Genomic DNA, 72,089 nt, shown 5'->3' on the forward strand with positions numbered 1-72,089 from the left:
CTGAACTGGGTTGGTTATTACTTGAAATCACCTCTGGAGCAGATCTGATTCAGTAACTAGAACACTCCCATTTGCATGTTGTGCTTCAAGTTTTAGTCTCTATTTTCCCTAACGACTGTTCTTTGACCCAACTTTGCAGAGCTGTTGGGATTCATTTGGCAATATGGTCAAAGAGTTTGATGCCCTATGTCAAGACCACTTTTTATTTGTGTCTGGTGATATGCGGAACGCCAGAAAAATTACCATTAGGTGATCTTTTTAAGACTGGCATTAGCATAGTAGCCAGGCCAAATCTTGGCATTTATCACTAGTTGAACCAGGAAATGTTTACCTGTGCTCTCTTTTTAATAGGAGCTCTTAGTTTATGTTTTAGAGAACCTGGAGTAATTCTTCCATTATAGGCGAATCCAATAGCCTGTAGGAAATACAACAAAAGCCTATTACTGGGTCCACTAAAATGTTAGGAATCTATTTGTATTTGTCATCTGAATTGATTCCTTGGTCATTATTTCTCCTTGCTCACTGTTTCATGCTGTTAGCAGTAACACAGTTGGCTGCTAGAAACTTCCCCACCCATATTTTTTTCTTTTTCCTTTTCAGATGGGGAAAGCAGACACAGCTACTCAGAAGTTCAAAAGAAAATCAAAGATAAATGAAACTCAAAATAGCGAGGAGGCATCAGACTTCCAAAATAGTGCTGCTTCAGATTTTGGTCCCTTACTTGATACAGTACCTATTAACTTGGAAGACTGTGAGGGAAATGTACACACAAGGTTAAGGAAAGTCTCCCTGTGTTCTTCAGATATTGTAGAAGATAATTTAGCGTTTGAAACGCCTCAGTCCCTAAAAAAATCTGGGCTGGATGACAGACTTTCAGATAGTAGGCTGTCGCAGTCATCTTTGTTTGCTGATAGTAATATTGAAATTTTTCAGCCTTCCCCAAGTGCTCATTGTGAAAGTGCCAGTAAAATACCATTGGTCCCTTCCTTACCAGAAGAGCTACAACAGCTCACTCACTCTGAAGTTGTGGAACTTTGTCAGAGTGATGCCTTAGCTCTGTATTTATGTAAGGTGTGGACAGATGACTCTCTGTTGCTAACTGTTTTCCTTTCAAATAAAACCAATTCTGCACTTAATGCTGTGAACTTAATGTTTGAAGAAGCAGAACATTTTCAGGTAAGAAACTTTGTTTCCACTATATTTCAAATTGACTTGCAACTTCTTGCTTTTTGCTTGCATTGAAGTGGTTTAATGTAATAGGCATGCCTTTTTCCCAAAGCATTTCCTTAAAACCTGTAGTATGGCTATTACACACATCCTAAAGGGTAATGAAAGAAATCTCAACACTAAACTTAGCATCATTTAGTATAACAGTTAGCATTTCACTTTTTTAATTCACCTTGATTTTGTTTCCTGCTGCTTGCCTTCATGTAACAAATGTGTGATTTTTTCAGTTCTGAATCCAGATTCTTCCTGGTCTAACCAGTCATATTCAGCATGGTATGACTTGAGTTGCCAAAGAAGTCGCTGTGTATATTTTTTTTGTCTGGGTGTGACTGTTGAGCCTGTGCATCCATTTGTATGTATCTGATAGGCAGACATGATGCAGTTTCTTTCTTCACATAAAGCTTGCTTCAAGGGGTTTTTTGGGTTTGGGTTGTTTTTTTTTGTTACCCCCCCAAAGGCATCAGTCATATTTCATTCTTGTTCTCATGCATTCAGTTGATGTTGGAGAGGCTACATCTGGGATTTAACTATGGTTGGTAATAGCATGTGATAGTGTTGATTGAAACTTCACTTAAATAATAGGAAAGCTATTTAGGAATTGCCTGTTGGCATGACTACCCATAGATTTTGCTGAAAGAAGCATTAATGAAATGGAATTATGAAACCTTGGAGACACTCAGCAAGTGATAACTCGATAAAGAGAATTAAGCAGAATGTTTCTTTTAGAATTGACTTAATCAAGGAACCTGAAGTCTCCTTCCTTTCCATTTCTGGCTTGAATCAAACCTGTCATGATAGAAAGTGGGCATCTCATGTCTAGTTTTTCTTTGTAATTCACTTAAGTTTCTACACAGAACACTACCAGAGATGGAATCTATGTTAGTAGTTTGTTTGGAAAAGCCAGGGACTGCTGAGTTATCTTGAAATTATCTTTGTTATTAGGGATGATTTCTCAACTTCCTGCTTTTAGCATATGGCTTGGGGTATGTGGCAATGTTGCTTGCTCTAGTGTATTAGTTTATTTTGGGACTGAACTAAAGAATACAGGTTCTTGGTGTCTCTGAGCAATCATTTGGGGGTGGGGGCGAAGCCAATTGGCAGAAAGAGATTAATTTCTCCAGTGTTTTAATTCTCTCAGAACTTTTGTATATGTTAATGATTGATTTATCCTTGATGAGAGATGAAAAATGGTAGCTCTGTTCACTTGCCAAATAGTCCAAGAAAAATCAGTTGAAGTAAAAGGCACACAATTTTATAGCTGTATCTTAACCACTTACACAGCTTGACAGCAAGACTTACATTCTATATTCCTTTAAAAAATTATAGATTTTGGAGAGTCCCACCTACCAGTTTCCTGTAATTGAAGCTCAAAGTGTAGAACGTTGCGAGAAACGTGTGTGGATGGACAAAATCTGTACACAGGGAATTCTTTCTGGCTCCATTCATTACCAGTCAGAGATGGACACTCGCCTTGAATTTTCAGTAACTTTATCATTATTGGACTTCATCAGGTAAATAAAATAAGGTGCAGTTTTTAAAAACACATGTACTCAAATAAGTATTAAAGGCAGGATGATTTGGGTGTTGATTACGAAAATATAAAGCTTCACCTTGAGCAGCTCATTTTAATCTGAGATGACTGTTAAAGATAGTAAGTGGTTATTTATACACTTACAAAAAAGGGGCAAAGTTCCAGGAAGAAGTACAAATCCAGTGAGAATATTGACAGTAGCTACAGGTGAGAATAGTCTTGAACAACAGAATGTGTTTTTGAGGAGGCTAACAGAACTCAGTGAACAGAAGGGCAAGCTGCTTTAAAGTATGGCATAATATAAACATGTCAAACTGAAATAAGTGATTTGAGTACAGAGACCTGTACATTATAGGGAAAGGCTGACAGCTTTTGCAGGGGAAGAAGAAAGCTCATTCTAGTCATTTTTGAACACTGCATTTATTTTAGGAGTAGAAAAATCAAGTGTTCTTTTTCCAGTAAACTTTTCTGTTTTATAGTGAAATCCACCTTGTTTTCCATAACACAGTCTACCTCACACTGAACTTGTTTTGTCTCTTTCAATGGGCAAATATCTCAAGACTGTTTACTTTGGTCTTCTATTTACATAGAATATGTATTTTTTTAAAATTTAGAAATCTAAAGCAAGGAATAAAAACTTCTTAAATGTTAAGCTGGGAAGAAGAGGGGCTTGTTTGAAACAATCTGTATCTGCTCATTGCTTGCTCTATTGTCCAGTTGCTTCCAGATGAAGATTTTTTTGGGAGACCAAATATATTCTGAATAATGTATCTTATTTTGCTAAGATATGTGGTGAACTTGCTTTTAGGCCAATGGCAATGACTACAGAAGACTTTGGGAAGCTGTGGTTGTCCCTTTCCAATGATGTGAAACAGAATATAAAAATGTCACCTTCTCAAGATTCCCTTTCAGCAGCTCTGAATACACTGCAACAGAAGCTGAAACTCCATATAGTTGATATTATAGGTGAGTGAAAGTATACTGCAAGGTTCCTTACAACCTATAATTTGTCCCAGAAAAATAAGTGCATGGAAGCAGATACCTTACAATTTAAGGCAGGGAACGCTTAGGAGCATAGTAAGCACGGGAGCATTGTCCTATAGACTTTATTTGCCTTACTCAGGGGTCTGTGTGAAGATTGATGTAAAGGTACAAGTGTACAGCAAACAGTAAATTTTACAAGGGAGCGAACTACTGCACTGTGAAGAATGTTGGGCAGGGCAAAAAATGGGAACGAAGCTATATGACAAATACGAAGCTGGGATTACATGCAGGAGACCTGATTTTTGGTGACATGTTAAAGGAGTCAGTGTAAGAGAAGAGAACAGAAGAAATGGAGTTTGGGAGAAAGATACATTTTTTTTTTGTGAACTGTACAATAGCTATTGTTAATTGTTACTTCATTTTTTCTGTGCCCTCTGTTGTTTTAAGGTAATGAGGGAATACTGGCATGCCAGCTACTTCCATCTGTGCCCTGTCTGCTGCACTGTCGTACTCACTCAGGGATGTTGGCGTTATGGTTCAGATCGCCTTGTTCTGCTCTTCCAGATGGTTTGCTTTATCAGTGTCAAAAGGTGATGGAGGAATCCTAATAACAGTAGTGCCTGCCGTAATCTGTTCAGTGTGTGAAAAGCAAATCAAAGATTTATACAGTTGCACAGATAATTACCAAAGCTAAATTAAGATACTGCTTCTCAGAAGTATTAAAAGTTTTCTTCCAGCTGGCATAAGTTATGTGGACTTGTGGAGGAAGAATGATGACCTAAATTACGCCTGCAAAAACATGCTCAGGACTGTACAGTGTCTAACAAGTAATCCATTAAAGTATTGTTACCTGTGTAAGTGAAATGTATATTTCTTAATTTTGTTGTAAATGACTGAAAGTATTTATTTTTATTATGCAGCTTTTATAGATGTCAACAATTATTCTTCATAGCAACTACTTAAATATGATTTCAAAGAAAACACATCTCCATTATGAGGTCAGACTTGATCAGTTATCAGGATCATCTAATTTTATTTTGATAATTTTTCTAAAGCAATTTTTAAGCACTGCTGGCAACAACCCATATTGGTGGTTGTATAAAGAAACTTATGTAGCAACAAATGCATGTTTTTAAAATAGTTGAAAGATTTTTCGTGATCAGCGCACTTCCCATGATCTTTGATATTTACCAATTAAGTGGTAACATCTAAATAGGATTTTGATAGGAGGCAGGCATGGGAAATTGTATGGAAGCACCTCATGGGGGATGATCTAAGGCCCTTCCCGTTAGTTCCTGTCTGGAATTCTTCCTGCCTCGTGTTTCAGTCACCTTCCCTTTCTTTAGGGGTCTGTGACAGTGACTGAATATTTGTGCATGTCTGAGGATGAGTTTCATGTGGATTAAGTCTGAGATGACTGCGCTGGGGGTAGTTGGCTGTGAACAGGTTCATTGCTCTCCAGTCAATTCTGTAAGTTTAATTAGGCCAATATTTCTGTCCGTGAAAATTTACATGGAGGAAATTTTCAGTTACTTTTATTTCTAATTATTTATACCCTTAGTACAACTCTTCAAACCTTTGACTTGGACAGATGTGGCTGTACTTTGTGTGCCTAGCAAGGATCTGCAGTAAGGCATAAGAGATCTAAATCAGAGCAGCATATGTGATAAATGTCTGTCCAGGTTGTCTCCTTTTCTTCATGAAATAACCTCACAGTCTTGAAAATCCTGCAGTCTTAATTTATTTAGATGCTAAATGAAAACTTTAATACTGCTTAATATTATTTATAACTGGTCAAGTTTTTATTTAAAAAAAATCAAAGATTGTACACACGGTGCAGACATGGTATAAATGGATTCTACAGCGGAATTCTCTCCTTTGTGTGCTTAATATTAACAAGGACATTCTTTGTTATATTTCAGCATTATTGATTCTCACCTGATAAGCACTGGTTGTAAAGGAAGATAAAATATTTTGTTACTTTGCTAAGGTTTTGGTAAATGTTTGTGAAATCATCATAAGAATGTTAATGCACTGATAATTTTGGGGTTTTTTTTGGGTTTTTTTAAGTCAAGCCACTTGTGTTACCACAAGTACAATCATTTAAGCAAAGCTCTTTTTTATTGCTGTTTCAGTACCCTCTTACTGAGGAATTTAAAGTGCACTGAACTTGTAAATATACATAATGTTCTGCATACTTTAATGTTTACTTTGCACTTCAAGACAGTTTATATAAATGAAAACTGATTTATAGTGGAATAATTTCCAGCAAACTATTTCCCTGCTGGTAAATCAGACTTGTGTTATGCAATTTTCCTTTTGTAATCATACGAACTGTAATAGAAGTATCTGTTTCTGGCCTATGCATTTAAACCATTTCAGCAACGAGATGTTCAATGTCGTAGTGTTTAAAAAGAACACCAAAAGACAGTAATGCCTTCTGTTGTTCGTGTAATGGTCTTTATAACCTTTTTCACTGTATGACTAGTGTACGTTAAGCTGTCAATATGCAGATTTGAAGAGCTTTATGGTAACATCACATAAAGGGGGTTGCAGGGAACTGTACCTGTGTCAGTCTTTATTTCTAGATTGCCCAGCAAATACTTAATCTGTCACTGTCTTAGCATTTCTTGTAGATTAATAAAATTGTTTCACTTTAAAAAAAATTAGCTTGATACTTGTTAAATATTCTTTGCTACCACATGTAGCAGTGTTTCTGCATATTAAAAACAAGGTTCTATTTTAGTTGTTTCTCTTTGCATCTGAACAGTGATGAAGAATGTCACATTGCAGAAGTCTTGAATCCATTGGTGATTTAAATGTCCTGTATCTCAGTTGAAGGTATAAAAAGAGTGAAAGTAAACTTTTTATCTTTCAAACAGCATTTTGTGTGCCAGCTGACATTATCCAATGCTCTTTTTGGAATACTGCTGGATTGTGGGAGATTTTTTAAATTTTTTTTAGGCATCGCAGGAGACTGAGGTCTCTTGTTAGTCATAGTTGACAGCAATAGCATGGTGGTTTGTTGTTTGGTGGTGGTTTTTTTGTGTGTCCAATGATAACGTAACACACCATTTGCTGTAGTATTGAGAAGGAGTTGGGAGTTTGGGAAGTTTGACATAATTGCTGAATTGAAGGCAGTTGCAGCCCTGATTTAAATCGGAAGGCTGTTTTGCGTGGTGTGGCTGTCAGTGCGTAACGAGTGCGTGCTGCGCGGCAGTTCTGGCTGATGTAGGGTGCTTAGGCCCTTAAGAACCTCGGCCATTCAGCGCTAGGAATCCCTCTGATCTTGATTAATGATCCAGTTGTCTCTAAAATGAAATATAGCTTCATAAGTAATTATACAAAGGAATATTCTGTTATCTAGTCTGTACTGAGAATTCTTTAGCAAATATCTTCATCTTCTGTGGTGTTCCTGTTTACTTTTCTTTGTGACTTAATAGATCTTGAAAGATTAACCTGTTTTCAGAGAAAGGGAAATAAGGTGCGTAGAAGTAGGCTAGAAGGAAGAGAGCACATAATCCAGTTAGCACAAAGAAGTTTACTTTCAAGAGGCAACCAGAGGCCAGTCAGAGTATATACTGACCTTTCTGAACTGGCACGTCAGCAGCGTTTTGGACCAAAACCCTGGATACCAAGAGACACCACTGCTTTACTGCTCTGTGCTCTGGACATTTTGGAGTCAGTAGATTATCGATTGTATTGGATCCATATTCCAACTGTTTCGTCAGATTCTTCCCCCTTTACCCCAAGTATTTTCAGATATTTTTTAATAAAAAAAATACTTTGGTAGGAAAAATGGTGGAAGTGCAACATGGCAGTATGATGCAGTATGTTTTAGATGAAATCTCCCGTTTTGTTACATTACTTCTTGCTAGGTATTCTCATCCTCTTCTCATCCTCTAAGGAGCAGAGAGAATAAGTTTGTGTAATGGATGGCACTATCTTGAGGTTTTCCTGTACTTGCTCGTAAATGACATTGCCTGGTGGTTTCTAAATATTGGAAAGGGAGTTATCTCCTGTAGAGTCCCACTTGTAGTTTTTCAGCCTAAAAAGCTGTGTTATGTTTTCTGTGTGGATAAGACTGTGCATTTCTTTTTCTGTCATTGAGATACGTAAAATGGAAGTAGACCTGCTTAAGTCATCCAGTTAAGACTTTTGCGTTTCTGTTGCTGTGATAAGAGTTAATTGTGCTTTCCCTCTTGGTTCTCTTCAGGGTCAGCTGTTTATATGCCTTTCTGTGAGAATGTTTCTCTAACACAAAAAAAGATTACATGTTCAGTGTGATGTAGTGTTCTGTGGTACGTGTACAATTTCTTTAGGATGACAGAAGTGGTCACTCCCTTGAGAGTTTCTTGAACATTAATATTTTTCTCTTTATGTAATAAAGTTGGCAGTGATGAAGCAAAGAATATTGTGTCCTGCCATGATATGATTCATAAAATTGACCTGACAGCAATGTTTTACCAGCAGCGTGGCTCAAAACACCACTTACAAAGATTGCCTTAAACTTTTATTTTAAGGTAGCTTTCTCTTTGTGCCAATCTTTAATTGCTTCTAGTATAATTGCCATGTGAGTTGTTTGGAAATCCTGAGCTCTTTCAGCCAAAACAGTTTGCCTTTTCCGGGAATGAGGATAGGAGAATATATGCTTGCTGTTGTTAAAACATTCTGGTAGGTTCCAGCATCTCCATGTTTAGGGCAGGGATTTGAAATCTGTCAGGGATGTGTCTTGTCTAACTTAAATCACATTTAGCTAAACCGAGCTAAATACATCATGGAACACTTGCAAGAAGGTGCTTGGTAGAGAGCTGGAGCACAGCATGTTCCATCTGCTCTGGCCCTGACACAGGGTGCCTGTTTATCTTCTGAGCGCTGCTCGGGCTGAGCCTGGGCGGAGGCTGGTACCTGAAGGCAAGAAGCTCGTGCCATTTCCTTCACCTGGCTCCTGACAGAGTTCCTGAGCCAGGCGACTGAAGCGCACCACTAAACGCATTGAGCCAGCATCATTTGTTAGCTCAAGCGCTTGAGAACGTTCTGGAAAAACAGACATTTAATTTGCTGCTGATGCCTGTTTGTGTTGTGTGCGTGTGATGCAACAGAAATGATTTCCGGTTTTCTTTTAAACCCTGAAACTGTCCATCTACCTTCACAGAGTCTGGCCTTCAAAGATCATTAAGGTTGCCGAAGTTGAAGGTGGCAAAACTTCGATTACATGAATTCCCTCCTCTTACTGCTTAATTTCAGTTTACATTGGATGGTAGAATAAATAAATCAAAAGGAAACAAAAAGGGCAATACTCACACATTTTTAATCCACAAATATGATAATACATCATATACTTAAGGTGACCTGAACATTGCCCATATTTTAGCAATGTTATTACATACCAAGCTACAAGTACAAAAGTAAACAATGAATATACAGGATATGCAAGTATGAGAAATACTTGAAAACATTCTCTTTCCTTAAGGCTACGCAGATTTATAAATAAAACAACAGATGTTCAGCTGGTGTGTCTAAAATACCAGAATCTGAATATTGATACTTGCAACACACAAAAAGAAAGTCACAGGTACAGGATATCCCTTTCCCTTGAATGTTGAATAATCTTTCCGGCTTTAAAAATAGACCTTAAATTTGCTTGCCACAAGTGAAACAAACACACGAAATCTGACATGTGTGTGCTGGGACAGGAGTGTTGGATACAATAAATACTGTTCAAAAGCATTAACTGACACATACGTGCTTGGAAAAAAAATGCAGCTAATGGTGCATGTAAATATGGCTCTGCAAATGGCTGAACTTGCAACCCCAAATGTTATTGTTTCATTGCTGTGCTCTCTTGCAAAGGAATTGTCCACCTTCATTGCTACTAAATATACTTTTAATGGTTAAAGGAAATGGGGGGGGAACATTTACATCATTGCACACTGCTCTGGTAATGTCTTGTGCTGCCATTTTTACTGTGCTCCAGAATGAGTTCTGGGAACAGATAAAAATCCATCTAATGCAACCCGAGTGAATACGTGACCTGGGTATGTGTATTTGCAACTGTATAAAGGTGTGATAGCCAATTTTGTTGTTGCAAGAGAAACAATATAGTTATTCTGGGGTGAGGAAAGAGAAGAACAAAGTTTTGAACAGTTTTCTCTACTATCATAGTATTTAAGAGTTTACATGAGAAACATAATTTTTTCTTATCCAAAGTAATGAGTGATCAACACTGGAAGCTTTCCTTGGAGAGGAATGGCTTTCAAATAGATTTTCTCATCTTTGCCAATTTTCAAGTACATGCATCTCTCTGTTATAATATATGCGATATGGAAGCTGTTACCTCCAGATAATGGGACTGTCCGCTATCTGTGTTAGCTATAAAAGGAGATGGTACATGACACTAAGTGTCAGTACACGGAGGTGAGTCTGGAGGACAAGACGTAGAGGGCAAGGAGAGGAGAGACTTCCAAACGTAATTCGTTTACTTAGGGTCAGCCAGCGGCAAGGTTCTGCAAGTGGCAAGCTGGTGTATCATCTGCTCTGCTCCCGTTCTCTCTTAATCCCCACAAAACTGTACAGAAACCAGTGTTTCTTTGCAAAATGTTTTCAGTTTGAAGACACCGTATTTTGGTTAAAAAAGAAAAAAAAAAGTCACTGAAAACATTCTGAACAAAAAAATCATTCACAAAGCTTACCTGAGTCAGTAAGACTGTTCCCTTAAGACTACTGTGGATATACTACACTTGGATGGGGTTCCTTTTTTTTTTTTTTTTTTTTTTTAATCTCACCTCTGTTTTACTGCAGGCACAAATTAACATCATGGCTGAATATTTTGAGGATAGGGGATGTAAAAGTCGCTTTGTTGCTCCATTGGTGTCTTAGTCGTGCTGCTCTTCACAAGTGCAACTTCAAAATCTTCACAAAGAATAGTTTGTTCTGTCAGGCAAAACAGGAAGAGCACGAAGAGCAGCACAACCTTCAGCCTAAACTTGTCTGATGTTACCAAATACACAAACCCTGAGTGTAGAGAAACCGATCTACTACTTTATGTAGTTTTCTGGTTACCTTTGAGCTTGAACTGCTGAGCTGCTTTTCAAAATTAAAATGAAACATTCTGTTATTAGCAGGTATAGAACAGAACTCTAATGAAAATATTGCTTCATAGAGCAGTTCTTTAAATTTTCTCCCACTTGTACTCTGTTTTATTTGTTATTCCCCTATTAGACTGAAATACCGTGTAAAATCAGAGATGCCTTCTCATACTGATTCCTGATCCTTTTGAGAGGAGTGAGCTTAATCCATTGCAGCCCTGCTTTCTAAGCTTTTTCAGTTAGCGTGGAAATAATAAAGACGTACGCACCAAGGGCCTGGGGGTAAGTTCCATGCGTTGCTCTTTTACCTTCACCTGTCCATTTTTACATAGCCATGCATTTGAGTTTGCTCTCTTTTCACATGTTCAGCCTTGAACACAAAGCTAGTAAGATCATGGTGTATAGCAATCTGTTTCTGAACAATATATATCAGCAGCCTTGTTCGCTCCTTGGAAAAGACTGAATTATCTGAACAAAACATTAAAATTGATAGCTTTCTGATTTCAGTTTTCCACTTCATCATGAGCCTGGTGAGCACTTTCTGGTCCCTGCCAGAGACTGGAGCAAGAGACCGGTAGAAAGGAAGCTCGCTTGCTCACCACGGCTCATGAAGGGTGGCCAGTTCTAGAGAGAAGTTTTTGGTTGGTTTCTTGGTTTTGAGTGTAGTTTCAAAGGATCTTCTCGTCGAGTAGTTTGTTGATGCCGTCGCAGATCTTTTTGAGGTATGGCCGACAGTCCCCATCAAGACTGTACAGGGCAGTTAGAAATTCCACATCCGCAAAGTGATTGAAGACATGGTTGATGCGCCCATGGGATCTCGGTGTCAGGTGTCGATCTACTAGTTCGTGCACAAGGTCTTTACATTCATTCAGAAGTTCTGCAAGAACATTTCTGTCAAAAGTGTATTCTACCTCGTAGAAACTGACAATTGTCATGGCAGTTTGGTTCAGCTTCTTCCTGAACTTGTCTACGATTTCCAGCTCGTCTTGGTTGAACTGATTGTTTCGATAGAGGATCCCGATTTTTATTGCCACTTTAATCAGGTCTTTCATAATTTTATGGGCTTCCTTTTTGTTTCTTGTGTGTTCCTTTGTTACTTTGTACAGCTCATCAAAGATTTCACTGCTTGTGTCATCGATTAGCATGTTAGCCATGGTTTTGGTTGCCATTTTACTTAGGATCTTTTTCTGGGCTTGCAGGGCGAGATTCTTGGAACTGAAACAGTCAGGACCTGTTTGGGGATAGACGAGAAGAGGGAAAATGTTACTTTTGCTTGGAGAATAATTTTCACAATCAGTGAAGAAAAGTAGTACCTGTGCGCTTAACCGAGATACTGCATGTTTAACTGATCATTACATACAGTCGTGATTGCAATAACGGGAACATTTCCAACGCTATTTCCAGGTATCCTTGGGGCCTCAGACATCCGTGTCAGGTCTTGCTGTCACTGAGGTTTTTTGCTTACAAATTAAGAACAGAATATCCTGGCAGGGAACACCTACGCTGGTTCTTTGCTAGTCTTTTAATTTTGAAGTTCAATATTAAAGCTTTCTTGGCAGAGAGATCTGTTGAGATGTTGTGCTCAAAACAATAAATAAGTAATCAGAGACAAGCAAAATGAGATACGAATAAATACATGAACGTGAAAGAATTATACTTCTGGTCATCAGGGGGCACTGCTGTTCCACGGTTAGACCAAGCAGTATCTCCTGTAAGGGTTAATAAAGCAGATTCATAAACATGGATTTATTTTGCTTTAATCTCTAGTAATGATACCTTTCCTGTTTGTTATCAATTTGCAAAATTCTAGAATGTGATTTTTTGTAAAATATTGGTGCTTCAGTGCATGCAGTTCCTGCCAGATGAAAATTCCGGAGCTATTTGCTCTACTCAAATAAATACGTTGAATTTTTTATCATTTACCCAGCTACGGAAGTTCCGCTCAGCATAGCACCTGAGCATGTGGCTACTCCTGCTGAACTTTATCCAATGAGCTTCTCTAATTACTGGTAGAGGTGAGTTTGACCTTCCTCTGTTTTTCACATCAACGTTGGGTTTTAACTGACCAAAGGAAAGAGAGAGATTTCATATGAAATGATCATCCAGTCTAATACTACAGCAGTGAAGTCTCTGTTGGATCGATGGACATTTTATCATTGTGGGCAAAGGGTGATGAGTGTGTGTACGCTCAGGCTTACAGCCAGTGAGGTGAGGGCCAAGCGCTGGCAGAGCGTCCTTTTTGGTAGGAGACACCTTCCTCCCCTTCCCCTCATGTCCCTGGGGATTTGCTCACGCCAAGGAGATGCCCGTCTTTCCCTGCCAGCTGGGAGACCAGAGCCTTGGCTGGTGCAAGGGCGTGGAGGTAACCGTCTCCTTCACCAGCTGCTGGGGAATCAAACCACCGAGAGATTAAAAGTAACAATAAAAATCAAAGCTTCCAGTGCTGATTTGATTTTGGAGCCTGAGTGGGTCCTAGGCTGGTTGGGTGAGCTCCGGCGGCCCTTTCCAGCCTTCAGCACATGAATGCTCAGCCGAGACAACCGTGCTGTCACCCCGCTGCGCAGCCGTCAATCTGTCGGTGTTTGTGGCGCAGTCCGATCCGCTCACGTTGCCGTGGGTTCACCACAGCCTCTCCTTCCTCTCCGTGCTTCCTGCGTCCTCGTGTGAGGCAAAAGGGCTGCTGGGTGCCAGTGCTCGCTTCGAATAGTAACACTCTGATTTTAAACAGTCTTCTGTGTAAGTCCTATTTTTCAAGTTAGCTAGAATATTAAAGTTGTCATCTTTCTTTGTGTGCTACAGCTGTACTACTGAGCGATATGAAAGAGTAACATTTAATTTCAACTGAATCACCACCTGGGAAAAATAATTCAATGTGCTTAAAAGAATTGCCTGTCATTTGGAGAGAAAATTGTGGGGCTGAGCTGCTGACTGGAGGAAATAGAAAAACTGTGATTTAATCTAGTAAACGATAAAACCAGGATGAAAGCATTCTTTCACTTAGCGGTACGTGGGTATATAAATAGTATCTGTGATGAATAATTATGTGCATTTGACACAGTAAAATGGAAGATTAATATTAGCGTCTGCTTCTGTAGTAAGCATTTGCTATTAATCAAGTGGACGCAGTTGTTCAGTATCTGATCAAAACCTGAAAATAATTGCAGTAGATTTTCAGAATATTAATTTTACTAACGTTCCTGACACTTCAGCCTCCGTGACATTGTCCCCAGGTGAGAGCCCAGCTGGGTCCCGCCGTGCTCAGCTCCCCGCTGCAGGGAGAGCTTTGCAGAACCGGCGCAATTCTGTGGCTCAAAGCAAATCCTGCAGTCGTGGCGCACAGGAAGAGGTGGCTAGCAAAGTACCGCGTCCTTCATCGCACGCCCCGTGTCTTTGGTTCACCAGCACATCTGAGGGAAATCCAGGACCAGCACAACCACCAGCACGTTCTCAAACACGCACGCAGCTGCCCTCCCGTCTATGTGATTTCTGAGAGCAAATATTGAATGCTAAATCAGCATGGAAAAGCTTCTAATAAACATCAGAAGTGAGGTTTGGCACAAAAAAAAGTGGTTCTGGGGTATGTTCCTATATTCAGCCCTGGCTCTCATGCACAAAACTGAACACAGTGCGATCTTCAAAGATGACACCCCTGGGTTTGGTACCTCGAACAACAGTAACGCAGCTCCCAGCAGAAGGACCAAGCTATGAAACAGGCAGTGCAGCCAGGGAGCATCGGCTGAGTTTAACTCAACATTGAGGCTGGGATGTTTTTCCATGGCAAGTTCCCACCTGTGGGATCTGCTATTAAACAGACGGGACTGAGCTCCGTCTCATTGTTCTAAAAATAAAATAAATTTGTTATTACATTGGGGCTGCTAGACTTTACTGTAGAAGCTGTATTCCCCTTTCCTCTATGTTCCTTTACCAAGCCCTAATGCTATATCCTACTCTTCCTCTCATATCTCTTATTCTCCTCTGTTCAAACCAGGACCCCAGTTCGATGCCTCCTGTTCCTGCTGTGGCCCCCTTCTCCACTTCATGCTCTGTCTCACCGTGGCATCTCTAGCACCTTGGCCGTACCAGCCACGAGCGCTCAGAGCCTTCAGAAACCAGGCAGACCCAAATGCTTTGTGCGCACTCCTTTCCCCCGCCTCCTTCCATGATTTGTCCTGCTCTGCATAGTGTAAAATCTGTTAGAGCTGGTAGTTAGTCTCACCACCGCGACTGCCATGCGATCTCTCCCAGTCAACTGTACCCAACAGACGAGGTCCCAGTGGGGAAGGGCTGCATTCTGTGGTGACGCAGGACAAGCTCGTACGTCTGCGGCATACCGCGGTGCTCTACGTTAAATACAGAAGCGGCAGCCTGCTGCCACAGTCCCTCCACCGCGTCAGGAAACCTCTGAGAAGCTCAGGTGGGAGGACAACCGGCGCAGCCCAGCTGCACTAGGAAGCTGCCAGCCCCGCTGCCGGCATCGCCGCTCTGCAGGGCCTCAGCCTGTGGTCTCCTGCTGCCCGAGCGGCCGCTGGTGGGGGCAGACAACGTGCGTGTGGTGGGGAGGAGGGACGCAACAGTCGTCAGCCCATTCGTGCAGCCTGGCTGATGGCATGGGGGCTCTTTGCAAAGGGCTGTGCTCAGCTTTGCCTAAAATCAGGGGGTGCGCGGTTTTGCGGCAGTGTACGCCGGAAGGAGCGAGAACCTGCATTGATTGTTTGGATTCCTGCCTCCGAAATCATGTAATGCTCAGACACCAAGGTGATGCCTTGCCTTTCAAAGATCACAAGTGGTTAGCCACATGATTAAACTCGGGCTTTCACGGGAACTGCAGGTTTACTGTGGCAGTCTTTTCTTACTGCAGCACGTGGCTTGTTACACAAAATACATCTTCACCTCCTACATACAGCAAGTCTATTTTCTGCTTTCTTTCATACAGCAAAACAAATCAGCAACAACATTATAGATGCTATTAGCTTTCAGGAACATTACAGCAAAGCTACAAAAGAAAAATCGACCTCTGAGGGTACTTTTTGCTGGGTAATGATTAGCTTCCTTAACAGAAGGTCTGACATCTTAGTTTTTACTGAAGTAAGGACCAGTTCTGCCTTCAGATCTGCTCTCTTCCCTCTCTCTCTCAGTCATTTAGAGAGTTGCGATGATAAAAGCTATTAAAAAAGCCCCATGTGACAGGATTAATCCCACAGCAACCTTCTATCCTTCAAAAAGTGCAACTCTTTGGACGCGTATTGCCAGAGCTGCGACACCGCAGAGGGCATGGCGCAGGCCCAGCTGCCCCCCCCGCCGGGGAGTCCCGTGGGCAGGGTGCCACACCGCTGCTCCCCACCAGTGACGGCCCAGCCTCTGCCACACGGTGCTGGGCATGACAAAGATGTCTCACGTCCACTAAACTTAATAACAGGATTGCTTAATAACAGAGTTGCTTAATAACAGAAGTGTAGACAAAGTTTGGCAACTCTAGGGAGTGGACATAAGAGTTGTGTATTTTAAGAGTTTTGGGGGCTAAAATGCAAGAGCGTCCGCAATATTCTTGAAATGCTTTGATTCCAGCTGGCTGTACCAAGTACAGAGTGATTAGAACTAAATGCTCGGCAATACTGTTTTTATGTAAATGCCCATTCAGCCACTCTGTACAAACCAGAGTGAACCAGAACTCGGTCCCACTATGCCCAGGGGAGAGCATGGTCCATGTTTTCTGAAAGCAGTTAAGTGGACATGGAAACAAACCCCCCGAGTGCATGAATCCATTTCCCTCCCAGTTAGCCCTTCTTACTCAAAGCCTTACTAAAGTCCTGCCGCTGGGGTATTTTTTCCCCTGATGAATGGCTGAAAGGCACGTTGAAGCGAGCTCTGGTGGGAGCGCGGCTCCACAGGTAAAAGTAGACAGAGCAGGACTTAATCTGCAGTTTCTGTGGAGTTTGTCCAGTGCATTTTTAATTGCATTAGCAGGCTTGCTCGGAGAGAAGGGATGTGAAGCAATTGCTTTGGCTTTGTCGCACCTGTGGAGCTACAGCTGGCACTGGGAGTCGTTCCCGCGGTGCCTGCTGCAGCTTGTACGAGTTAATCAATTACCTCAACCATTAACTTCTTCACCTGGTCTAAAGTAAATCACGCTTGGAGCTGTGTGCCTTATTTCCCCCCCACTTACTCTGTGAGTGTAACCCTGGCTCCCAGCAGCCGGTGGTGGGCCGTGTTTTCAAGCCGCTGCCAAGCAGTGCGGGTGTGGGGGGACACAGAGTTGGCTTGAGAGCGTTCTGGGGAGCGGAGCTGCTGCACGTTAAAGGGTGAAGAGGCTGCAGGAGCCCGCTGCAGCCTGGCAGGACTGGGAGGTGATGGGATCAGACAGGGTCCTTGCATCTGTGCTGCGGCTGAGCTGTAAGTAAGCAAAGGCCTGAATCTTAACTGCACAAGAGGGAAGTATTTAGGGAAGTAAAGATGATGAAGAGGCTGAAATATTTTTAATACTCCTGAATCCTCAATTTTCAAATGCAGCGCAGCCTCTGCAGCAAAAGCCAGGCTTTAAGGAGTCAGCAAAGCTGCTGGAAACGTGGGCAGCCCTCCAGCTGCGAGCTGTTGTTCGGGCTTGTGGGAGATGGATTAAGCCAAGGAACAGGCACGCTCTCAGAGGCTGCCACAGCGTGAGATAGCTGCGTTGTGAAAATTTGTTGTAGGAATATGCTGGTTTAATGATTTGTGTGACCCAGTTTGAAAGCATCTGTGTATTTTAACCTAGTGACATACCTGCCCCAGAGCCTGGGAATGCCAATGAGAAGGAACGAGGCAGCCGTATCCTGAAGCTCATGCAGGGGTTAAATGAGCGGTGGATAGCTGAACGGCTAATCCAGTGCTGCTGCTGGTGTTGATAGTTTACTGGGCTGACAGCTTGTTTCATTATAACCTGCCATTACCTGTAATGTCTCTTTTTCTTGTTATAAATAGCTTATAAAGTATAAATAACCTTTGAGGAAAATAAGAGCGGGAAACTTTCTTGAGCTGTTATGTAAAGCTATAAGGACAAGAAAAAACTAGTGCAGATTTGGAAAGGAGAATGTAGAAAAACAAACAAAATCTTCTCGTTGCTTAATTTGCAGTTTTTGGCCAAAATGTTTGGAGGTAATGAGCTGCAAACTTGTGTGTTTTATTTATCCTTCAAGTATCACTTGCATGCTATAAGATCGATTAGAAAAGTGAACCGCAGAACTCGGGCTTTCAAAATAGCTCTAAAAGCAGACAGGAAAAAAGCGCACTAAAAGCACTGCTCCCATAGTGCTATAGCACGGAGCAGCCAGGGAGCCAGCTCCAAGTGTGTGTTTTACTCTTGGACAGCTACGGGATCGCTGCTGAAGAAACATTAAGTGTTTCCAGTAACTTTAAGCCAAGAAATCCAATAGACCAGATGGAATATATCAGCTTTCGGGGAGGGCCAATTCAAACATGTGTAAGCACTAGGGGCCTGGTGCTCAAACTTTTAACACTTCTAAATTGTTTCTATGAACATAAAAGGGTTGCTCATTTCTGTAGTGGAACAGGAGATTACAGACTGATAATTATATGATCCTGGGAGAACGTACGGGTATCCAAACCTCTGAAGACAAAACTTGGACATGCTGGAAATGGCAGCAGTGGCACTGCACAGAGGGAACACGACTGAATGGAAAAAAAGAAAATTGCTGTTTTTCCTTTCAGTGTGCTATACGAGCAGCAGTCATGCTGCGAACCAGCACTGTCTGGGAATCTAGCGACTGGAGAGTCCTCACGATAGTCTTATTTCAGCAGCTGGCTTGTATTTGGCATTTACTTTACTAGTAATACATTGTTGGTATGTACTGGAGCGTGCCTTTCAGTACCTGGCAGAGGTGGTGGTAGGCTGCGGAGCCACTTCTGTAAAGAGGAGCGATGCAGAGCGAGTGGTTAAACTGCTGTCCTCGTCTCAGCAATGCCTCCAGAGATGACAACCAGGGGAGAGGAGCTCAGCTGTGGTTTCCATCAGCTCTGCTGGAGCTGCCGAGAAAGGGGCTGGCTGAGCTTTTTTCCAGCTACCCCTAGTAGCTGGCTGGGAATCGAACCACCCCGCTGCATTCCCCTCCTGTGTCAAAGAGCAGTAGCTGGCAAGCGGTGTCAGGACAACAGCACTGTCCCGTGGCCGAAAGCAGCCTGCCGTGTGGAAACCTTTGCTAGAGCTGCCTCGATTGTATGGCACAGCTGATGCGGTGCTGTGATTTTGTATGGCTGCTACTTGACATCACAAGTGACACGTTACACTCTGGTCATACCCTGAAAACTCACATCCAGCTTGTGAGAGAGGAAACCGCTCCTGGACAAAGAGGCTCAGTGAGGACCGTCCTCACGCGCTGTGCCAGAAACCAGGCAGCGATGGCTTCGCTAGGACCCAGCCCTCGGGTCCAGCCTGCCGAGCGTGAGCTTGGCACACGCAAGCAGCGCAGCCACCTCTCTGAAAGTGGCTACCAAAGCTCTTCATTTTTTTTGATCTGATAACGTATATCAGAACCAAAACCTAAGCCAGGCAGCAGCACAGGGAACGGTAGCTTTGAAGAGTGATGTTCAAGTGTTCATTTGAAACTTTGCACCTCCCGTTCTGTAGCGTGCTGGGAAGCTCTGCCAAGGCAGCAAACGCATCGGGGTAACTTCTGGCAATTGGTGGTGAGTGAGTGTAACCAAGGCAGAGCTTGCTTACGCAGCACCCCAGGGTGCCCACACGGAGTACAAGCAAGGCTTGGCTCGTATCGGGAAGTGCTCAGGTGTTATGGAAATAAGTCTGTCTGCCAGGAGCGACAGTAAAATACCACATCATGGTGTTTGGCCTTGGTAAGCTTTGCTATACAACTAAAAGAGGTTTTGATAAACTGACCGCTGTATTTTATAAACAGGTTTCAAGTCTTTCAATGTCAGCTCGTTGTGTTGATAGCAAGTGCACAAGGGACTGAACGTCCCTACCCCTGAAAATGCTGCTTCAACTCTGGTGGCCACCGGAAGGTAAAACGCTTGCACGCTGACTGCGAGGGTTTGACAAGGGAGGGATTTGCAATAGATTGAGCCATAACAGACCAGGCATCGTCCGGGCTGATCTTTACGGAATGGAAATGCAGGAGGATTGGTTACTACCTCTTGTGATGACCTATTGATCCTGTTCCTGTATTTTGAGACAGATATTTACAATTATATTAGTGGGTTTTTCTTCAAATGCTAACTGTGGTCAGTAGAAGTCTTCTAGAGTAGAGAAGCATGCTGACATACCCAAAACGCTACAGCAGGATCCTGGGTAAACATGGATAGCTCACAGACCCCAGTAGATAGTGCTTTGGTGGCAACAGGGGACATCTTGAATTGGTTAGGAGTTTTTGGCCTTCAAACTGTCAGTGATTTCACACACACACCCCCACCCCCCCCCCCCACCCCCCCCCCCAGTATATGTTATAGAGCAAATCCTGGGCAGTAAGTGTTGGAGAGATTAACTTCAGTCTCTGAAACATTTTGTGTTTAATCTCCTTCGTCTTCTCCGCAATTACCATATTTTTTTTACACCTTCCTTTTAAAGACACTGCATTTAAAAAGAAGGTATCATGGTGAGTATGTAGCAAAACTGTCTAATTAGGTGAATAATTATTATCTCTATAGGAAAATTATGCTTGTTTTAATGTCTGGCCATGTTATTTTCACCACAGGACAGTACGGAGCTCTTTGATATGTGCTGAGAAACTGCTTGTTGCTTAGATGGGACAGAGTCTCTGGGGGAGCATCAGACATATCATGAATGACAAACCAATTATCTTGTTAAGGAGAAAAGCCTCAATAGTTTCTATAAAAGGACTTGACCACCTTATTCTTCCACACAAAAGTAACAATTATCTAGAAAATAAAGGATTTTCTTGCCGAGGTATTATCTACCACTGAGACTGATAAGCCATGAGACATCTTTCATCATTTTGTAGCTATCCTGTTTTTATACAGATGCAATTATTGTAGCAACTTCTCTTTGTAGATGATCTGTAGAGCTTGCTTGCAGTGCTACTTTATGATGTTTCCAAACTGGTAGATTCTGTTTTGAGCAAAAACTTGGGTGGGGGGGGAGAAATTGCAAGCACTGAATCATAGAAAATCTAGCCAGTGTTATCTAAGCATGGGAGATACAGGTACACATCCTGGGAGCCAGCAGCTAGAATCACCTCTCTTAAAGCTGCTGAGGCTTTCTGTTTTCAGTACGTACAAACCTTCTTGCTCCAGGAAGGTAGTAACAACTCAGTCTCTCCCCTTGCCTCTTTAAAACAAACACCTCCCCCCCCCCGCCCCAAAACCATACACACACAGAAACCAGAGCCAGGACAGACAGTATATGACTGTACAGCAGGTTATATGTTATAGCTGTGCTTCAGAACGGGCAGTGGCCCAGCAGCAGTGCTCCTGGCTCAACCTCTGGCTGTTTTCCTGGTGTAGGTGGAGGATTTGGTGCCAGGGAGCAGCTATACCCTTTTTCTGATGTTTGAACACCGAAACGGATCCTGGGGGAGTTGAGTCCAATTTCATGAATGACTTGGATTATTGATCAGGATGCATGAACTTTGTGTATTCTTTCATCCCCCCTGGCAGGGTGAGGGCAAGAGAGGGGCTAGGGAGGCATTTCTGCTTTTCTGGGCTTAGTGCTTGGTAAGGACCCCAGTCAGCACTCCTGGTTATTGGGAGGTGCGGATTTCCCCGTGCTTCTGTAGCCCAAATGCTTTCTGTTCCTTCCACAGAAGTCTCTTTAGCATGCAGGAGCCAGTCGTTCCCAGTAGGAACATCGTAATACACTGTTAGTAAGGCAAGGCCTGCCAATATCAACCCTAAATATTAAACGGAGCCTCCGTGCAATATGTGTGCTTTACATGGACAAACTGCGGCTAAGAAACAGGCTATTGGGTACTGGTTCGCTGATTCTCCTCCCCCCTGCCCCTTATTTCTCATCCCTTCAGGAAGAAAATTCCAAGGGTTTATTTTTGTGCCTTGAAGTTGCTTGTTGTTGCAGTACACTGCTGTTTCTCCAGAGATATAATGTCCTTGCCTTTTACATAGAGTAATTCTATTTTTGACTCTAATATATTAAGAATGGCATGAAAAATAACCATGTCTATGCTCTAGGGATGTACAAAATTCCATGAGAAAGCAAGCAATCGGCACCCCAAGGATAGCTGGTCTGAAGATGCTGTGAAACCTAGATGGCATTTCTCTGTAGCTTAGTATAAGGCTGAAAGAAAATGGGGGAAAAAGTATTTCTGCTAAACCAGGTCAAGGTGAATAAACTTGCCAAAACCCCACGATAGGCTGCAATTGCAGAAGGTGTCGAGCTGCCGCCGCCTAAGAGGGCTCCCCAGCTGCGCTGGGCTGAGCTCTGCCATGGCCAGAGCGGGAGGACAGGGGTGGGCAGCTCCGGCACCGTGTCCCTGCAGAACTACACCGGGATCTCTGCAGAGCGTGTGGGTCTTCTCTTCACCATCCTCCAGCACGCTGTTCAGATACACCCAAAATAGCCCACCTTGTCCCACGGAGTGGGGGTGCTTGGAAGCAAATTGCCATTCACTCTTCTGTGCTTTTGTCTTGTTTTTAAAAGCAAACTGCCCTCCCACTGACGATACCACCTAGCCTTCTTCGTTTGACATGCTCTGAGGACACAGACGCGGTGCCTGTGCCGATGGGTAGGCAGTGAGCAGTGTGTGTGTATAAGGAGAAGAGGCCAAGGGAAGGGGAGGTGGAGGGGAAAGGTAGGCTGTTTAAGCTTGGAATTAATTTAAGTTAATAGCATCTGCATATTTAACAATTTTTTTTTTTATGGACTATTGTTTTCCTACAGTGGTATCTGCTTGCTTGACCACTAGATTTTGAATTAAGAAGGTGATGGATAGGAGGGAAATAAAACAATGGCAGAGAAGAGGTACAGCTAGGAAAACATACTGTGGGTCTCTAAATAAAACACCAGAGGAGCTGTTAATTTTCCCAATGAATACCAGCCATGCTTCCAAACTCTGTTTCAACTAGAGAAGAAAATCAAATGAAGGGAAGATGAATAGTGGCAAGAAATGTCTGATAGCAGTTAACTCTCCCAAGCCAGGAGCAGACTAGACTGATCACACCATATTTAAAACTATTAAGAAAAGAAAGTTTAACTTTATGCATAGACTATTGTCTAATTTTATTCTTTGCTTATGTTCTTTAGGGGAGCCAACTAATTAAAAAGTATTTTGAAGATGCTGGTTAGTGGTTACAATTCAGCTACTAGTCACAAGGCTGTGGAAGATGAGGCTTGCGGGTTACAACACGTTGGGACCTGCTGCTTGGCAGTCAGCAAACAGGGACAACTCTGGCTATAACACAGCTGAAACAGCTGGACCGTGATGTGACTATCACTAAAGAAAACAAAGGGTGCCAAACCTGCTGCAACATGAGGGCCTGATAGGGCCATAAGGGAGTTTAAAGTGCAGCTTATCCTGTGACTGATTAATGATCTAAAAAAATCCCAAACCAACCAACAAAACAAAAAACCCCAAACCAAAACTCTTGATAGAAGAGATTCTGCAGGTGTAGTCAATTACTAAAGATATATTCTTCCGAACCCTCACCTTGAGTCATGCCTAGTTATAATATTTTGTATGTCATAGCATCATTACAAGGTATGTGGGTGCTACCTATGTCTGTGTTTTTATAACAGTTTTCATTTCCTACATGAATGCGAAGGCCTAGATTTATAAAGGCACTTAATATATCGCTAAGTGCAGTCCAAAATTTTAATTCCTAGTATGAGAATATTCAGGAGGGGAAAAGAGGACTACAAAAATCTGGAAGAGTTACTGCACCTTGTGAAGTCTTTTGGGGTAAAGAAAACGCTCCCAATTAATCTGCCACTTGCCGTACTAGTGGCCCTCCTGGCTGCAGAGCATCCCTTGCTCCCCTTGCCCCGTGTCCCGCCCCAGCGTGCAGTGCCTCGACACGTAGCTGCGCACTGCGTTCTGCTTGTGCCCTGCTGCAGGGCAGAGAGAGTATCAGCCTTTCTGACCCAGGTTTTAAACTATTTTGCTCCATTTACCATAACAGGTTGCAGGACAGAGGTCCAGGCTCTGCCCGCACAAGCCTGGCAGCGAGGAGGTCATTGCCATGTGGAGCAGTCGGGTTTGCTTCGCCCGGCTCCAATTAGCTGATGCTTTGAGCTGCGGCTTTAGACAGGGGCACAATACCAGATGGGAACGTTGCTTGTGCAAGTCCATAAAAGACCTGAGGGCATCCTCCCTTTCTGAGTAAGAGCTGCTGATAACATCAGTGTCTGAATGGTGCCTGCTCTGGTTTCTTTTAACTCATTTGCAGTATTTTTCTTCTCTCCACTAAAAGTTTAATGATTTCTTTAGATACTTCTAACAGACAGTCCCACTGTGGCCTTGCTGAAACAAAACCTGCTTGCTGTTTGATTATAACTATCAGAATTGACATTGTAGAAACCATCTTCAATGAGTTAGTTCAATGGTACAGTTATAAATGAACCAATGGTGTTACAAGTTTAAAAAAACAATTTTATTTTTTTTAAATGTCATCTGCTTATCCTGGCTGACAAGCAAATGAGTACATTCTTTTTCTTTGTATTTTAGGGGGTTTTTTCCCCCCCTCTTCAACAGAGAGCAGATTAAGCACGTGCTCTACTGAAATAGCTGCCCACGCACAAACACTGGTGCTCTGCGTATCTTTACAAGAGAAATCTAAACGCGTCAATACTGTTGATCCAGAGTGAAATCAATGTCTTGTTTTCAGTCTGAAAGTGCTAGAAAAGTATTTCTTAACAACAGCAAAGCTGAAACAGAAAAGGCAAAAGACAAGTACTTAAAAAGAGAGTCTGCTTACGCCTGTTTACTGTTCTTCCTAAAAGAGGACGACAGAACCAGAAGATCCTCCATTTACTTATTGTTTTAAACAATGCTCTACTGTTTGCCTGGTTGTTTAAAAAAAAAAAAAAAGATTTTTACAGTTGCAGAATACTAGGCTGTGTGGAATCCCGGACTTCTTGTTTTGTTTTGGGTTTTTTTTCCTCCCCCCCCTGCCTCTAGAGAAGGATTAGCTGCTGGGGAGATGGCCAACCCAGATTCTAAATGGAAAACCTCCTGACCAAAGGAAAATTAACGCTGGTCAATGCAGCTGGGATTCATCGTGCTTGCCATCTCTTACAAGTTTTTGTGCATCTGATAGGGGATTTATGGGTAGGAAGAAAGCACGTGTTGCCTCAGATGTGATCTATAACCCTGTTTTCCTTTAAGGTGAAGCCTGATTTGGACTTTAATATATCCTTTGGGTGATCTGCTTTGCACTGCTCATCTGCAGTGTCAGGTCAAGCATCCGCTCAAGATGTACAAAACACTAAAAAAGGAGTACGTGAAGGCTTCCATCCCCATGAAAAAAAGACACAGGCTGGTAGGTCTCCATCCCACGTGAACTAGACCACCTGCTGCATTCTCCATAGTTGTTCTCTGAAGTACTGTCATAAAGACTGACCAGTGTTTACCTAGCATTTTCTTTAATAGAAAGGAGTAACTTTTAAACCATGAAAACCTTAGTATAGCCTAATGAAAATATAAGCTGAGTCTTACAGTAAGCGCAAAAGAGTTTTTTCTGTGGAAGGATACAAAACTCAGTAAGGTGGATTTGCAGGTCAACTCTGTTCCTCCTTGGTTTGAGATCTGCATGAATAATATCTGCCAAAAGTCACCGTGTCTTGTCGTGTTACAGTAATGAAAGAAAAAATCCTGAGGTTTTACTGGAAAAAGGGAGGAGAAACTAGATGACAAATGATGGTCTCCTTGTTATGGGTTTCAACTAAAGTGCCAAGCATGGCATCAATACTTTCACAGGGATGGAACTGACCCAAGTGGCACAAATAATATCTAATAAATAAATAAATAATACAGTCAAAGCTCCTGTAGAGGATAAATGCTAATGAAGAGAATCTGGTTTTGTACTTGTATCTTGTTCATTGCGTGTGTACATACTGCAAAACATATCATGCCAGGAGGAATATCCTGATAACAGGGATGCTTTCTCTGTCATCAGGGAGTCTCTAAAAACAATTTAACAGCAGTAGCCGTAACCACCTGTGGTGTAGAAGTTCACTGTAAATGCAACTCTTTATTTCAGGAAAGCAGAAATGGAAAAGATGCTGTAAAGTACTGAAAGGGTCAAGACAGTTCTTAGGAGGTCTAGTTCATTATTCTAAGGCATGTGAGTAACAGCAATGTGTTTATACGTATATGTATGTATGTGTCCTCATTATATGATATTGCAGCTATACAGAGTCAGGATTGAATTTGCAGAGGAAAAAATAAAAACCCCACTGCCTTTGTTACCTAAAGAAAACCCTGAAAGGACAAGCCTCAACGATAAACAACAGATAAGCAGAAATGTGCATCCCTCCTGAGGCTTCAATTCTGTGAAATCTCTGAGAACATATGTACTGAGTTTGTTTGTGCTGATACCTACATGTGTGCTGAAAGCATCTGGCTGAATATCCAGGATATGCAGAATGTTACCTCTGAATGCAGCAGCCACGACAGTCTCTAGAGAGAGACTCCACATCAACCGGACTCAGGCCCAGCCTGATGTTTAGAGAAAGAATGTAGCACAGCCCACGTGCTGTTATCGTCTCGCTGTTTCAGATGCCAGCAAAACTGCTGCCTTTGTATCTGGTTAATGGTAATAGAATAATAGACAATTCCACAGCTCTGCTATAAAAATAAAAAATTGTGCCTGGGAACAAAATTCATTCCACCAAAACAACCATTGCTTCTGAAGGTAATCTGGTCAATTTTGCCACCTCTTATCACGAGCATGAATTTTAGAGTGTTTGCGGTACATGCTGAAGAAACGGAGCCACCGGCATGCTACTTTTCCTTCTGGAGCCATTCTACGCATAGGCAGCTTCTCGTGGCTGATCAAGAAAGTTCCCAAAGGTGAGTTTAGACCCTTCTGATCTCTCCTGGATTTGACGTCATATTCAAAGAGTGAACACCCTGCGGAGGCTTCCTCAGATGGTCTAGCAGTCACCTGAGGGGAAATACTGCTTAGTTTCCCCCTACTGCTTTGTAGGACTTGGTAAGTCTTTCTTTCCTAGAGACCTAATCTTGCATTTCTCAGTCCTGCTCTAAGGCTCTGCTGTGTTCAGTGCTCTTTCTGCCTGAAGAAGTGTGACTAAACTTACTTCTTGCTCAGCTCTCACCAGTCCCGTAGGAACAAACTGGATTCTGCCCAATCTCATGTTTCCCATTCAACTTTTTCTACAATGGAGAAAAATGTTAATTCCTTTCTTGAAGAGGACCTTGAACAGTTCTGGTCCGTACCGCTGTGTGTAGACAACCCACCAGAGAGAACTTTGTCAGGTAAGGATGGGCCAGGCCACTTGGACCCTGATTCTGGTCCGCTTCCCTTTATCAGGAGGGTCTAACAATCCCTATCACGTGCTTGTCTAGAGAAATTAGACTACTACGCTCATGCGTTTTGTAGGGTTCACCTTTTCCCAAACCAACATCTATCCGTAGTTCCTGCTCTGTGCTCCTGCAGTTGCCGTAGCGTAACCCAGGGATGTTCACATCTAATTATATAAACAATGAGCAGAAAGCAATCACTGCCGCAGAAAGCCTTTAATCTAATGATATATTTCTATGCTTTTAAATGGAGACTGGAGCCTTAAAAAGGAATGACTGTATACCTGTCATTCACTACTATTATTTCATACACCAAAATAATCTCAAGAGTTTCCTATGGGTTTGCACCACAAAGCCTAGAAACAATAATCCAGTGTTGGTGCTCTGAATACAGGTATTGCTATGTTGCTCATAGGGAATAAACTGTTAGCAGGAACATTTAAATAAAGTCCATCATCAAGTCAAATGATACTCTAAAATAAGTCATTTAACTTTTACTAAGTCATTATTAATTTAATGAAACTTCCCAGGATGATTTAAGCTGAAAGAGAAAAGTTTGCAGTCCTCCCCATAGAGACATTGCGCATTACATATTCGATGTGAAATATCTGGAACAGGAGCCCTTTTGCTTATTCTTATATCATTTTAATTAATGCTAATTTGAGCTGCTAGTGTTGTGCTATTAAGCCCTGCACTACAATACAGTTGAAGCTTCCCTTGGCAAAGCACTGAGCCGAAATTTAACTCGGCTGACCTCACCTTAGTGGAGCCGGTTTTGCTGCCAAACTCAAGGGCTGGCATGATTTTTTCTTTTTTTTTTTTTCTCCCCCCCCCCCCCCCCCCACCCCAAGTCTATTCAAATAGTTTCTTTTGCAGCAATCTGTGCTCTTCCTCTGGGCTTGATGGTTGTTGCTGAGGACCCCTTGGCACAGCGCTAACTATTCAGGCTTGCCTTTGCCCTTGGGGTGAACCTGCTCACCTGCGTTTCTGCAGCTCTGGCAGCATTGGGCTCTCTCTAGCTACAGGGATCTCGAGATTTGTTGTAGGAGTGATGCTACCAGCATCTCCCCATCAGTCAGCTCGCTGTCCTTTTTTCAAGCCTAAAGCCTGAGGATGATTTACCACTCACTGATTTTCAGTATTCTGTCCCCAAATATTAAATGCTCCCATATGTACAGAGAAAACACCTGCGGAAGCTTTACCCTTCCAGGATGCTTCAATGCAAAATATGCTCATGATAAAATGGCATTTCCCTACAGCAAATGGGCGCCGCAGTGAGCCTCTCAGACTAGCTTCCCACTATGGGAAGTCTCATTAAGTGCAGCCCAGTGGTGCTAGTGTAATGTTGCATCAGTTGACACTTATTTGACTTTAATGTACGCAGAAATTGCTTGTGGAAAGCTTTTATCGAAGAAATAAAACTCCAAATGCCACAATCCTGTCTCTTATATAGTGAGAGACTGCCTAGAAATCCAAGCAGTGTGTTAGAGCTTGCAAGATTTCTGACAAATAGAAACAGTGGCCAAAAAAAAAAAAAAGTCAGCTGTCAACTGCCTACGTTGTGGTCCCATGTTCATGCTCGTGGCTGGCTGATGTATTTTATTCCTGGAACTCGCACATAGGATACACCCTAGGACAGTAACTGAAGAGGGATTTGTACCAGTTACTTTTGGTTAACTGAGCATATTAATGCTATAAACACAAGTCTATAAATGTGATGATGTGCCACAACAATTTATTCAGGGCAACACCGATTTTCTTAATCTAGATAGCTATAATAGTTATACTGCTTCGTAAACTGGTCAAATGGCAGGTGATAAATCTCATTAACATTGTGATGGGTATAGTCCATAAAAATCTAGAGATGCTTGACAATTCTACAGCCATCTGCTTTATTTCTGAATAAAAACCAGACCAACACCATAAAAGCAATTTAGCAATTTCAATATTTAAAAAGTGTATAATTGAATGTCTTAATTTGGATATGCCTGTAATGCCTTCTTCTAGTGTCATTTAATTACTTATTTTACATTTACATATAAAAGATGTTTATTTTAAAAAGCAAACATTATCTAATACTTATAATGTCATGTATTGACAAGAATCATTGAAACTCTATGCATTTGGAAGTAGCGCTCTCTGTCGTTTTCTTTGGAAAGACAAATTTACAAAAATTTAAATAACCGGCCAAGATGTTGTGGTAAGAAAAAGTTATCTAGATAACTGCTCAGCTAAACTACAGAAAACAAAAGGTTTAGAGAAAATACTTGCTCTTTTTTTTTCTTCAAAAAGGTAAAGAAAATGGTACCTTGTGGAGGAGCATTTGCTGCATGAGGATCTGCCTCTGAAATACCTGCAGATCCTAAGGCTGCATATGAACAAGGAGATTTAAGACACCGTGCTACCTCCGTTTGCACAGATCAAAATTTTTTTGCTACATTCAGTGTTTCACGAAAGAAAGTATTTACTGATATCAGTGATAATGGCTTAAACTGGTCATGCAACATTATGATGTTGGAGATTATTTTTCCAAAGATGCTTCCCTACCTTCCATGATGTACTCGGGTTTGACTCCAACCATTTCTCGTCCAAGACTGACTAAATATCCAGCAGGTGCTCTTTCCTAATTCTTTTAGAGGGAACTGGCTTTTTAAAGGGGATGTATTCCAATCAACTGTATTTTTTTTGAGATTGCCTGCATCACATTTCTCAGATGGTGCAGGCTATCTGGTGTTATCATTCTAATTTCCCACAGCTACCAGAGGATAACCGTGCATTGCACGGTGGCTACTGCCTGAATTAATGTCCCGAATTCAAAACGTGTGTTTTTCTCATACTCCCGCTCTCATCCTCCAGACTGGGGACTGGATCAGTAAATGCAGAGAAGGACTATGTTCTGATTTATTTTAGTTACGTTTATTTTTCACTATGACAACTTCTCAAACAGAGAAAAAGCTGAAATCTTACTGTGTCAGTTCTTGCCTCATTCCTCCTTTTTCTTTTTTTTTCATAAATTATGTAATTCATCTGGAATATGGGAATATAAATTACTTGTGTCAATGGCTAGATTTAGGAGTGACTTTTAATGGCGTTATCTTTGCTTTAGCTTCAGAAATGAAGAGACAAAAGGCATAGGTCACCAAAGCAGTAGATGAAAAAACAGCTTCAGAGATAGGAATGGAGAAGTGTGTGCAGTAGATGATTTAAACCCCCCAAAGTTTGGAAATATTATAGGCTAATTCTACCAAGCTCTCATGATTTATAAGATCTCTGGAACTCTCATTTCTGTGTTATTTCTTTGCTGTGATTCTTATAATATATGCTAGTTAATGGGTTTTTGTTAAATATGGGCAACTGTAATCACACTGTTCTTCAAGTCCTGCTTGTGTAATCTTTTCCCCTTTCTTTCTTATACAAGAAAAAATGGACTTTCCTTTTCAAATAAAAACCTGTGCCAAAACCAGTTTAGACCTCTGACAATGTCTAGTATGGTCTAAATGATTCGGGTATATTTCTATGAAATTTTGATTTTATTTATTTTCCCAATTGTTTGTAGTTATTCATTTGACCCGGAAAATCTACAACACATCTATACTTGGGTGAGGAAAGATTAGATGGAGAGCATTGAACAACACATAGCGCATTAGCTGCCCTTTGTTGGTTAACAGACGTTTTCTATTGCATTAATAGCAGTATCTCCTATTCTGTTCATCCTCTTTACAAAACATACCTGGTTTATTTTCTTCAGTGGCAAAGGTGCAAGCTAAACGGACTCTTCCTTCCTCCCTCATTTCTACACAATAATGTTCTTTCAGATATCTTGTTTTAGAGTAATCATTCACTAGACACACAAATACTCCCCTGCTCTCCTCCCTGCTTCACAATACGTCTACCTGTGTGCTACTCAACATGCTAGCAGCAATGATGCAGGGCTGGAGATTGTTCATCAAACACAGGACTACAACTATGATACTGCGGCTTCAACTCCTCTTGCTATAGGAACGAGCTGTGCTACTGCTCTAGGGCCCAAGGAAAATTTATGTGGCCAAGGATTGCTTTGGGTAATGCTTGTTTAGCAGGAAAGTAGGGGGTAGTAGGAGGTTTCTCAATAAGGTGTCTTTCATAAAAGATGGTATCTTTCGCTAGGACCTCCTTATGCCCTTTAAGCACTGCTTGCTTGGTTTCCTCAGGTAAGACATAGCGCCTGCACAAAATCTAACAACGGGCTTCCTCTTCGTGCCTCCGGAGCACCGACACAGGAAAGGAGCCATTTGTTTTAGTGGTAAGTAATCCCTCCAGAAATGTTAGCATGGGAAACAGACTCAGAGATGCAACCCCCGGGATAGCATGGAACTACAGCACCAAATTCAGAAGGGTCATCACTTCCCTTTCACAACTACATTTTTCTTTCTCCTGCAATATAAAGAGTGGTATTTTCCAGCAAAAGCGTTTTGTAATTATAGCAATTCCCAAAGCATCAGTTAGTGCTCATTGCTGCCATTTGCTGTGGTTTTGGACTTGCAGCTTAAGATGGCCACTGTTGGCTTCATGTTTCAGACTTAATGTTTACTTGGGGAGGGGAAAATGCTTAGCTAAATTTTATGGGAACAAACATGTTTATGTGGAACCTTTAAAAGATTCAGTGGAAAAAGTTTCCTTGCAGAATTCCTTGCAGAATTTGCAACATTACTTTGCAGCACAGTTAATTAATGAGTTCCAGCGAGGTGAAGCTGTTTGGTTTGCTTTCCCTAATTGAGATGTACAGAAATGAGCTGAATGATCTCAGTAGTAAGTGGAGCAAAGTAACGCTTTTGAAGCCCAAACTAACTGCGAGAGGTTAGTTTACACCAGCAAAGCCCACCTCCATGTGAAAAATGTAAAATCCTCATCCTTTGAACAGGTACAATAATGAGTCTATTCTACTCAGTTAGTCCTGACTAACCCACTGAAGTGGGAAGGAAATGAATGAAAAGGCCGTTTCTTTCTCCATCGCCAGAGAACAGCTCTCAAAACAGCGCTTTTCAGCGGTACCCTGATTAGAATGGCTGGCGGCTCGGGGGACTCCCAGTTGCCAGGCCTTGGCACCTCGCTGATTTTCAGCACTATTTGTTACTTTTTTTAAACCCAAAGCAAGTTGAAACTAATCAAAACACGCTTCTTTAACAGCCAGTGATTTCACAGCCAGCCCTGCCTCAACTATTCAATGTAAATAGCTTATCATTTTATACGGTATGTTCTGAGTAAAATGAACTTAGTGTGAAATTGAATTGAAAAAAATCTTGATTTTTTTTTTCCTTCCCCTGTCATATCTTTCCAAATGTGTCCTAAATTTTTGCCTGCGCTAAGGTAACCTTGTCATGCAATGTGATGTTTAATAGCCATATTGAATAATATCCCAAGATGAGTCAGAGCTTGCTGAATTTGCTCTGAAGTCATAGAAAAACATAACCCCTGAATCAAGAAGAATTATGGTCTTTCCTATAATCTCCTGTCCCAAGGTACAGATACAGCCTCTGAAACTATTTGCTCATCTTTAAAATAAGAAGCTAAATCCTCTGGTGGACACTGGCATAGTTCCATCTGCACCGATAAACTGCTACAGTTCTATACCAAGGGAGGGAGCGCTCCCCTCGTCAGATTTATTTTTAATCGATTGACAGAAGAACGATAATCACTCTGCACCTATAGAGACTTAAGACTGGACGAATATTATGGCTATATCTACTTACATAATTGAGAACAGGGAAATCAAGGAATTATGGGCTATTCCTAGCATTAATATAAGCTGGAAATGTTCTTATTAAGCTATTTTGATGGAAAATGTTGTCTGGTTGAAATATTGTTGATAAAATCCCATATGATTTCCTGTCAGTGTCCCGGGTTGTCAGACAACCCTTTCTTCCTGTGTCTGCCATTTGCATTAGCTTTGCTGCACAGCTTTTGGCTGAAAAAAACGAGTCATTCCTGTTGTGCAACAGGGAACCCAGCGCTCTGTCCTTTTGGAAAAACAAACAAAAACAAAACAAAAAACCCACCACCAAAACCCTGTGTGTCTGTATGTGCATAAATATGTATATACACACATATAGTTTAAAATTTTCTCAGGAAATTTTTCATTCTTAATGACAACACAGCACCACTAGATTTTGCTGATTTTTCAGCAGTGTAAAGACTGCCTTTTAATCAGGTCTAAGCTTGCATATGCTTATGTAGATTTCCCTAATGATAACGTAATTTCGTCTCTGCGACACCATAGGACTGACAGTAATAATTGTTTCAGCATTTGTTATTAGCTACTGTCCAAAGCCTTTGTCATTTCATAGGATTCCAAATGCATTTTTTGGGATACCCTACTTCTAAAATATACAATGGAAAAATTATTGTTGTCATAAAATGTTCTAAATGTATGAAGCACAAAGGGAACAGCCCCATTTCTCACAAGCTCTGCAGGATTAAATCACATACTTTGGGAGAACTGTTGCTTATTAAGAAATTATTTATGACTTGAATTATATCACTTCTAAATATATAAAGAGTTGGGATGGCTTCCAACAATAACTAAAGAAGCCAGCTGAGTGATGCTTTCCAATTAAAGCAGGCTGACTTTTTTTTTAACTTCTCAGTGTCCTGTGTTCTTTTTTCTGTTTTTCCATGATTCAAGTAGGTGATGTATTAACCTCGTACAACTGAAGTCTCGCACGTCTCCTCTTTGGTATCCTTTCATTTGGTGGTGATCAGTAGGAGTCTCTCTGTAGGTACTCGCTACATGAAAGGTTTCTTTCTTGTCCATATAAGTGCTGCTGGTGATGCTCAAGTTTTTGCTTTTATTTAGGACCAGTTGTTATACAGACCTTCAAAGCTTATAACTTCTGATGGCTCATTTATATTCGTCTTGTTCGTTCTTTGATACTGACCGTGTTAAAAAACCTGCAGAAAACATTGACTTCCATGGTAGCGCCTATGCTGTTCATGTTATATAAGGAGATAGGTGTAACTCCATGACCTAATTTATTAACAGGCAATAAAGACAGATTAATTGAAAATAAAAATTCCGAACAAGAAAATCCACTAAACCATGAAACGTTCCTTTTCCCAGTTGTATTGGATGAAACTCAGATGTTTACAGAGAGGCTATGCACCACCATTCATGTGCTATATAGCACTTGTTCCACCTCTCTATAGAGTAAAAAAAAAAATCACAGCTCTCCACAGAGGTTTATTTCCCAGGTAAAGCATATAGAAAACACAGTCTAGCACTCAGCCTAGATAAGTAAGACCTGGATGGACATACCCAGACTAGAGCAGCCCATGAAATTTTTCCAAGATGTCAGTGAAAAAGGTAACTAGGAAAACACAGTCAATTATTTATAAGCTTAAATTTACTATATAAGTGTGCTCAACTGATGAAAATTAATCTTAAAAATGAAACAAAATATTGAAAAATCACTGCAGTGGACTGTTGGGTGAGTGTTTATTCCTTGGCAGATCAGCCTTCCCATAGCTGGCTATAGTCATCGCTGCTGCAGAGTTCGCTTTGTTCTATGCTAAAGAAGTACGTCTGCTTCACAGTACATAGGGCCTGCCTCTACTGCTGGAGCTGGAAGTTTGCCACTCAAAGAACTGATCAGAATTATTTATTTTTTCCAGCACTTTGGAGTAGATAGCAAGCTCATTTGGGTATCTGGCATGTTTGTTCAGCTCTGTTACCCGTTCATCTAGTTACCAATGATCGATTACAAGATTTAAATAAAGGTTTCTCCTCCGTTAGTGCAGGAAGATGAAACCAGATTGTGTTACTTGGAAAAATGATTTACAATGATGGAAATTATTCTTGTACAAGACAGAAATAGCCCAACACAAGCGTATTCTGCAGTTGCCAGTTGAAACAGCAGCCTATTTTGTGCTACGCCTTTCACTGATTCATTTCTAGGGTTGCTCTCTAAAAAGAATCTACAGTTAGTGGGTCTGAACTGCTGCTTTCTGTCAAGTGGAAACCGAGTGGCTGTTCCGTAGCCTTTTTCCAAAAGCTCCTTTTGAAAGCCGAAACACTGGAGCACAGAGCTCTGCCAGAGCGCGCCACTGGGAAGGCAGGAATGCAGCCCTCGCCGTGTCTGTACGTCCCGCCAGCTCCTCCCTTTCTGCTACGACAATTCATATGCTGTAATAGCGGCTATCGCTGCTCACGCCGTACGTAGGAGTTTTAGCCAGAAGATTCATGAAGCCAAATCCATTTGTCACGCGTCCACATCTCCACCAGCCTCTGTCAGAACTTCCCTGAATGTTCAACAGTACTCAGACTCGCAGGCGGGGCGCAGCTTGACACAAGCTGCTTTCCTTCCTACAGAGTGGAATTACCCTGTCCTGCTGCTCCACGTGACCATATATTAAGGGGCTGGCACTTACAGAATTATCTACTGTTTTCAATAAAGGCTTCTTTAGGTTGGTTTCAGGACCTCAAGTTTTCTGGGCACAGACCTACCATCTAAACTGATGCTTTTAGGACATTGCGACCATCTCTGCGTGGGAGACAATACTTTGGTAGTTCCTGCTGAGGCTGATAGAATTAAGGTAGTGGATGACATGCCTTGAGTAGGGGGAGGACAGTTTCTGACTGTGTGCAGAATACCTCTGCTCTTCCTTCACATTGTGTATGGGCAGCCAGAACCCTGGCTTTTCCCCGTGAATGCGGTTCTTGCTCTAAAAGTCCTCAGGAGCAAGCCAGAAGAGAGGTAGTCTGAGGCATTACCCAAAGAGCACTCACAAGACAGTGGATCAGTCTGTGATTATTATAGTCGAGCTGCTCGAACTCAGGGTTAGGTTTTTTCACAACTTAATCTCATAAGAGATAATTTAAAGCCACTGTGCTAGGCACAGGTAGGGCTGTTGGTCCCTCAGGTAACATTCCTTACAATCAAACGAGGCATTAGATTTGAGAATCGGCAACAAAACTCGCCATCTCATTGAATTATACCACACTCTGCTACGTTTTCACAATGACGTTTAAAGGGCAATGGCCCACTAAAATACACGTTTATGTACTTTAAACACATGCCCTTAAACAGATTTTTGTGGAACGTCCACTGTGCTTTTTAAAACTGTGTTCTCACAAGTCAGCAAGCTTCTGTAAAACTCTTACCAACCACGATCAACCGTGGATAGTCTTTTATGGTTAGAACTGAAGATTTTTCTTGATACTATATTATCTGGGGGTAACAGAACATTAAAATAATCCCTGCAAAACTATTCAAATTGCTTGGGGCCAGCATAAGCCCCTAGCAGTATTTGGACCTTAGGTCCTCACATTGAAGTGTATCTTACGGACATCTTTTTTACCCATGTGAATTTTGCAGTCAGAGCTGGAATGGATAGAGGAAGGAGTTGGAGAAGGGAAAGCCTTATCCCCCTTCCACCACCAGTTCTGCTCAATTCATTCATTTTCTTTTGTGCTTGTGGCTGTACAACATGTCTTCCCCCCCCAGGTCAGGGCTGCATCTGACCCTGCTGATTGTACGCTTTAACCTTCCGCTGCCCCTCGGACAACAGCTCGTTATTCAGCTCACTTCCAAAACAGCACTTCGCTGCTCCGCAAATGATCAGAGCTTCTCTTTTGGGTCACAGCCAGCGTGGCCTCTGTCAAGCTGTTTATTTACAATACATCTTAAAAGCCCTCTGACATCCCAATCAGTAGTAAAATGAAATAATCATTGATTTCTTACAAGATGTATCAATCCTGATACCATTATGGAGAGGAAGGAAAATAGAGGCTTGAGAAATAATCAGAGTAATAACTTTTGAATCTCAGTCTGGAAATAGCAACACACACGCAGACACACACACACACAACTGTACACATGTGGTTAACAAATTAGGATTTTAAACATATTTTCTACATTTTTATAATTTGAAAGCTCTCAAAGCATACTGAACACAAATATCTTTCAGGTTTTGATTGCAGAGTATATCCTGATTAATAAACCATCATCACATAGCATGTTCGCTCTTATAAATAGCTGCTAAAATGAAGGCTGTCCAACAGAGTGGAGATCTAGCCGGTTATTAATGTTAACACTGAGCACCTAGATCCCCTGTGAGAGCCGTTGCTCAGTGAGAACTGAGAAGTCCATTGCATTTGAGTTAGAAACGCCTTTCTCTTTGGAAAAGAAAAAGGAAAAGACACCGAAGCAATTTTTTCTTTTCCTCTCCAAGCAGAAGTTATGAAAATCCTCTCTATATAAAATTGTACAGAGAAAAAAAGGCCTTCACAGCAATCACTTTCTGAGGTATTTAAAATTCCCTTACCTGACTTAGTTAAAAAGTACTATTACTGCTACCACAAATTCGCTAGAAAGATAATGACAGATCTGTCCTGAGCTTCAAATAGCAGGCACTTGTTCATTGTTCTTTCATAATGAAATACCAAATTTTCACTCGTGTTTGGAAATAAAATGACAAAAATCCTTTGACTACAGCTATGTACAACAAAGGCACTAATTAGAAAATTCCCTGGCAAATGACAAAGCCAAAACATATTTTTGATCGAGAGCATGATGTTTAAACCTATTCAGGTAAATAAGAAATGCAGAAGACAAAGGATAATCAGATATATTTGTGTGACCTAAACATTTTTATTCCCAAATAATTTGTAGCAGATTCTTTTTTTTTTTATTTCCATATAAAAAGTATACTTTCAAATTTTCTAAAATGCCCCCGAAGCATCTTTTACTTCCCACCTTCTCCTAAGCTGTAAACCTCTTCCTGCTGTATATGCTATCCATGTCAGAGAACAATTCCTTTTTTTTTTTCCCCCCAATTTATCCAATCACATTATCTTTGTCTGCACCCATCAGATTTCACACTCCAGCTGAGAATTTTCATTAAGATCTGCAAAAGGACAGATTTTGGCACACAGCTAATCATGATTCCTTTATTCTACCCAAGTATTATGAAACATTCTGGGAAATGTAAATTTTCCAAAGTTTTTGCCATTTGAACATTTTGATTTAGAACAAATCCTCATTCTTCAGTTGTGAATTGGATTGTACAATTTAAATATAAACTTTATCTCTTCTTCTCATCCTTGGAATCCCACTTCACGCATAGGCTAATTAACCACAATTTAGAATGGAGTAGGAATGATTACTCTACTGTACTGCTGCTGTTTCTTAGCAACCGTGAAGGATATGGTGAAGGATGTGAAAGAGAGATCCAAATAACGTAACTTCTAGATTGAGAACTTCCACCTAGACTAACCTGCTAGTGGGATAGTAAATTAGTTTTGAATTTCCATTTGCCTACTTCAGTGCTATGTTCCTTGCAGGCTTTAACGGTGTGATTTTCACAGTCCAAGATGGCACTTCAGCGTTTAAGTTCTGCAGAGCTGATAATACCTGCTAGCTACTCAAAAAACCTTCTAATTTTCATTAGAAAAATATTTTCCTGCTTCCTTCCCACATACTGACTTATGTCTAGCACTATCTCCTCACTTGATGGGAATTTTACCAAAGTAAAACTGCAAGGTTAGCCCTTGCTTCAGTGTCAAATAATAAACAAAATTTATTTTAATAGCAAAATTAGTAATTATGTTTTTCCCCATAATGCTAATAAGTATTTTGAGCATTTAAATTGCTTTACTGTAACCTGAAGATACTTATTTAATATATTAACCAATTTTACACTGCAAGACAAACAATGCTGTCACTGATTTTCAAAAATATTAATAGAACTTTAAAAACAGTCTGACAGCTGAAAGTCCAATAAATAAATCAAATTCCAAATACTTGCAGAATCTTTTTATGTCTTGCTATGTAGTCCTACTCTGCAATTGCTACTTGCATATGACATTGTCAATACTGCAAATTTAATTTTTACTCTGGAAGGGATGGAAGATTAGTCCCTATTTGTATTTTGCTTTTTGAGTATGGGAATGTCTGAAATGGAAAACCACACAGCAGACTTCAAAGTACCAAAGTGAGGATAAAAATGAATTAATGGCTCAAAGTACCATGAACCACATAGTCAGATTTTGGTCTATGCATCTGAGACACAGAATGTGCAGTCATGGGAGATATACGTGGTAACACTGTTTATTCTCACAGCTTCTGGGGCTGGGAAAGTCCCAGCTGGAAGGGATGGAGGTCTCTGCAAGTAAGGATAGTCTCATGGCTAACCTGAGGGTCACAACCCCTACCAGGATGCAAAAGTCCCATGCCTTCATCTCCCGGGTGTAAGATTGTGCGGCAGCCTCTCATAGGAAATGCACCTGGCACAGAACGAGGGAAGAAGAGCGGTGCCAGGATGCACCACAGTGGGCTGCTAGCCTTTCTGCAGCGGGACCTTCCTAAGAGAGAGCCCGGGCTCGAGTGCCTTGCTGCTGCCTCACCCCTAGCACAAGGTGCTCCTCATCAGCAAATCATGGGCTTCACTGGCCACCTGCACCTGGTGCTTCAAGAGGAAGAGAGGTGGGAGGAGGGTTGCTACCCGCTGCAGGGGAGTGTGGAGGAGAAGGCAGTTGTGGAGAGCTGAAGCGTGGGGTGCACAACTTGTAAGGTGTGTAGCTCCTTGGTACTGTTGGCATGCCCTCTGACTTGGGAGGTCTTGGGGCTGTTACTTGTTGGAGGCTGTGAGAAGTTTTTGTGCTGGTATTATAATGTATTTTGTTCTTCTTGTCTGGGCACTTGCTGTTGTGAGGTGTTGTGTACTGGGCTGGAAGGAGCCTTGGTCTGATGCGGTGACCATTCTGTGCAGCCTACAACAACATGCAGGGGCCTGCATGAAAACTTCTGCAAATAGCTAGCCCTTTCATAGCGCTAGAGTCCATGTGGGGGGTTCTGTGGTGCTTCTGTGTTGCTCCAGGAGTAGGCACAGGTGGAATGAGGGTTTCTCTAGGTAGTTACTACAGTTTTGTTTCTTTATCTCATGGGACTGAGAATGGATCCAACTGCTTGTGTAAGTTGTTGATTTCCCCCCTCCCCCAAAGAAGATAATATAAGCATATAAAAATCTGAAGCTGTAATTTTTTAGTCATAAACTTACAGTGGTGTCTGGCAGGGCACTTTGCAAAGTCCTGTATGAACCAAGGAGTCAACTCTGCTGGCACTATGTGCAATCAGTCTGTCTGATTGTGTATTTAAAGAACTCCTGTTTACTCTGTGACTTTAATATTAAGGCTAGTTTGGCAGTGTCTGAATTTTTGTTTGATTAGGTTGTGTGGTTTCCTGTGTTGTGGTTTGTTTTTGTTTGTTTTTTAAAGTAGAGAATTTTTTTTAGTAGTCTGAAATAGAGAGGAAACTGTTGGGTTAACCAGTAGAAGCACGGTATGTGCTCCATGCTCAAGTGGTGTGTTCACAGAAATGGTTCCTGGGCATACTGTTCTATGATTTTAACTGCTTTCTATTGAGGTAATTTATTCTCATCTAAGAGGCAGAGGAATGTTTAACTCCTTCAATATTCAAATGAATATCATCAAGGCTTGATTAGTTTATTTCTGGCAGCAGAATGGCTGAACATTATGCCAATTGCTTTCTGTAGTAGTCTTGTTCATGCATTGTATTTCAGTAGTCTTGCTCTGATGTGCTTTCCTTGCAGAGCCCAGAGTAACTTTGTAGCACTGACAGGAAAAAATCTACTTTTTCCATGTCTCTGCCATGTGATAAAACTCAAGAGAATCTTTTCACAAGTTCCAAACTTGCTGCTCCTGTGGGCTGGCTTGCAGGTAAATGGAAGGCAAGACTATACTTGGTTTGGAGTCCTATATCTGTAAGACAGCCTGTATCTCTTTCTTCTTCTGTAGTCTGGAGCTGAAGAGAACCTGTTCTCTTAGCCTTGCCATATTTTGAATTCATAAAAACTGAGTGAAAGATTTGGTAGTCCTGGCTATAGACTCAGCAGACAACCTCAAGACCTGGTGCTCATGGTTTTCAGTTGAGAGACCACCTGGAAGGTTTCTCATCTCCCTTACTGTGCATGGAAACCAAAGCCTGTGGGAGGAAAGGTGGAGTGTCTTAAGTCTTTCCCTTACAGCTCAGGATGAGGCTGGGAGTCAGAGAGGACTCTGGAATACTCCATCTCTTAAGACATAATGTAAAACCTACCAAACTTTGTTTCTTTTGCCCACTCTTGTAAGTGGAAAAAGTATTTTTTTCTCCCCTCTGTTCAGTCTGCTTGGACTTTTCCAGGATAAAGTTACAGCATGCTGAAGAAAGGAGTAAGGCTAACTATAATTCATAGGTTCTAACATTCCTCTTTTTTTTTTTTTGTTAAAAATCAGATTCTTAAGATAGATGGTCTGTTTAGTCTATCTTGGGTCACTTTAGGAACAGTTCTACTTTTGTAAGGCTTTTTTTTTTCCCCTGCTATATATGGCTTTGTTAATACAAGATTAAAATAAAAAACCCCAGATGTTCAATGTATAAAATTACATTGTGAGGTTTGCCAGAAAGTGTATCTGTTCCTCAGCAACTGCTCTTGGCATTAATTTGCCTCCTGGCCTCACTGCGCTTTTAAACCATAAAACAACACATCATCAGGCCGTAGGCTTGGAGTAGATGGTGTATTTTTAATTGAGCAGAAATCCACCTTCTTTTTTCCAGGTGTAACTTACACCCATGAAGTGCTTCTAGTGGGTGTTAGGCAAGTTGCATTTACAACTATCTACAGGAGAGTTATATTTTAGTATTATTTAAGGAGGGGGTGAAGTTTGCCATTAGGTGTCAATAATGGCTAGCGGCTATATGATATGTAAATACAAGATACTATTGACAGACTTCCAGGTATAGTTTGCTGATGACTTAGGCTGGCTCTTTGTGTGGTTTCAAAGCCAGCTGGCACAGGAGGTGGCTGCACCTGGCTTCTGGAGGAACATTAGCTTCCGGAGAGGTGAGGGCAGTCTATAGGGCAGTGCCTGCTGTAATGCCTGAGGGGGTGCTGTGAGGGATTAATCTGAACTGAATCTAGGGAGATGAGAATGGATCTGATAACATGAGCTACAGGCAAGTGGTGCACCCTGATCTCATGGTTTAGCAAATCTATGGTTTTTTCAGCTTGCTGCAGATGAGGGATAAGAATAACCAAGTGATTCTCTTTAATTTTTTCAGCTACATCTTTATGAGCCTCTGCAACTGACCTGTCTGCATTTATGTTTTGGAAATCAATGTTTGTATTAAAAATCACCTGCAGCTTGGTGATTAGGTAACTGATGGATGAACAAGGCTCAGAAGCTCTAAAATTGCAGCTGGCAAAGGTTGTTTGGCTAATGTTAGGATCAGTGGGCTATCTAGGCAATCTACACGGGTATTAACTGAAGTAATGATGCTCTCCAGAAATATTGGAGCTTGTATCTAAAAGACTACCAGTGTTGAAAATGAGATGGAGTTAAGGACTGATTTTTGGCAAAGGTTATTCTGTCTGCTCACCTAGAAAGCAAGGTTAGGCTATCAATTTGGTTTGGGGTAGAAAATTGTTGTCTACCTCACTGAACTAAGCTTTGATTTGCTGTATTGTTTCAGTATCATAGAAACATGACGTTGAAGGAACAAACTTTATCACTAATCTATTCCTTTCTCTGAGATAAAACTAGCAGGCTAGAAGAGATACTTCTCTAACCTGTTCTTGAAGACCAACACCCCTTTGTAGCTTAATGTACTGCTTGGAACTCTTACATTTCGAAAGATTTTCCTAATGTCAGACTAAATCTCCCTGGCTGTGAATATGCTGAGTGCTTCTTGTTCTGTCTCCAGCAGGTATTGATCCCTGTGTGCATTAACAAACTTTAACAAACTTCCGGTATGTGTATGTAAAAAAAAAAAAAATTGTCCCATAGTGATCTGATTTCTAGAATAAATAAACTGATTGTGAGAAGCACAAGAAGGAAAATAACATATCCACCACAGCTGTTTTAATACTAAATTTTCAACCTGTGTTTCTACAGGCAAGATTACTGGTAGAGCTCTATTTGTGAAAGGCTATGCCTCAGATGGACCTGATTTTGGAGTTAGTTATATTTCAGGCCAGGTTTCATCTGGTTTTCTAGAATTGGAGGTTTAGTGCCAGATTACTAGATCTTGTCACTTTAGAGCAGGATTCATTATTCTTTCCACTAAGGTGTTGCCTGAGATGAAGCAACAGAGGACAGATGGTTTTAAAGCACAGATTCACACCCTAGACAGCCAGCTTCCTCCAGAACAGTCTTAACAGACAGGACCAGAACATGTCCATGTTCCTTGGCCTGCACACAAGTTGAGCCTGGCAGCAAGCAACCTCTTGAGAAGATTATGGTGTAGGTGGGTTATGGGTTTTATAAAGTCCACACAGACTGTTTAATGTGGAAGAACTGAAACTCAGGTTACGAAGAAAATAGAGTGACTCTATGTGCTGTGAAGAATACTTTGCACTCTGTGACTTGCAGTGGGTTTCTAAGGGAGACTGTGGTTTTAGACCATGGTGTGCGTATCACAGCCATGGAAGAAAGCCTGCGTCCTACCACTTGATCAGGATCTCTTTTTTTTTTTGTGCTTGATCTCACTCCATATTTTGAAAGACTTGTATCAGAAGATATGCCAGCAGTCACGAGCACATTAATTCTGCCAAACTTCTTTTGTTCTGGTAAATTTTCTTTGGGTGAAAGGCTTTCCTCATTTCAGTCAGACTCATGTATTAAAGGGAAAAGCAAAACAAAGCAACACCCAATAGTTTCAAACTGTGGGTTCTATTTTTATTCCAAACATGCTTTCACTGCCAGAGAGCTAGACAGTCAGAATTGGAAGCAAATGGAAAGATGGGGGGGGGGGGGGGGGGGGGGGGGGGGGGGGGAGGGAACATGACTGTGTTCTCTTTAGCTGAACTGCTAAAAAATATGGATTTTCTACTTCAGTTTGTAACATTCCTTTACTGGCTTATACGCAGTAAGAGTGCTTATGGGAAAAAAATAATTGCAATCATCTGTTTAATATGACAAAAAGTCAAGTGTTAAGATAAATTAGTTCTCAAACTGCAGCCTTTTACGAAATACTTCCGAAAGACCACACTGAATGCATATGTATCTTTCATATTTAAGATGACACGTTAATTGCAGATGTGCAGCTGCTTTCTCAGGGATAGAAGTTCTTTCATAATATATCTATTAAAGCACCTGTGGTGACTGTGCACTGCATTGATATTAGTATTTATTAGGCTTTAAGAAAGCATCTTGGGGTTCTTACTGCACAAACTCATAGTGAAAGACATTCCTGACCTAAAAATAGTCAAGGTAAACAGACAAAGCAGATCAGGAGTGGGAGGAGAAATAGCCACAACTGAAGTACTTGCTTAAGGCTGTGATTAAGACCCTGCTGTCAGTCCAGTATTTCATCCATCAGATTTTGAAAGGCTATCGTATGGGAGGCTGCACAAAGAAATGAGATTGATTTCTTTACAATATCCTTAAATTTCAAATCTTATTTGCTTTGAAATTCAGGAAGCTGTTACTTAATAGAAATCTAAAGTGGCAAAGTTGGTTTTAAACAATATACATGATAGACGCCTTTCTCAATGCATTAAATTGGTAGACAAACCATTAATATGGAAGTCCAGGCTTAATATGAATACAGTATTGCTAGTACACATGACTACTGGGATGCTACATGAACAAAGGAATCCTGCTGCTTTTTAATGATGGAAAACTGAAAAGAGAGGAGAAACCCTTAGAAAACCTTACTCAGATATTTTCTTTCCATCTTTTTCCAAATGAGCATGTGGAAACATTGGTGAAGCTTTTTAAATACTGCCATTTTCTGTTACTTGGCATGTATCTATGCCCATGTACTCTGTTAGAACAGCTCTGAATTACATAAACCCTCAATCAGCATTCCATCTGACATACCTGGGCATATCCTAGGAGTAGCCTCCCTCTACCCGTTAACTGTAGCCATCTAGCATTCCCTCTGTAACGTCTGCTCTGCATGGATAACTGGGCTATTGCAGAATCCATCACCCTGCTTTCACTGGCTCAGGCAGTATGGTCCTGAGATTAATTTCTATTTGCTATTTCACTGTAAATTGTTTTAGGCAAGCTAGCTTCTGTTTCCCTCTCCCTATTGTGAAAGAGGGTGTGCGTGTATATATATAAGCTCAAGTGAAAGTAACTTTACTAATTTTATGTGTCTGCATCTATAAACGTTTTGTGTGTGTGTGTGGATCTGCTGAAGATGAAACAGAAAATCCCCAACAAGAGAACCTATTCCAACTCCTGGCACAATCCAGGTATGCTACCCTCAAGGCCTGAGAAAGAGCTGCAAAAAAGTCAAGATGCAGATTTTTTTCCAGTGTAGCAGCAGCATTGTGTGCAGTTCTCCCTAGGGAGGCAGCTTCCCAGCCACGGCCCTCCTAGGGGCAACTGTGGGGTGGCAGAGATTGATTTATCTCAAATAAGAGTGTGCAATTTTGATGGCACAAAAATGCCCCATAAAATTCTTTCCTTCCCCAGCGCTGTTATTCCACACTGTACCTCTCAAGAGCCTACACTTTCTATGACTTATTCTGGTCTCGATATTTGTTAAAGATATTTTAAACTTAGTCTTACCTACTGATGTGTGTGCACATACCATTCATGGTAACAGGGCATGATCACTACTAGAGTGAGAAACATGACCCAACAGGGTAATGATTTCCATTCTGCAGAACACTGTTCTCCTTGCTTACTAAGCTGTTTCTGATGTTCTCTGTATTCTTATGAAGGAAACTGCTTTTTATATTGTTTGTTGTATTTCTGCCTCTCTAGGGATAATGTCAAAGAATGTACTGGAGCCTAAGACTTGAAAGTATTTAGCTTTTCTTCTATATATAGCATTTCCTTACTTAAGGAAAACTACTTTCATCCACTTCACATATGTATAAAAAAGCTTAGTTATATTCAATCATATGCTGTTTGTATAAAAAAAATTCAGCCAAAAAAAAGCTAGACCAAGGCAAGTTTCAAACCAAGTGAATTCAAGCAGATAGCAGCAAAACTTCGAGCAACAAAATTGCTGTGAGTTTTATAAGCTTTATGATGTCATGTGTATTTTTATCACTTTGTCACATTAAAGAAGCCACATTGCTTTAAAAGCAAGCTAAGTACTCATTTAAAGACTTGTTTTCAATCTAATAACATGATATGTAGAGCAGACAGAATTTGTATTTTAGTTATTCATTAAATGACTAAGCATAGGTATCAACTGTCCCTAAATTACAACCCCTATTAAGACGTGTAACTACTGCTTTAATGTCTATAAAAGTGAGGAAAGAAACAAAGTATTCCAGAATTAGTTTAACATAATGGCACACATGCTATCTGAATTTCCATCAAATGTGGCTATGAGGAAAAAGGAACTCTACATATATAGAAAAGTTGTTTGAGTAACGAGTATATAATCAAAAAAACCTCTTACAGTCTGTGGTTGCCTGCATTGGTTATTGGTATGTCTAGTCATGCTTTATTTCAGCACTCAGCCCAAGGTATTTCACGTGCACCTTTCTACTGCCTTGTCATTGACTGCAGTAACTGCAAGGAAATTAAATTCTCTTCTATGAAAATATGGAAAACATTGAATAATGGTTCCCCCCGCCATCACCCTAAATTCTCTTCCTACACATCACTTGTCTCTGTCTTAATACTGCTCAGCTGTTGCTAAGGCAATATTTTCCTAGAGAAGTTCTAAAAGGTAAATACACAGAGATCTAAGCAGTGCAAGAGCAACTGTTGCTCATCTTCTGTACATGGACGGGCAAGCGTAGGCATGGCTCTTGGGAATTTGAAAGCTGCACAGACATCTTGGCTGTAAAATCACGTAATACGAGCATGTCACTCCTGTGGTGCACCATGCAAACAGGGAAAGGCTGCAGAGCTGTGCTCTCCCTGTCTCTCTCCCTATCTGCTGGGCAGGACCACAGGTCCTCTTGTGTTCTGGCAGATAGCACACAAGATTGTTGCTGACTGAGGATAAATGAGGTGGGTCTGGCATTTAGAGGTAGTGATCCAGAGAGATGCCGTGGTGGAAAATGGGAACTCTGTTTCTAGCCGCCCTGGTGATGGAAGATGAAACCTAGGTGTTGGGGTGGCTGCTGGCCCAGCAAAGGGTGGATTCAGCTCTGACTTGAGTTTGATTCAGCTCAGCCAGGTCAGTGCTGGAGTGTGAAAGGTGGATGCAGGCATTGTGTTGGTGTTCTGGTGAACCTGCACCCTCTTGGCAATTCCCCTGCTTCAAGTCCTTTCCCTAAAGCATCCCTTGGTGTATTTCTGTGCTCTCATTCTTGTCTCATTGGCAGAAGAACATCGCAAGAGACATTCTTGTCCTATGTGAAGAAGAGTTTAGTTTCTAGAAGCATCTCACCTTCAATGCCTCTTCACAGCTGTTTAAAGCTCTGCTCGCTTTACAGAGGTTGTGTCTAGGAATCCTCTTACAATATATTTTAATTTAAAATTATGAGAATTTTTAAGAAAACATTGGTAAACTTGTGGCAGTGATCTGTATGCCACGGTTCATTGTGATACTTTGCAAAAGGGCTAGGCCCTATTTTCCTTTATTCCTTATAATTAAGCTGTGTCACTAGAAAGCAGTGTCCTGCTCTGACCTCATTTGATCAGTGACAGTCACAGGCTGCTGTGTCTGGAGAGAAATGCAATTCTCCCCTGGAGCTGCTATTCAAGCCCAATGATTTTATCTTATGGGGGTGAGGATCTACTGTTTATCCAAGTAGATGTTTGTTCAGGAATGCATTCTGGAAACAACAGGGAGGCTCTTGTTATCTGTGGAGATGCTATTATGTTCTCACTTTCTGGCAAATATTGCATCTACCTGCTTCGGTATTTCAAAATCAAATTAACTTTCCTGTTCTCAACATGCTTTACCAATCAAGATGACACCAATCTCATTTGCAAGCCCACTGTCTGTATTTGTTCACCAGAGGAGGCAGGTTTGTTCCTCTGGCGAGGCAAGTCTGTTTCTAATACCTCTAATCATAAAGACAAGACAACATCTTACTCCCATTGGCTTTCCCTCTCATGAAATAGAACTTGATAGCATTTACTCACTTTCATAGCAGTAGAAATCATAAACCCAAGCATATTTGAGAAGAAATGAGTTAATTCTTCCAGGATTGATCTGATTCTTCTTGAGGCTTGCAAAAGAATATCATATTGGCCATGGCACAGGGGAAATGAGAAGATCAGTTACATGCTAGAAAGATGTAGGTATCTGGAGAAGGAACAAATTGTTAGCGTAAAAGTGAGGATGGGTAGAAAGAGAAAGAACTGAAAAAGATTCTAGAGGTTAGAAGATAGAGAATATAGCCAAAATCTTGGTATCTGCATTCCTGCAAGGGACTTGGCCTCTTCGGTAGCACGTGGCAGTCAAAGGGAGGGTGCAGGGGGGGCTTTTGACCTTCCTTGCCTTCTGCACGTGCCAGGCCTTTTTTCAAAGCATGAGGCATTTCTGCTTGCCCTCCTAGGGTGCAGTTCCACTCACTGTTCTTGATGTAGTCAAAACATCCATTTTTACCAGCACAAGGTGTTGCATGTAGCAGCACAACATTGACAGTGGCTATTTTCTGGCTTCTCATAACTATGCTTTGAAACACCTAGCAGTGAGTAAAATCAGCACAACTTTCTCTTGAACTTGTTGAAGTGAATGGTACCAACTAGTTAAAAAGAAGCCTAGTTCGCAGTCTGGAAATCAGCCTCAAAACTATAGGAGATACTTTGGTCTGGAGGATGAACGGATACCAGCTGATTAACAACTAAGTATTGGGACTGCTCTAAGCCCTCAGGCATCTGATTTAATCCAAATTTTAAAGTTAAATCATGGAATTATGGAGTACACTGGTATTCATCTGTCCTTAAGATGATTTGTTCTTGGCTTTCCATCAATTCTGTGTGACTTCTGTAAGGGGAAGTGATTTGTGGAGAAATGCCAGTGGTGACTGTTTTGGATGAATATACTGGTCTGGAGTATTTTTGGGGTGGGTTTTTTGTGTGTGTGCTTGTGTGTTGGTTTGGGGTTTTTTTTTGAGAGGGACAGGGCACAAGGCAAGAGTGACATCTCAGCCATATCTGCCCCAAGGAGATACAGAAATATACTCTTAAAAACAAATACAGGCAAGAGATAAACCAGAGAGACCTCATAGCTGAGGACAGGCTAAGCATATACAATAGAGATGAGGTTTAATCACTGAACAAAAACTTCGTCTTTTAGTTATATACAGCCTGGTATATTTAAAGGGCACCAGTTAGTCAAAGTTGGTAAGAATGGGGCAAACTGGCACTCTGCGAAGCTTGTGGAAGTGGTCTCTATGTATACTTAGGCTTGACCTTTTCATCCCATTCTTAAATCTGTTATCCAAGTCACTATTTTTTCCTCACTGATTCTTTATTATATTCTAAGAAATCCTGGACTGATTATTTTTGCATCTACTACTAAACATTTCTCCTAACAGTGGAGATCATTAATGAAATAATGTATCAAAATAATGATGAGTATCAAAATAATGAGACACCAATTATAACTTACTTTGAAGTGAACATGAAGGTTGCTCTTGATACCTTTAACATACTTCCTTCTGACTTCTGGGAGTGAAGGCAAAATGATACACACACAAAGTTAAAATTAAATGCAAGTAAACAAAACCCACAGACATTCACCTGGCATAACACTATATGGCACAGAGGCTTTGTTAGAAAAATCATCTGAAAGATGGTGATCTTAATTAAAAAATAACAACAAACCAGAACTAAAAAAACCCCTCACTTTGAAAAGTGTCAAGAAACTTGCATTTCTTTGATCTGCATCTGTGAGTGATTTGATCATGTAAACTATGTGCTCTAAAAGTAAATGGAAAACTATTTGGAAAGGAAACAGTGACACAATAATAGTGTTAGCATGTTTCTTTAAAGAGAAAGAGAGAAAATTTAGTTTTTCCTGTAACACAAGCTGTTTGGATAAACAAAGTTAATGCCGGAAGTGAGATGCTCATTGGTGGTAGTGTGGTATTCTGCTAATTTTCACTACTTGTGTTTCAAAAGATTACCTTTCATACTAAATGAGCACCAGTAAGACCAAATGGAATGTCTTTCTGGTGAAGTGGTGGTGGTTTTTAATATCATAGACAGAAATAGTATTCCTGCTTTATTTTTTGTTGTTACATCATATTAGCCAAAACCTGTATCTGTACGGACAGACTGGTGTCTCTGTTCCTCTGTAGGAAGGCTAGACAGAACCAACTGATAAAACTACTTAAACCAGAATCCCTACCAAGGAGGGATTAGTGACCACTGGAAAGAGAGCAGAAGTCCCTTTGCTATCTTCTCAGCTGTTTTCATTAAAGATGTTTGCATTAAAGATCAGAAAAATCACTGGCTACCAGCTAGTGTCTGAACTCAACTTGGCTTTTCAAGAAGTTAAGTATTGGGTATAAAGTCATAATAATTGCAACACATTAGTCTCAATTTCCCATGAGTCTCCTTCAGTTAGACTTGTCAGCCCATAAGATCCCCTCCCATAATCTAACTGGCAGCGAGATTTCTGCAGACAAACAGCAAATAACATGCTTTTAACTGGGCAAGGCTCCAAACCCAGGTCTTGGCCTGAGGCAGCTGCCCTGAGAGAGGTCCACAAGCAGTCCAACAGCCTGGACAGCTGTGAGCAGTGCACCAGATGTCACAGTAATAGTGAAGAATCTCTGCACCCTGCTCTGGCTGCAGTGTCTATGTCTGTAAATAAACTGAGATGGAACCTGTTGTACATGCATTGTATTGCCATCTGGATGCAAGCTGAATTCTTTCCCACACTCCAAATGTTGTTTAATTCATACTGGCCACTGTTACCCTCTGTCTCATGCCAGGACATTTTGTGGGAGGCTATCTGGCATGGGTTGAAACAGTGCCAGGAAGTATATTAATAGATAAACAGTTTAGAGGATTGTGTACCACTGCTTGGGCCAGCACCCAGGTCCTGCTTAGCTTACTGGAAAAGATAGTGAGCGCTCTTAGAAAGTTATAGGGTTCTACTTTCTCTTGTCACCCCAAGGCTGATGCGGTGGGTAAAATGCAAATACAAAAGGCTTCTCAGGCAGGCCAGGTCTTCTGGAGCTCTTTCTCATCTATCTAGCCTGCTGTTTTCCTTTTTTACCTTGGGTTTCTAGACTTGTTCTTCCATTACCAGCAAAATCAGGTGACGTACTATTCCTACCATGACTTCTTAGTCTTTGGCGTAGATGAAAATAAAGGATAAAAGATTTATTTCTTCAAATGGCAAGTGTGAAGTTTTTGAGGAGATGTGCTCATTGCCTCATAAAGGTCATCAGCTATTGCCAAAATATCACATCAAATGGAACCCACTCTCATCCCAGGCCTTTATTTGATGATTGCTGTGTGGCAGGATATTGCTTCATGTTCCTATCTACGAACTTCATCCGGTATCATAAATTCCTGCACCAAGGCTTGTCCATATCCACGTATTAGGAAATGTAGAGGTTTTCTGTTTGCTGACTACTAGCAGAATTGTAATTTCAGGTGGGAACAGCTCAGTCTGAGGCTATGGAGAGCCCCTTGCAACCATCACTCACATAAGCATAAAATCAACCTCCTCTCACCTGGCAGAGTTGTGGCTGACTTCTGCATGCTATTTGTGTGTCTGGGTGGCACTAACATACCCTGTCCTGAAAGAGAGTAGTTCTGATCAAAAAATATAAAATACTTATGTACTAAAATAGCAGGCATATGAAGGATGTTGTGTTATTGCTACCTGGAAGTCAGATTCTGCTTTCCCTGTGATAACAAGTCCTGAGGCCACACGTTTTCATGCCATCCCCTCAAAAGTAGAAAGAAACTATCAAAGCTGCTGAAAAGACTGTTACCTCATACACTGTCAGCTATTGTTGCTTAGCAGTCTCATCTGCAGCTGCTGCTATTGCACAAGCAGGTGAGCTTGGGCTTCAATCCAGTGCTTCATGAAGTTCATATTTCTACTTGATTTTAAAAACCAGAAGCCTGAACAAGTTGACCTGTTCAACTGTCTCTTCTGCTTGTCCAAGTTTGTGTAGCCAACTTGACAAAAGTGGGATTATTTACAGTCTTTACTGTCATCACAGCATGATTGTATTTTTTTGCCTTTCAAAGTTTTTACCTTTTTTTTTTTCAGTTGGACAAGGCGCCCAATCTGACAGCCACTATGCTAAAGAGGGGTCTGTATGTGAATCAGCAGCCCAGGTGTTTCCTGGAGGGAATCATAAAGAGATTAAAAAAAAAAATAAATCCACCCAACCATGCTCTTGGCTCACATGCCTGCCCTAGCTGCGGCTCTTACAGGCAGTGGCTGCCTGCTCATCCTGAAGTGTCTCTTGCCCACTCGGTCTTGGCAGAGGAACTTGGACATGTGCTTGCCTCAGCTTGCGGTGTGATCCAAAAAGCTCTGTAAGAGTTTGAAGCGTGGGTTCCCATGACATGCTAGTTTGTGTCTGTCATCTCTCTGTCTCTTTCAACTAGTTTTGTTTTTCCTTTGTTTTCTAGCAGAAGGGAAGGGGGGGGGGCTCTTTATTAGACAGGTGCTAGAAAGCCCTTCATTACAGAAGCATCCAGCAGAGTCTGTAACTTTCACTCAAAATAGTTTTGTGGGGTGTTTTTCTAGCTTCCATACTTATAACTTCCTGTTATCAACCACTTCTGCTGGCATGTCTAAAGTCCAATAAGTATTATTGCATATCTGACGTGGACCTTTTTATGCTTTGTTAAATCAAAACCCTCTTTGAACAAACACACAATTATTCTCTGGGGTAAAGTATAGCTTTTGTCATGATAAACATTGTTCAAATAACCAGTGTGATTACTGCAAAAAGTTATAAAATGCCTACTTGCAGTTTATATCACATAAGCATATTACTGATGCCTCAAATAATTGGGTTAAATATCTTACAGTACATTCTAATTCATTTTATATTTACAAGAATATATTAGCTCTTGAATGGCATTTAACTCTGTAAAACAGTGATTAAAATATGTAACAGGCTTAAAAGATTAATATCACAAAAGTACAGGCAGTTCATGTAGCATAACAAATAATCTGCAGAAAAAATTATTTGCTAAGCATTGCAAATCAAATAATATTACAGCTCCAGGAAATATTATTCATGTCTGTCAGGGTTGTTTTACAACAGTGAATAATGTTGTAAAAAAAACCCTTGTTGTTTTTTATTAAGAATATATTTATTGTCTAAAGTTCAGATAACCCATCAAATAATTTTAAATGCATTAATATTTTTATGCTAGGAGTTGCAGGGTACTATTGAAGACAATAATAACTCCCACTGCCTTTATGGATGCAAGCCTGGTGATAAGGTTGTCTTAATCTTATTCTCTCTGGCATCAAAGTTGTAGGCTCAACAGTGTTAATGGTTCAAAAAAAAAAAAAAAAACAAAAAACAAACAAAAAAACCCAAACCAAAACCATCCTGTCATCAGTTTAGAGCTCTACTTAAGAGTGCAAGCTGTTCTTTTTCCTAGGCCAAATGTATTTTGACTTCAGTGGGAGGAAAGCCAGAGAAGGGACCAGCAACAGTTTATTCTCCAGGATATGTTAAACTTCATTAAAATAGTCTGTATTGTTTCAAAGACCATACAGGCAATTTAGCCTCTAGTTATCATATGCTAATAGTGTAACATAATAGTTCCACTAAAATAAACACGGAAGCCTATGTTCTGACTCAGTAGCTTGTAGAAGGGCTTGAATCAATATTGCATAAAAGCTCTATGGCCAAATTCCTGCTGAGGAACCTAGGACAAGGCACGCCAAATGAAGGTCTACCGCCTTCTTTCTCTTGCATGCAGAGTCTCTAAATCCACTGCAAAATGATTGCTGTTGGAGATGACCTGGATTTTTGTGAAATCTTACTCTGAAAGATGGCACAGAGGATCATGCTTTCATGTGGTAGGCTGCCTAGGAAAGAGCTGGGAAAAAGTAGTTTCTTGCTCTACTGAAGAATTTTTTAAAAAAACAACCTCTCAATAGTTGGACATTAAAAAAAAAAAATGAGAACAATGTTCTATTTTAAGATTACCTGTTCAGTTCTCAAAAGCTTATCTGTAGCACAGGAAAAGAAATAGGATTAGTTGCATGTACAATAAAACTCAAGAAATGTCACTGAGGGTAGCGCTAGTAAGCATGTAACTTGTTCCTTTTGCATTGATATATAATTTTTTTTCAAAATCATGAAGACCTGTTTAATGCTCTCAATAGGGGTATATCTCATGAGTAACTTTGCGGGGGGCGGGGGGGAACCAAAACCAACAACTTCTTGACACTATAGACAACTCAAATGTGAAGCAGTAATGGATGGGTGTGAGGAGGCTGGTGGAAGCCAAGGCTGTGGAGCTGGATATTCTCGTGTACAGAGGTGTGGTGCTTTTTCTTGTTGGTTTTTGGATTTTTTTTAAAGTATGCTAACATCTTACACTACTTGCATATAAGGGGCTTTTTTTTTTTTTTTTTTTTGCACCAAAGAAATATGAAGACGCTATCATGACAACACATTCAGAATAAATACAGAAAAAATATTTCTGCCTCCTTGGAGACTCAGCTTTAAGTGGGCTATTAAAGGAAACGAGGCTTCTGGTATCTCGGAGTAAGACTCCAGCTGGCTCTCGGAAGCCAAGTGTGTGTGCCAGGTGGTGGGGGCATACGAGGTAGCCTCCTGTCCTGTGCATGCCCCTGTGATTCCCAGGAATGGCATGGGTGCTGTTCCATCGGGACAGAGCAAAAGGCTGAGTAAGTATTGCGGGAGTAGTACAAACCCTTGAACGGGATGTGTTTTTAAAAATCTGTATTGCATTAGCATCATGGAGCCCTAGTGATAAAGTAAACTGTATCATGCTGGGCTTGAGCAATTGGACAATGTAAGAGGGCAATGGCTACAAGGAGTTTTAACAGTGTAAGCTGAAGTCGCTGCTTTACAAACTTGTAAGTGCGAAGACTGGTAATGAAAAGAGTAAGCTTAAACGTTCAGGTTGGTGTCACTTTCAATACACAATCCCAGCTGTTGTAAATTCAGTGGCCAAAGTCAGACATTTTCTAGGACTTCATCCCAAATGCTCCTCCGAGGCATGCTGCTTGCCCTATGAACTGCAGGCAGAATGCCCCTGGTCCCTGGGATCTGTGTGGTGTGGCACCTACCTGAGCAAGGTGATGACTGAATCCCACACTATAACCCCTCAGCTTCTGTGCCCGCACCAGTGACTGACAGCGTGACTACTGAACACCCACGTACAGAGAGATACTGCACTGTACATATGGCAGAGTACAGAAAAAAGACCAAATGAAATCTAGCAAAAATGTATGTTTTGGAATAGGGTGGGGGATACAAACAGCAAGTAATTCTCTAGTGCAGAAAAGATGACTGCAACTGGTTAAGACAAAACCACCAAGTTTTTACTCTATTCCAAGTTTATTCTACTGCATAGGCATCTGCCACATATGGTCAAAATACCAGATTTTTCTTCTCTCAGATAGTACAAAGAAGGAATAGAGGAGAAGAGAATGATGAACATCAACTCTTGGCAGCTAGCAAGCGATGACATAAAAAGCACTTATGGCAATCTCTTAGTTATTTTTAATTTCTTTAAAAGAAAATCCTATTCAGAACAGGAGTAAGTTGTTGGCAGGAGCTATATTACATTAATTTGTCTATAAAGGTAATGTTTGTAACTTGTGCTTCATGCACTGCTCTGAATATTTGGATGAAAAAGTATAGTTGTGGATGGTCTTCGTTAGTAAGTTCAGCCTAATGGAGCTTTAAGAATATAAAGATCTGTATGACCTGTTGCTAGTCTTATTTCATTCTCTAGATCTCAAGTAAGAAAATACAAAGCAACATATCAAGAGTAAACCCCCCTAATATTAAAAACTTAATTGGATTTAAGACTATGTTATAAAATCCTGGTCTGCTGGGAGACAACTCCTATTTATCTTATGCCCTCCTACTACTGTTCATCACTGCTGTATTAATAGGACAGTTAAAATATTTCACAAAATATCTGGCGTTTCTTTCATGTTGTCATTAAAATACGTTGGTGTCGAAACATTTCTTTTTGGGGGTGTGTGGGTTGTCTGCTGGGATAAAGGACATGTCTAAATTGGACAGGTCATGGTGAAAAAGATTTTTCTCGAAGATCTCATAACATGGTAACTTTCTATCTGGGTTTATTATGAGCACTAGGACAATTTCAGACATCATTCCAATTGTGCTTACTTGTGTCTGATGCTGGTTAAATGGCTTCAGAGAAGGTGCCTGTGACTTGCACCACAGGAAGTTGGAGGTCAAACAGGTCCCCTCCGCTCCTAGTGTCAGTAATCGCGCAGTGTCCGTCACGTGCTAGCTGTGTGTGTGACACCACTGCAGCCTGCGCTGCTGATGGCAGGGTACCACCACCGCCGGCTGAAGATGAGTTAGTAACCCAGAGATGCGCATGGGGAAGAGGGTGGCCTTGACCTGAGGGCAGTTCTCTGCGGACCGACACTGGGATGCGTGCTGTGCTGGTAGAGCAAACCTACCCTCAAGTATGCTGGATTTTGTGCAAGTTTATTGTCCCTGTTTACTATTTGTGCAGGACAGCCTTTGATTACGGCACATCAGGGATGGTTTGTTTTGCGTAGGACACAGGAATGCAGAGACTTGGAAATGGCAGGAGAGTGTTTTACTTTTTTTTCTTCTGTGTCATCTAAGAACTATGCAAGCAGCTAGACAGCAGCATTTTAATGTTTTTTGGTGACAAGTTAGGACTTGAAAACAAAAGCCTAGCAGCCCAAGGGCCCTGCATGCTGGCCTCTGAGGGGAGTCTCCCCTTCTGCACATGGGCTAACTGCTGTGGTCCTGGAGTGATAGCAAAATAATTTTGCAGCCTCTGGATATATAAAGCACGATGCCTCAGATTGACGCCGACGCTGCTAATGTAACCGGCTGTCACGTCATGGCTGAGCACAACTGTTTCGGTCAGCTCTCTCCCCTACCTCGGGCAGCCGGCTGGCCGGAGCGGAGCCAGCGGCCGGGCTGCACCCCTCTTGCTCCCGCGAGGTGTGTCTGCCCGAGCAGCCGCCGGAGGAGCCGGTTGCCTCTCGCACCGCCGGCGGGGCGGTTGGCCGGGGCTCGCGCGGGGCGGTTGGCCGGGGCTCGCGCGGGGCGGTTGGCCGGGGCTCGCGCGGGGCGGTTGGCCGGGGCTCGCGCGGGGCGGTTGGCCGGGGCTCGCGCGGGGCGGTTGGCCGGGGCTCGCGCGGGGCGGTTGGCCGGGGCTCGCGCGGGGCGGTTGGGAACCGCTCGCCACCCGCGAGACCGCGACGCGCTCTCCTCAGCGCCGACCCTCGCAGGCTGCCCTGCCCTGGAGCCGCCGTGGAGGGGGAGACCCCTTCCTTCTCGCAGTTGCCCCTAGCCCCCTCGCTCGTGGGGCTAGGCGGCACCGGTCCGTCAGGCAGCAACCCCCCTTACCTGCGGGTGAGACCAGCTCGCCTTCGCTGAGCTCCCCGGAGTCCGAGTCCATGCTGCAGGTACTGGCGCGGGAGAGGGTCCGAGGGGCAGCTCGGGGGGCGCAGCGTGCGGCTGGCCGCCGCTGGCAGGAGGAGTGCCCGGAGCCGGGGAGCGGGAGACAGGAGCGAGCAGCCAGCAGAGCCTGCTGCCTCCTCCTCTGCTCCTAGTCTGGGCGCTGGGTCCGCGCCACCACATACAGCCACCTCGCTTAGTGCCATTGGCTGCAAAGGAGGAGCGGAGACGGGCGGGCTCCGGCGAGGGGAGGAGGGAGCGGGGGCGCGGCGGAGGAACGGTTTCTTCCCTGAGCCTGTTACACAAGTTCGTCTCGCAGCCGGCTGCATCTCCCCAGCCTCCTTGGTTTGGCTGCGGCCTCTGGCTGGATGCTGCTGTGGGAAATGGGTCTGCGGGGCTGCCCGGCGGTGGCTGGGGTGGTGGCCGGAGAGCGGTGGCCTCCCCGCTCCGCGGAGGGCTCGAGGCTGCTCCTGAGGCAGAACTTAAGAGTACAAAAAGGGCTGAAATAAGTCCTTTATACTGGCTGCCGTCGTGTCTCCTGTTTACTTCGCCTTTTCCTTCTCTTGCAGGCATCTCCCTGACCTTCAGTCATCACATTGTGTCTTTTCACTAGCTGTTTCTCCTTTATGATCAATTTTCTCAAAAATTAGTCATTAGAGTAGTGCGGGCCAACGGGGAAGCATCAGTTCCTATTGGATATTAGTGCCCAGAAGATTATTGGAGGAGTGAATTTTGCTGATGCTTGTTTGCATGTTAGTCGATGGCTCAGGGAGACAGTGCACTATTTGGTAAATGGAGAAGATTTTGAACTCTGAGTCTGAAAACTTTATCACTTGAACACTGCAGACTTTTGCCTGTGTCCCTGGGCTACTACAGTCCTGAGCCATCCCTTAATTCTGATAGTTGAGGCCACCTGCTCACCTCTAGGTTAGGTAGATCTTTCTTTCCCTTTGCTTTTACTCCTTTCTACTTTTTCTTGCTGTTACAGGCCAGAGATCACTTTAATTCTAGCACAAAAATCCCCGGAAAGTTGTAGCAAAAATACTTTTCTAACTGGGAACCAAATGCCACCGTAAACCAGACTTCACAGATCTGTCTGATCCTTAGATATGTCGCATCCTAAGAGCCAGCCAGTGCCTCGAACTGATTACTGCAATCTCTAGCCAGACACTTATGCCTGTAGCTGTAGACCAAAGATATCTTTCTTTACTCTGTAACTCTCTCCCCCAAAGCCATGCAGATCCTCATATTGCTGGAGAAAGCAATGCCTGGACATTGCTTTGAAGATGCATACATGAAGTTACCTATTGTCAGTCAGACTATGCCAAACACTCTTGACAAATATGAAGACGTTCTCTGTTAGTGTATACAATGACACTAAAAAAAGAAGTGTGTATATATAAAAAGGATTCTTTTGAAACTTAAAAGGCCCTGTCAAGATCTTTCCGGTGATGGCTTATCCCGTACAATGCGGAGTGTAAGAACTATGATAGTAGGAATGAAGCCAGAGTTTGCCTTATGTTGTAGGGCGAATCCTACCATGCTCCCCTGCCTTCAAATCAGGTTGAGCCTGAAGAGATAGAATACCTCAAGCTTTCTGGCCCTGGGAATACACACATTGATATGCTGAATTTGGACAAAATTCTTCAACCTCTGCAGTGAAAAGTTAGGTGTTAAGTAATTTGGCATGTTGCTGTCATAATCTGGGCCTGTACCATTAAGACACTTTTGGTTTTTACTCTATGAAAACAAATTCAGACTTTTGTTTGTAATTGCTTTCATTAAATTTAATGATATTCCAAATACTGCAGATTAAACCCCATAAATTAGTACCATATAAGGAAAAAACCTAAATATAAGTTAATATTCAATTGTAAGGAGCTAATGCAAAATCCAAATGTATGTACGCACATTGCACAGACTGACAGAAGACCTGTTGAATCTACAAGCATGATATAAACAACAGAAAATTGCTGAGATTAAGTCACAAAAGATAATCCCTGATGCCACACCAGCTACAGAATCTGAGAGCTGGAAAGAGTTTAGTCTTTCTGTTTTGATTTGTTTGCTTGTTACCAGCACAAATGCTAGTTAAAAACCCCTCCCCAATAAGACTATAGCAGTTTGTCTGATAGTTAATTGCACTCAAACCTACTCTTCCTAATTTTCTGCACTATCTTTAATTGCTTGAAACTCTAAGGGTAATTTCTAACCTGGACAAATTCTAACTTTGTAATGACAATCATGGCAATTAGGTTAGCAAAAACCAAACTTTTTTTTTGCAGGGATGTGTGTATGGTGGAACCCTTCCTGTTCCCCCAGCAGTGAAGGGGCTGCCTGGTACAGTGTAATGAATGTAATGAACTGATACAATGCAGCTGGGCACATGCTTCCAAGGCAGTCTAGGCACTGGCCTTATCATATTTTCAGTGTGGGCTTTTTTTTTCCTGAGTACATAACCTATACTATAATTGCAATTAAATATTAAACTTTGACTAGTCACGCTTCTCTACCACTGATCACAGTTAATTTGGTAAAATGATAGATTATTTTTCGTGATCCTCTGAAAGACAAAAGTATTGGCATGAGTAGTTAAAAATGAATCCCACTTTTAATTCTTGTCAGGTTTTTTTATCCTTCTATAACCACAATAATGTTATGATGGAAATGGTGTAACTTAATCAATATTGTATTGCATCAGACTTGTGATATGTATATATAGGGCATTCTCATTACTATGCTGTAATTACTTTATATTCCACAGTAAATGCTGTTTCAAGATTACTTTCCCTCTTTATTGCTGCTAACTGTAAAGCAGTTATTAAAGTTTTCAGCTGTAACAGAATGAGCGTATTGTTTCATTTCAAAACATATGGTTAGAATTCAGTTTTTTCCTTCTTAATGTTCTCTGCCCAGCGGAGTCCAGCACTTGGTTTAACATGTGACCTGGAAAATTCCATATGCTTAGATCTCCAAACTTCATAGTTTCCACTTATTACAATACTGGTGCAGAGAAAAACACAAAAGGTTTATTAACAGCAATATATATACTAGCCAGACGCATATTAAACGAAACTCCACATGAAGAAAGTTGACATTTCATGACTTATGTTTTTGCATTTAATACAAATACTGCAATTAGATATTCATTGTTATAAGCTAAAGCTTTGTGACTGTTTCCGTTATTACTAGGGCAGATCTAAAGATTGTTGGGATATTTAGGAACTGGACCATTGTTTTTCTCAAGGCTCAGTTAATACATTTGCCTGCAAATCTCTACAAATATGACTTACTGATGAGCTGGTAACACAGCTGATTGGAACTGCCCTGTGTGTTGTGTGTATCCCCAGTCATGTGACGCTGTCTGTAGCAACTACATTACTGTATGGCTCCTCCATTCACATTTCTGCAGCATCAGGTCTTGATCTTCATTCCATATGGAACTTATCTGAAATCCTCCTTTGCCTCCTCATTGTATCTGAGTGCTGGAGATCTACCTGTGAGAGCTTTTAGGATTCATGCTTTTTCACTGTTCTATCTGCAAATCATGCTTGCATATTCACATAAATACAATTTTATAATATTCTAAGTACTTAAGTAGCCCAGCTACCCTAGCATCTATGTCTAGGTATATTTATTCTTACAGGACTATTGTGAAATAAGGATAATAGTATTTCTCCCTTTTAGGAGAGGGAAATGAGGTACTGAGAAGCTGTGATTTAAAGTCAAATGTGAAGCACAGACTCTCATCTGTATCTCTTGAGCTGTACCTGAACTGTTAGGTTATCAATTTCTGCCAAATAAGATTGGCAAGCTGCCTCTGTGCTTTGCTACTCAAGCTTTCCTCCTTCAAACTGAGCCTTAAAGCCTATCCCAAGCAGCAGACTCTCTTTTTTTTTCCATTATTAAATCTAACAGAACCCACTCTGCACTACCAAGTTGGTGTGTGGCTTAGACTGTAAAGACATGTGGGTAGGATTACATCATCTTTTTGTTCTAAATGTAAAAGTGTAAGATGATATTTTTCCTCACAAATATTTTTAAACATAATTTAAATAAGTTCTACCCTCGGATGTACTAATATTATTGCCTAATATTTTTCTTCACAATTTATGATATTATATATTTTTATATTCAAGTGCCATTGTTACTGAATGTATTAAACAGAGAAGCATCTCCCATAGGCTGATATGTACATCATGAAATGTACTGTAGCAGATTTTAGACTTTTTCCAATTTCTTCCTGGTATCAATTTTCTTCATGAAATACATGTACGTAACTATCTGCACCATTATGGGCAAAATGTGAATAACCAGTATCAAGGATCAGTAGATTCTGTGTCAGTAACTTTGTGCCAGGAACTTAGATATTTACTGATGTTTGGAAGCTGGTCATCAGGCATATACGTATTTTGCATGCATTTTTAATACATTTTAGTTGCAATAATGCCTCTACTGGTGGTCTGTGAACATTCCTCATATTTGAGTTAGAATTCAAACAATGAACGAGATGTTTGCACTACTTTATTTCTTACATGCCGGTAGATATTCAAAGGTATGGATTTTTGTAGTATCTAATTTAAGCAGTGCACGTGCATCCTATGTTGGGACCATAAGTATGGAAGAGTAGTATTTTCTGCTTCCCCCCCCCCCCCCCTTTTTTTTTTTTTGTTAAGAAATGTAGGGCATCTGTTCTGAATACCTACCATAGTTTAGACATATTTTTAGCCATTAGACTTGCTGAGTTGTGTTCTGTCTTTGTCTGGTGTTGACTCTTCTTAAAGAAGAGCTGAGGAAGCAGTTACAGACTGAGACTGTAGCCTGGTACTAGTGCTAGCCTATGCTGTGATGTTTTTGGAATATCAGATTTACAGGTAGGACTGAGATTTAGGTTCAGTCACCTTGAGGAGCCTTATAAAGTGCTCTTATGAGATTTTAATCCCAAATGAAATAGAATAGAAAAATGAAACAAGATAATATATGCTTGTGCAACTTACATCATGCTGAACTGCATTACTCTTGGTAGGTTATCAGAAAGGATAATTTTGTCAGAAATGATATTTGCACCTGCTTAAATAGGCTGGGATTGTGGGTTGACTAGCACAGGAAAAGTTTCATAACAGTAAGTAATTAGTCTGATCCAAATTCTAACTGCTCATGCTAAGAAAGGAAGAAGGAACAATAAATATCTTTTCCCTTGAGCTGATACAACACTGAACAAGGTTGAAAACTTTTAAAGGAGGAGCGGTCAAACTGGGGAGGCAAGCTTGCTAATATGTGTGCTTACAGACACAGGAAAACAGCACAGCCAGAGTAGTACCTGCTTTGTGTTTGTTTTTTTGTGGTTTTGTTCATATTGTCGTCCCCCTTCCCCCAAAAGCAGTATCTTATCCCATTTCCTCTTACCTTATAGAAACAAGACTCCTGTGATAACTGAATGGCATAAATGTTCATGTCCATTTTTTGGCCATGAGGATGATGTTACTTTTGCATTTATGTGGAGTAGGATTTTGCTTGTATAATAAGATTTGCTATATTAAACTAATTTGGATTGTCTGGGTAGTCTTGTACTGCTTTAGTGATATTTGTCTTTTTTTTTTTAAAGATACTTTACCATTTTTTGGGATGATGATTGGTCCTGTGCTTAGGAGGATGCATATCTTGCAAACAAAGTATACAATTTGCTGTAGATTGGCACACTCTTGCATTCATAACTTTGCATTCTAAGCAATTAAAGAAATAAAACCTACCTTCCCAAATTGAAAATGCACCTGTTAATTGGGTTGGAAAATTCTTTTGAGAAAATTCTCCATGTAAATTTTACTGGTTAGGCCATGACTGCCACTTGTTTCTATGTGCAGGGAGTCCAACATTATTGTTTTAAAGCCCTAATAAATTAGATACTTATTTTACTTGTAATTTTAAATTTCATTACTGGTGGGATACCAATAATACTAAAATATAAGATTGATTAGCCAAAACATGATCTTTGTTTCTGCTTTCTCTGTTCTGGAGTTGGGAAAATCAACTTAAAAGAATTTTCCTCAAGGGAACCACTGTAAAATACAGGATAAAGCGAGGGATTGTCTTTTATTTTTGTCCCCATTCTGATGTTGTCTAGAAAAAGGTAGGGGACAGCTACTAGTCAAAACCATTTTCCTGTTTGCTGCTGTCTTTGGGAATTGTTTTTAATTCTTGTGGTGGTCACTGAAGTTATCTTAAAATGCCACATTCCTTACTTTCGATATGTTATTGAGTTAATCTCTTCATTATGAGAGTCGATCATCTGTTGGCTACATTTAAGTGTTTGACCATGTCTAAGATGCAAGTAAAATACAGGGAAACCAACAACAGATGCTGCTTGTTACTGAGTTGCATTTCAGCAAGCTTTGAAACAGTTTTCTGCTTCTAGTTTGGAAGATGGGTCATCCTTGTTTTCATCACTGATTTCAAATTATATGTAGGAGGAGGATTCCACAACTTCATGCTACTCTGAGAAAGCAGAGAAAATTTTGTTGCTAGGAAACTATGGAGGACCTATACTGTACTGTCTTTCCAGAATGTTTTATAGATGGTGTCAGTTATTAGCGTTTCTAATCTTGTTCTTTATGCAAACATTCACCCATTTTCCTATAGTCACAATGTTTTTTACACACTTATGTATGCTAGAAAACATATTCTGTGGCTATTTCTGTATTGCTTTCTTCTATTTTTCAATGCACAAAAACTAACCCACCAAAACATTTCAGATTGTTGTGTTTTGAAGGCTAATATTTATTCACATGATAATGTTGCCTAGACATCATGAATTATTAGGATGTGGTAGATCATGTTTTCCCACAAAAGGCAAATGCTGAGATCAACAGAGTTGTACATCTTACGTAGAAACTTAACACCTTTCAAAATGGATGTTATCAGGAAAAGCCTTGAAGCATACAGTGTTTTGCAGCTGACTGGGTTGTTCCTTTACACTGGATGCTGTGATTCCCATTCTGCAGCCATAAGATGTATCTGCACATTGGAAAGGTGACTGAATTAATGCTGTGGATTTCAGTCCAGGAGTGATGCACCTGTGACTGAAAGAGTGATTCAATAGCTGAGATCAGTCTTGGGATAGAGTTCCTGCTAAGAAGTGTAGCACTCCTTGGACTAAAGGGAATCATAATCTCTGAGAGCTACTCACAGAGATAGAAAACAATTTTTTTGTGGAGCAATTCACTAACATCCCCAGGCTTCGCTCAAAGGGCAGAATGTTAATATACTTGTTTGTGGTTTCTGTAGGGCTTGATGTGATTTTCAGAACAGTATGGAAACATCCTCATCTGACATTGCGTGGGCATTACTTCATGGCCATTTCTAAGAGCATGGCAAAAGGCACTCTGCTACCCACCTATCTATAAATAACTAAATATCATCAACCCAGACATAAAATTGCATTTTATGGGTAGTCTTAGGAACATGCAACATAAGCAATTAGATTATATGTAGTCCTACAACAGTCCCAGTAAAGAGAATGAAATTACTTAGAAATGTGCTGTCCAGACCACTTCAGGTGAATTATTTCTCTTGCACACACTGAGGGACTCGGAGTACCTGTAAATACAATATATGCATGACTTGAATTCAACTCAGACAATATGAATTCATCTGTAGATCTTAGAGCCTTTGCTTTTGTATGACTAAATTTTTGGATTGTAGATCTTGGGTCCTCTTTGCAGCTGATGTAACTGGAAGGGCAAGAGAATATATATAAAAGCCCTTTTAAATACTGGTGGAATTTTGAAGGAAACAGAAAATGTAAAGGACACTGATAACTTTCCAAAGTCCTTCAGTGATCTCTACAGACTACTTGCCATTGACAACCACTAAGGGAAACCTATCCCAGTACAAGATGTGGCCTTCGAGCCAGGATTTTTTGAAATAAAGCCCTTCCTGCAATCTTGATGGCTGTCTGTCTTTAGGCAGAATCCTGTGTTCATCTGGCAACTCCTGTTTTCTTCCCCAAAAGAAGAATTTGTGGGAAAACTTGAATAAGAATCTTACCAGTTCTCTGTCTTTGCCTGAATAACTTCTAATACAACTAGCTAGTTTCAAAAAGAAGAAGAAAGCATGTCTCAAAAATTATTCAGTTTGTAGAAACTGTGAAAACTGGGTCTCCCTCCTTCACTCAGCAACTCAACTGGTGTCCCCGCTAAAGGAAAAGCAGGGAAAACCCGTTTGTTTGGCAACTGGCTGGACAGTTATCATGCATTAACTCAGATTTAGTTAGTGTATCACATGCTGTCACTTTCAGTAGGCCTTTTGGAAGGTAAATTGTAACTTACCCTGGAGTGGGGAAGAAAATAGAAGTGACTTAAGTGCTGAAGGATCCACCTCTACAGGAAGGAAGGTATGTTAATTTCTGTGTGTATGGAACAACATATTTGAAAGTGGAGTTACGTTTGTACTAGAGCGGAAAATCACTGTTGTGACTCAGTATGACCAATTCCATTTTTATTCTGACCAGGAGGCAGTTGATTGGGCAGGAAAAAAAAAAAAACAAACCACCAAAACCCAGAAGAAATCCATAATGATGAAAATTGTGATGAGATAAAATAGTAATATGCTTCAATCATTAACCTGGAGTGTCAGGCAGATCAAAAGACTACAAAATGCAGACAATCTAAAAATCATGGTGAGTGTGACTAAGTAAAATGTCTGATCTTTGAGATTATTGATTTTTATTTCTTTTTGTTGGTTCATGTTAGAAAGTCAAGCTATAAAGTGGTACAAGACATCTGGGGCTCCTCAACTCTGTAGAAGGGCCTGTTATCAGCTGGTAGATGAAATTAATGATGTGAGGAGAAAGGAGATTGGCCAGACTTTTCAAGGCAACATAGTTTTCAGCTGAAGCTTGAACTAGTGCAGAAATCATAGATGATGAAAATATTACATGAATAGGCATATTCTGTGGCATATTTACCTAATAGCAATTGATGGTACACTTTCAAGCCTTGCTGTGTAAGATTTTAAAAAGCAAAGCAGAAACTACTTGTGATTTTTTTGAGGGTTTTTTGTCTTGTAAAAAATAGTAGTGGTCATAAAGCGTAGAGAGAAATTATGATAAGGTTATTTCTTAAAGAAAAATTATTTCTGAAAGTATAGAAGACATTGGAAGACAAATGTAAAGTTTGTGCTGTAATGTGGATTGAATATGAAAAAACACATTTTTATCAAACTGTAAAGCAAACCTTTAGAGGCCTTTCAGTATACTGGTATTTCACCTGTAAAATGTTTCACTGTATCTAAAATCAATGGAAATTTTGAGAGTTCAGTAAGGCTTTCATTTCATTTCAGAGATGTAAAAGTGACACAAAGATGACTTAATGTTGTCCAAGTAGGACAACTGAAGTCCTTTTCCTCACACTTCATGTGTTATTCTGTGAGAGCACTGGGAGAGATGATCTCTTAGTTTTCATGAATTTGATCAGCTGAGATACGAAGGAATGGTTCTCCCCCATCCCCCGGTGGGATGGGGGAGAAAATAATAAAAAAAAAGTAAAACTTGTGGATTGAGATAGCTTAATATGACAGAAAAAGAAGAGAATAATAACAACAAAAGAATATACAAGGGATGCCCAGCACAGTTGCTCACCACCTGCAGACCACTGATGCCTATCTAGCTCCCGAGCCATGGTCCAAACCCCCAGCCAGCTTCCCTCAATTTATATACTGAACATGATGCCATATGGTATGGACTATACCTTTGGCCAGTTTGGGTCAGCTGTCCCCTCCCAGCTTCTTGTGCACCACCAGCCTCCTTGCTGGTGAGAAGTTGAAAAGTCCTTGACTTAGTGGAAACATTGCCTAGCAACAACCAAAATATCACTGTGTTATCAACGTTATTGTCATCCTAAATCCAAAACATGGCACTGTACCTGCTACTAGGAAGAAAACGAACTCTATTCCAGCTGAAACCAGGACAATTGTGAAGCCCTCAGTCTGGGAGAAACACTGCAGTCTCTTGCATTGGCACCTTCTTTGCAGTTATCAGCTGCATCTAGCTTGTAAATACTGGAGGATCAGGCAGATTGAGTTGCCTGCATGTGGAATTTAGTGGACTATGCTCCCAGCTCATTTTGCCCAATGGTGTAGCTGGGAGGGCAGGACACTGAATCAGTCTCAACTCTGCACGTGTCCATGGCAGAGTGCATCCTAGGGAATGGTATTTGCTTAAAACTTGATGAATTCTCACAGCTTCAGTAGGTGAGACTGCTCTTGGGAGGGAGGTATTAGACCTAGGACAAGTATTGTAAGACTAGTATTTCCTTATGAAAGTAGAAGAAGAATATCAGCTGTATTGACCACATACTTGGACAGAGAAATCTTGACTGCTGAATCTTGCTTGGGGAATTGTCTTTTCCTACTGATGTCTATGTGGGATGGGAAAAGAGGAGAAATATTTGTTTCTCTGCTGCTACAAGTGCATGTATGAGGGAAGTGAAGACATTATGATTACTGTTTCTGCTACTTCAAGAAAAAGAAATCCTTATGTGCTTCCTGAAGGGAAGGAAAAATACCTTGAATTTATGGCTTTCATCACTGTTCCATGCCAAAGACCTAGAATAGAGTAGTGGGATTTCAGGACAGAGCTGCAGTGGGAAACTTAACACTGATATGCTTAAAATCTCAAATTGCTTTCACTGCATGATAGACTCTACTCTTCCACTGCTTTATTTGTGAAAGTTGTACAAGGAAAAGGACCTGGAAGAAACAAGATTATACAATGCATAATATAGCAATGCTGCATTTAACTAGCATAATGTTTGATTGCCAGTCAGTCTGAACAGGCTGTAATAAGAAAAGTACTTAGGATCATAGGATAATTCAGGTTGGAAGGCATCTCACGAGGTTAACCAGTCAAACCTTCTGCTCAAAGCAGAACTCTGCCCAAGGTTTGCCTTTGTTAAAGACAGAGGATATAACATTTGTCAGTGGGGTGTGTTCTCCCTTGGTTTGTTATGCACCTGTAAAATAAATAAATAATAATTAAAAAATTAGCCCAGAAGTTAAAGGCAGGGGAGAATCACTTCCATCATCTGCAAGGCAATTTAGTCAAAGATGACAACCTAGCCATTACTATAACAACTGTTTCTGCCAAGCATCTTGTCAGATTAAAATTACAATGTCTAGTGGATTTGAAGAGAATGCCAAATAAAGATCCAATCATAGGAGGGGCTGAGTATTTCTCATTTTGAGGCAAGCAGGTAGAAGTGGAGGCTCCGCATCTCACAGGAAACACTGAGCACCACAAAGGGATTGGATTCTGACAGGGGAACTGAGTGCTGATGTGGGATGATTTGATCAGCAGCATTTGGAGAAAAGCCTGAAGAAGAGACAGCACCATGTGTTTCAGAATGTGAGAATCCAAGCCTTCTTTCTCTGTGCATGGCTAAGAAGCCCAGTTCATTACTGAGAACAAAAGTAAACCAACAGATTTCAGATAGTATCGTTGGGTAGGTTATATAACACTTTCAGCTCTGTATCAACAGTTATAATGAGTAGCAAGCTGAGTCACTGCAGAATTCATCATGCATATCACAAGCCCAAGGACAGATCAACTGCTGCAGCAGGTGTTATAATGAAAGAATTTGAAAAATAATAGAAAACCATCACAAAGTCTACAAACTGAAATGCTGCAGGAGAACATCAGGGCACTAAAGCAAACATGCTATTACATTAGATAAAGAAATGAGATAAGGCTACCACCACTTTGAAGGGCAATGAACTGTGGCTGTATCCCATAATTAACAAGAAATTGGGCACAACAAACACCAATTCTATTAATGAGACCACACATCCCTAAACGGAGTGTTCAGAGCTTTGTAAGAGTCAGCCAGGTATCATGAAGTTCTAACAGTGTACTGAGAATTTCAAAAGAAGAATCTAAAGTGGTTAGTAGCTGATCTCACTCTGGAGATAAAAATATCTTACCTGTGGTGAAACTGGGCTTGGCTACTCGTGTTTTTACTGAAGGATAGAATTCTTTTGTTCTATTGAGTTTTAGGAGTTTAAGACTTCTAATGAGCAGTGTGAAGGAGGCATGGAGCCTCTGGTGTTGCTGTTACCACCTCACAGCATCATGCAGTAGAAATGAGCGCTGATTTAAATAATCACAGTTGATGCACCATTGCAATCAAATTTTGATGTAAACTACTGGAACTGTTAGGAGAGGTGATTCCTAGTTAACTGATTATGTAACTTTAAAAAATATTTCCAAGTTAAGGACAGGTTTAAGTGGTAGAAATGGAAATTATAAGAAGTACAAAGACATATACAATTAGCACTACAGAGCATACAGTATCACGCTGAACACTAGCCAAACCTACTTTGGGATAGCAGGTTTAGTTTCAGAAATGGACTTTTGTTTAAAGTGAGATGCTCTTAATATTGAGAAATACTATATGAAAAGGCAACCTGACAAAGCATTGGACAAAGCATATGTGGGTTGGATTTAAGCAGTCCATTTGTTGTATCCCTTTCACATGCTATGATAAAATGAATCCTGAAATACCTTGTGTAATGACTCATCTGATATTAAGATGTGTCAGTGTTCATAAACAATGCTGTTCATCTTCTGTGTATATGTGCATGTGTAAGAGGTGTAGGTGGAAGCTGAAGTTTTAGTTGTGATGACTCAGCCTTTATTCAATATTTCTCTTATTTCTGATTTATGAAAAAATTCTCTTCTTTCCTGTGTACTTAGGTGAAGTTTCCAGGGTTCAGTGAGGAATGTAATATGTTTGTTTCCTGGAACAGTCCTGAGATTTTTGTCTTGGGTATTTCACTGTTAAAAAAAAAAAAAAAATCAATCTCCTGTCTCAGGCAGTGATCTGTCAGGTTTTTTCCCCTCATTCTTTCACTCCCTTTCTTGGTAATCTACTCAAATTAATGAGGAAGTTTTACCTACCCTCCTCTCTGTCAGGTTTTACATAACATTATTAAAGTGCTTTTGTAGGTAAATCTTAAGAGAAACATACCTTTTATGAATTTCATATTCTTAAAGTAAGTATTCTCATTTTATCTTGACAGACTATTTGATAAGCCAATTGTATCCTAACCAATTAGGATACAATTCAGCATGTTTGTGCAAAAATCATAGGGAGAAAAAAACAAATAGTTTTGACAGTGGTTTAGGTCTTGGTTGGTAAATAGGTGAAATAGTCTATTCAACTTTCCAGCCTGGTTTTTTTTTTTCTTGTTAGGATTTGTGTTGTCATAACTTTTAGATTCTGTAATTTATAATCTATCAGCTCATAAAATCTCCTTGAATAAAGTATGAAAAAGGTGACATGTCTTGTAGTAGGACTAAGTTCAGACAGTTCTCACTTTAAATTTAGTATTAGTGACTTGCAAGTTGCATACACTAAGTGTAGCCAGCAGATGGAGGCCTGTACTAGCTCCTTAAAATTGTACTTGTCTGGCTGTCCACGGCAGGCACACTGCAAACTGTCTGAAAGCTGTGGCAATTTTGACGCTTATTTCTTACAAAGTAAGAACCGATGTTTTAAAAGATGGACCTTATTTATAATTATTTGAACTATCTTGCCTTGCCAATGATGTATAGCTCCATTTGTAACTCTTAAACCTTTGTGGATGGTAATGACACTTAAAAACCAGGTGATCGTTGCAAAGCTAGGATACACACACAAATATATACTTGTGGGAGTGGAGAGAGGATGACTGCATTTCTTTTTAACATCATGAAAACTCAAAGGTCCATAATAGAAATGTACCTACCAGTCTTGATGCACTGCAGTGGTATATGGGCTTTTCTGTCTCCTCTTTTTGGTAATTGTTGACTGGCGTAATTCACCACACTAAATGAGGTTTCCTTATACACCATATCAGGATATGGCTTGGTAACAGAGCCAAGTTGACCTCATGTCACTTGAAAAGGGTAGGCCTGCTTCTCCTCTCCTCTTATTTTCTGTAAGTGCTGGCACACTGCTTTTGCCATTATTGTCACAATGCTGTCCAATTTACCTGCCATCTCCTCCAAGAGCCAGTAAAGAGAGTTAAACTGGCAGAAAAATAGCTTGGCCCAAATAAAAGTGAATAGGTTTCTACTGATTTAGTTCCTTGAAAAGTTTAACATGAAATCACGCAAGTGTCAGTGAGAAAGGGGCAGGCATTTGTGATCAGGGCAAGGCAAAGGAAAGCAGGACCTCCTGTTTTAGTTTTCCATATGCATAAAATGTGCCATCAGTATAGCTCAGAATTAATGATAGTTTATGA

General features: G+C 40.9%; 2 protein-coding genes across 6 annotated transcripts in view; one reads left to right on the top strand and one right to left on the bottom strand.

Annotated features, from left to right (window-relative positions):
* The window catches only part of AP4E1 (adaptor related protein complex 4 subunit epsilon 1), a 22,937-nt gene extending 16,311 nt beyond the window's left edge, over positions 1–6,626 (top strand). For all 5 annotated transcript variants that reach the window (XM_075764675.1, XM_075764677.1, XM_075764676.1 and 2 more), the window contains 4 exons: positions 601–1,176; positions 2,554–2,738; positions 3,567–3,724; positions 4,190–6,626. In XM_075764675.1, coding sequence (XP_075620790.1) covers positions 601–1,176; positions 2,554–2,738; positions 3,567–3,724; positions 4,190–4,350 — 1,080 coding nt within the window. In that variant the 3' untranslated portion in view covers positions 4,351–6,626. The remainder of the gene's footprint in view (positions 1–600; positions 1,177–2,553; positions 2,739–3,566; positions 3,725–4,189) is intronic.
* A 2,408-nt stretch (positions 6,627–9,034) lies between these two features.
* On the bottom strand, positions 9,035–58,104 carry TNFAIP8L3 (TNF alpha induced protein 8 like 3). Its single transcript, XM_075764688.1, is given in 3 exon segments — positions 9,035–12,061; positions 57,762–57,818; positions 57,821–58,104. Coding segments are annotated over 3 exon segments (795 nt in total). The 5' UTR covers positions 57,996–58,104; the 3' UTR covers positions 9,035–11,498.
* Positions 58,105–72,089: the final 13,985 nt, after the last annotated feature.

Source organism: Balearica regulorum, chromosome 12 (assembly GCF_011004875.1).
Source record: "Balearica regulorum gibbericeps isolate bBalReg1 chromosome 12, bBalReg1.pri, whole genome shotgun sequence".
Classification (NCBI taxonomy): Eukaryota; Metazoa; Chordata; class Aves; order Gruiformes; family Gruidae; genus Balearica; species Balearica regulorum.